Below are 64,000 nucleotides of genomic sequence, written 5' to 3'. Positions count from 1 at the left end.
ATGCACACACACCGTGAACAGACGGTAGACATTTGCCTTTGCAGTTTCTTAACATTTTCCTTATGGTCAACAGATGGTCAGTTTTCATGGCTATTCCATGTATGCTAGAATATAAATCACGTATTTGAACAATCCAAAATCTCCAAAGTAAAGTCAAGCTTTTTTATGGTTTTATTTGTTCATTTTTGGCTTCTTGACCTGTTGCTTTAAATTAGAACAAAGAAGCTCTCTTTTCCAAAGACCCCTCAGGCGATGGCCTGGTGGCTGCGGAATGAATGAGCCAGAGGCCCCGCCTTGTCCCCCTGCTCCAAGCCACCCCAGGAGTGGCTCAAAGCTAGCACAGAGGACGCTGGTGTCAGCTCTCCGTCTCCTGCGGGGACATTTCTCCCGGTGGTGGGCCTTCCCTGTGTAAGTTCTGCTGCCCAGGCCCATGAGCCTGTCCCCCTGCCCACCAAGTCCAGTTCCACGTTGCCTGGTGCCAGTGGACAAGGGTTAGAACCACACACCCCATGACGCCTGGACACGGGTCCCAGGTGAATACCATGACCTTCTCCCTGCCGCCTGCCTGCCCCCAGCTCCCAAAATAGCCTGTGGCCAGGACTGGCCTGTGGTCAACAGCCCCAGAAGCCTCCCTGCTGGGTCCTGGATGAGTAATCCTTAGGAAAACATCAAGGGACTGAGACATGTCGGTGCCAGGACCTTGTGGGTGGGTCCCTCTGGGCCTCCCTCCTGGGCCCTTCTGGAATGTTCTCCAGCCATTTGGGCAGGAAAACCAGTCATCCTCCGCTGCTGAGCCTGCAGCTTCCAGGACAGTCTTTCCCCAGCAGCTCTGCTTTGTCACCTGTTACACCAACCCCAAAGTGTCCTTGTGGTGGGGGTCCCACATCACAGATGACCACTGTTCTGGTTCCCCCGTCCCTCACTCCACAGCCAGCACTGTGTATCTCCTACACTGGCACTCTTCCCTGGCCTCACCTCTGCTCTCCTAAAGGGGCCCTGTATTCAGGGCATCTCCTCGGCCAGCCCAGCTGGGGGCTTCGCACACCCAGGGGAGGTTCAGGGTGGGAGGCTCGCCTCCTTTGTGCTTTAACCAAGACCAAGGAGTGACTGGCAGACTTCTGGGTTATCCTAAGCACTTTAGAGCAAGCAGCATCTCCCCATGCTGCCTGTCCCCAGGGACCAGCCACAAAGAACCTGAAGGCCTTACATCTACATCCAGGCCCCAGGCTGCTTGCCCCCGCCCCTGGAAAACCCCTCCCTCCACAGTCCTCTGGGACACCATTCCCCTCCCTAGCAGATTGCCTCAGATGGCACCCTGGGGACCACACTCCCGCTGGGGCATCATCAGAGAACCCAGGGGCCCTGAGTACCTGCTCTGCTCCAGGGAAGAGCTGTGAGCAAGGCATGTTGGGAGGCTCCTACATAGTGAGGCCCATGCATTTTAGGGGAGACCAGCCATAGACAAGAACAGAAGATGTTACTTTCAGGTAGTGGTGGATGTTGCTAGGAAAACAGAGTAGTGGGTCATTGAAACCATCTGGTCAGCAAGACAATGCCTCTTCAAGGTGATAGTTAACGTGAACCAAGAACTAGGCAAGGGAGCCATTCAGTGGTGAACAGAAGTCCAACTAACACCTCAGCTCTCTTAAGAATCCATGGGGGGGGGGTTGGGCATGAGACCCCGGGAGGCCCCCTACATGCTGTCCATGATTCATGGGGTCAGGCCTCCCCACGGCCACCCTGAGGCCACGTCCAGGGGAGGGCTGAGGGGGCCAGAGGCTGCAGAACCCCAAGGCCAAGGGACACACTGTGGGGCTCATGGCTCTGCTCTCCCAGTGTAAGGGGGAGGGGCTCTTTCACCAACCTCCGTCTCATCTTGGACATCACCTCCTTGGCCTGTCCAGGTAACCTTGCCCAAACTTACCTCTTCCGCACACAAATGGTGCAGTGTGGGAGGGAGGAGGAGCTCTTGCCAGGTCAGATCCGCCTTCCCTTCCGGCCCCCTCCCACCTCCAGCTCTACCTTCAGCTCCGGATGGGGCCCAGTGACCTTTCCACTTCATTCGAATGGCTTCAGAGATCTTCACTGCGCTGGCCAGCTGGGCTGGGACACCTCTCCGTCACCAGCATCTGGTGGGTGCCTACTGCATGCAGGGTAGGGACCGGGCCAGACACGGAGGGTCCATGAGTCCCAGGGGAGAAGCACCCTGAATGCAGGTAAGAGGAAACTGGCGTCCAGAGAGGGCAGCACAGCAAGTGGACAGGAAAGAGGGGCTCACTCCCATGCTTCCCCCCCCAACTCAGTCCTGCCAGAGAGGCTGAACATTGGCCAGGCCTCCAGGGCATGGGGCAAACAGATAGCCTGTTTGCTGGGCCGTGGATCTGTTTGGACTGCCTTCGCTGGCCAGGGTCACCTACCCTCCTCACCAGAACTTTAGACTGACATTCACATTAATATTCTCTACTGGGGGCTGGGGGCCCAGAAGAGGCCACGTAGAAGTGCCACGCCCCTAGGCCTGGGTGGCTGATTTTGGCACCTAGCCAAGCAAATGAGACACACACACACACACACACACACACACACACAGAGGCCAGTGAGGTGCGGCCTCCGCAAACACCAGGTACCTCTCGGTGCCAAGCGAATCCTAGCGCGGGGGCGCCCGCGCCACCAGAGTCAAGGCGCAGGCGTGTCCCCTTGGTGGGGTGGGGCCCCAGCCTGGAGCAGGAGCCGCTCGGCATCCCCTCCGGATTTGCTGTTTGGGCGAAATACCGAGTTCCTCTCGTCTCTCCGGCGGCGCTGTGGCGGCCGGTCGTCCCCTCCTCCCCTAGGCCCGGTGCGGGGCGCGCAGGGGGCCTCCCGGGGTGGGGGGCACAAGGTCGCCTCCCGGCAGGGAGCTCATCCGGCAGCGCAGACGCCCAGCTGCTCCGGGGAGGGACTTGGCCTGGGCTCCGGCCCTCGGCTCATCTGGGGAGGAGCCCGGAGGCTGCAGCTGGCGGCGGCCGGCCCCAGGCGGGCGGAGGTCCCGCGCCCCGGGGCCTGGCCGGAGAGGCCCCCTCGACAGCGTCCGCGCGCGCTCCCCGTCCTGCGGGAGCCGGCTCGCCGCACCCGAGCCCTCCGGCCTTTGTCTCTTGGGTCTCTCCGTCTTCTCTCGGCCACCAAGGGAAGAAGGCGCCCTCTCTTTAGCCGGCCGGGAGCTGCAGAGGCAACGCGGGGCGCGGCCGAGGGGAGGAGAAAGGAGAGGGAGCGGAGTCGGCTCAGGCCTGGCGGTGACTCGCGGGGCTGCGTCTCCGCCAATCTGCGGGCGCTGACGCGGGGGGCGGCTCCGCGGCTCTCGGATATCTGCTGGCCGGGGCGCGGGGCGCCGAGAGGCTCGGCCGCGCGGGCACTGCGCTCCGGGGACGGCAGCTGCACCTGCCCGGGGACCTCCCCGGCCGTTCCGAGCGCCCCCCAGACCCGTGCCTACCACCTCCTTGTCCCCGCGGCTCTGCGCCCTGCTCCCCCTCCAGGTCCCAGCCTCCGGACCGCTGCGTGAGAGAAACGAGCCTTGCCCGAAGGAGCCGCCCCTTCTCCGCCTGGCCGGCCCGGCGCTTGGCGTGGCCCACGGAGCCGCGGAGGGGACTGCACCGCGCCATCTCCACCGCCACCCACAGGCCGCCGCGCCCTGGCCTAGATGGGCCGCCGCGTCAGGCCCCAGCGCGCCGGATGAGCGCAGAGACCCCAAGCCGGCCGCTGAGTGCGCGGTGCCTCACCCGGCTGCGCACCCAGCTCCGTGGACCAGGGCCTCTGGGCCCGGCCGCTGAGGGCGCGGCCACTCCGAAGAGACGAGAGGGTACGGCCAGAGATGGCCGGGCGAGCGGACTCTTTGGCGGTGGGCGCCCTACACGTGGTGTGGGCGGGGGGACAACCCTGGAGCTGGTAGCTGTCCGACGCCAGATGGACCTTGACCTGTGCCTCGGCACTGCGTTCGTGCCAAGCCGAGGCTAGCTGGGGCACCGGTGGAGCGCGCTCTGGGAGGGCGCCCGGAGTCCCAGGCCGCGCTCTCCGGCGCGGCCATGAAGATGATCCTGGTGCGCAGGTTCCGCGTGCTCATCCTGATGGTGTTCCTGGTGGCCTGCGCGCTGCACATCGTGCTGGACTTGCTGCCCAAACTGGAGCGGCGCGCCGTGCGGCCCTCGGGGGAGCCCGGCTGCTCGTGCGCGCAACCCGCGGTCGAGGCGGCGGCGCCTGCCTGGGCCAAGGCGCGGGGCCGCCCGGGGGAGCCCCCTGCCGCCTCCTCCGCAGCCGGCGACGCGGGCTGGCCCAACAAACACACGCTGCGGATCCTGCAGGACTTCAGCTCCGACCCTTCCTCCAATCTCACATCCCACTCGCTGGAGAAACTGCCCGCGGCAGCCGAACCCGCCGAAAGCGCCTTGCAGGGGCAGAATTCCGGCGGTCCCCGGCCCCGCGATCCCGCGCACCGGCCGCTGCTCCGAGACCCCGGACTCCGTCGGTCGGCGCCGCCCCCTGGCCCCAGCGGGGACAGCTCTCTCCTGGCCCGGCTGTTTGAACACCCACTCTACCAGGTGCCGGTTCCACCGCTAACGGAGGACGACGTCCTCTTCAATGTGAACAGCGACATCAGGTTCAACCCCAAGGCTGCCGCGGAGAATCCTGACTGGTGAGTGAGGCGGAGGGCAGCTCAGGGTGGGTGCTGGCAGGCCCCACACCGTCAAGGAGCTGTTAATCTGTGCTCGCCTTCCCAGGAAATGGCCTTGCACATCCCAGGCCTCGTTTAAAGAGGCCCAGGGGCTCGGGAACCGGCAGGAACCCCCCTGGCAGAGTGCTCAACCCCCACCCCAGCACCCCTCTCCAGCAAGGGAGGTTTGTGGAGCAGGAGAGCATGCTGCCTCTTGCTCAGGGCAGTGCCTTTGTCTCCAGAACGACTGCCTCCTTGAGAAGGGCTGCTGGGTGGTTTGGGAGCTGCTCCCTGTGGAGTCCAGGGAGGGTCGGTGCTGACTCTGCGGGAGGGCAGGGTGGCCTGCAGGGTCCCTGCGGGGTCCTGGCTCCCGAAACTAAGTCAGGCAGTGCATGCACAAGCTGGCAAGGGAGTGAATGGGAGGGCCTGTCCCTAACCTTACCCTGGGGAGGTGCTGGCGCCAAGCTTTCAGATGCTCGGGGACATTACTCTGGTGGACACGTCAGGAGAGTCTGCAGAAGCCTAATGAGTCTTGTAAGCTGGTGGCTGAGAACAAAATTAGCAGAGGGGCGTGCTGGCCCCAGTGAGGCATAACAAAAGGGTTCTCCCAACCGGGGTGCCCAAAGCAGCTGCCCTTGGAACCCTGCCATCTGTGTTGGGTGACATCTTCATAGAAGGGGAGAAGCATCCTCAGGAGCATCTCTTTAAACTGTCCTGGCTTAAACCCTTCCCCCTGGCCCTCCTCAGCCACACAGACCAGCATGAGCCCATGCTGCAGCCTGGAGTGAAATATTAACTAGCAGCAAGGCCAGAACAAATACCTGCTGCAGGTAGATATCACCCCTGCCATGCAGGGGGAAGGCCGTCGCATAAAAATCCTTTCTACCCTGAAATTTGACCAGGCCCAGGCTTTTCCATCTAAATACACCAAAGTGTTTGGTGGCCTCTGAGCTTTGTGTGCTGGCCAGGTTCAAGGAAATGCTCAGAAACTTGAGAATCAGAGCAGTGGGCCAGGCTCAGGGCTCCTCACAGGAGAGACAGAGCCCAGGACTGGGGGTCCAGGATGTGGCCCCTGTGGGAGAGGACTTGGGGCCAGAAGGATCTCGTCTGCAGGTGGGTTGGAGCTAAGACAAGTTCCACTTTCCGTTTGGCTCAGCAGCAAATAGGCTCTGTCTTCCCCCAGAGGGGCCCGTTGCCTCCAGAGATGTCAGGGCCATGTGGGCGGCAGGTCCTGACTTCGGGTCTCAGCTGGAGCGAGTGCCTACCTCTTTCCTCGCTCCCCACCCAAGACTGCTCTCGTTAAAATCAAATTTAGCTTCTTGCATCATTTCTCCCTTTGGTTGTTGGAAGCAAAACAGAGCGCCCGGGGAAGGTTTCTGACAGGCGGGGTGTGTCTCCGGCGTGCACACGGTTCGTGGTCAAAGATGGCTCGCTCATCTGTCCCCAGGAAGAGCTGACAGCCTCTCAGACCCCAAGCTGACATCACACTTGTTGGGCTGTTTCGTGACCCCAGGGCAGACGCGGTAGGGCCTGGCACGGACGCTCTGGGTCGGTCTTGATTTTAGTGATAGCTGTCTGGACGTCTCCTGACGGTAAGTGAGAATTACAGTTTAGATATGTTATTAGTTAGTAGAACAACAGCTGCAGAAAAAGTAGGGACGTTCGCAAGGTCCTGTTTGGGCAGAGGCATCTGTGAACACATCAACGTTTGTCTGGATCCACAGTTAGAACCTTGGCTTTGGAACGACTCCATTCTTTCCCCGCTGATTCTGGGTCCTCTGCATGTCCTGTAGGCCACGTGAAGGCACTGAAAATGAAGACTTCTTGCCCACGGGGGAGGCGGCTGTGGACTCCTACCCCAACTGGCTCAAGTTCCACATCGGCATTAACCGGTATGAACTCTACTCCAGGCATAACCCAGCCATCGAAGCTCTCCTGCGCGACCTCGGTGCTCAGAAGATAACCAGTGTGGGTAGGTGCCCTCCCCGAGCTTCCCGAGGGCGTCAGGGTGCTGGGGGCTGGCTGTCCTTTGCAGGGCAGCTGGGGAGCCATTGCACCTTGATGGAATGTTATCTCTGGAGTGACCAAAACGGGCAGTCTTCTAGAGGGACACGCCTGCAGGGCCTCAAAGGGAGGGGAGGGACACCCTCGATGCTGTCCGGGTGGTCCAGGGGCTACCGCTGCCCTCGCTAGGTCAGTGAGGGAGGGACAGATGCCACACAGCCCTTCCTGCTATGTTCTGCTTATCCACCCGAGGAGAGGCACTTTCCGGAGGACAGGTCTCCCCGCTCCAGGGGTGAAAAGGGGGCTTGTGTCCCTGGAGGCCGGGGCCACTCCCTCAGCACAGCAGGGAGACAGGGCAGAGCTCCACCAGCCACTCCTTCAACTTCCTGAGCACTGGCAGGGATCAGGGCTCAGCTCTGTCTCAGGCAGAGGCCTGTTCACTTTAGTAATTCAGAGGCCACATTGCTGAGCACTTTGAGATCTGCTGAACTGGACAGAAAAAAGGCATCCAATTACTGATTTCAGGGAAATGTGTCCCCAGTGGTTTCAGAGCGTGGAGGTTCGGTGCCATTGTTCCTGGGCCTGTAGGCGATTGCCTGTGAAGGTCCGCATTAGTCACCGGTGGCTTGAGGAGGCAGTGAGGGACGGGCTGTGGAAAGAACAGTCCTGGGGGCTTTGCAGGGAGCTGGCCTAGGGACACACAGCCAGGAGTGGGGTGGACGGAGGCCAGCCGGGGTAACGTGAGGGTAGATCCTGTCCCCTCCCAATGTGTAGAGCGGGCAGTCAGACTCCATCTCCTTGGTATTCCTCTAAACAACACTGATGCCGCACGGGTCCCCGTGTCCTGGGGCTTCGTCCACTCGCTGAGACAGGGGAGTGCAGCTGGCAAGTGGGTTTTCCAGACGTCTCTCAGCACTATTTTTGGCTCTTTCTGCCCAGTACTGAGCTGTCTCTGGGGCACCTGCCTGGCTATGTGGCTTCTGTCTAGCGCGTGATCGCCCCCCTTCGTGAAGGGGAGTGCGCAGGAATAAGCCGGGGTATCCTTTCTTAGCTGATGCACAGGAGGGGTCTGAGCATCTCCCCAGAGCCCAGGCATCCCCGGCCCTCCCCGTGTGAAGACCAGACTCCCTCCTGCCCTCCCTGCAGATGCCACAGCCTTCTGGGGGTGCTGGGAAGCAGTCTGTGTGCACGACAGAGATTGTCCCATGGACAGGCACGGCCGGGGTGCCCCCCTTCACTCCTGAGAGTAGACAGGGCCATTAGAGAAGTATCCAGGGACTTGACCGACTCGTTCACCCGTTCAGCAGCTTTCCTCGGACACCCCTGGCCTTGGAGACCCCTTTCTGGGTAGTGGGTACGAGCATGAATGAGCCTCAGTAAGACGTCTCTGCTGACCTGAGAGGCCCGGGCAGGGGGACAGGAAACAGAGACGCGGTAAGGAAGACTAAATGCCTTGAACACGATTCACGTGGCTCTGGGAGAGGTATGGAGCCCCTTGTCTAAGAAAAGACGTCTGACCGGGGCTTAAACAAAGTGTAGGCGTTAGTCATGCAAGGCAGCAGGGCGGGGCTGGGCTTTCTGGGAAAACAAGAGCAATGTTTGAAACTTTAGAAATGGTTTTCAGGGAAGTACAATGTTACAAGATCCCGCTCCACAGCTGTCCGTGGCTCCCCTCTCTGCCTTGGTTTCCCTATCTGTCAAGTGGGCTTGTGGCTGCTCGGGTACCTTGCATTTGTTCTGATAAGACGGTGCCCGTGACCAAGCTTATAAGTAGTAACTAGATCTTTGCACCCTGTGCATGCCGGGTCCCCACTCAAGGGCAGGGTCTGGGGTGGACACGGGGCTGCGGGAATTCCCAAACGTGGCCAAGTTCACCGTAGCGCTCAGGGAACAAACAACCTGCAGCTGTTTGGAAGGTGAAAACAGAGCCCAAAGAGCATCCCTGCCAGTAGGTGTCGGTGTGCGGGGAGGGTGGAGGGTTTCGGGGGCAGGCCAGGGCCTCCTTGACCGCAGCAGCCTGTGCGGACGAGCCTGTGGAAGCCTTTACCCCGCTCTCCCTGCTGTTTCGGTGAGCTCCCCAATGAGTTTGCGCTTGTGAAAAGGCCTGGTCCACAGGGAGCAGCAGGGGAGGGGCCGGCCCTGGGCTGGGCTGCCGGCATCTCTTCGCGATGCATGCTTTCCAGGCTGTGTCTGCCTCCGCATCCAGTCGGATGTTTGACCCAAGCCCCAGCTGGAGACAGCAGCCCCTAATGGGCCCTTGGCTTAGCAGAGCTGGCTGGGCCAGTTTGGAAAGGGAGGCCCTGCTCCCAGCTCAGGTCTCTGTCCCCTTACCGTCTAGCTTCAGTGGTCCCTAGGAGGGGCGAGCCCAGAAACACCGTTGGGACTGGGAACGGCGCCTGCAAGTTTTCCAGAGCTTCCTGCGGGAAGAGTCCCGCTCACTCTCCCTATTCAGAGCCACTGGATCCGCGTGGCGAAGCCCGTGTGTCCTCTGGTACAGCAGCCGCTGCGGGCAGGTTTATTTATAGCCGGGCTCCTGGCTGCTCTGTAATGGCCGTTCACTGCCTTTAAACAGGCTCGGGACGTTATCTACCTCTGTTCAGTCTGAGATCAGGCACGCGGCGCCTTCGGCTCCGGCCGGGCATCATTAAGTAGCTCTCGTGCACAATTACGGGTGCAAAGGATGAATGACACAATTAACTGCTTTGTAGCAGGGATTGCTGGAAAGGGAAAAGAAGTCACACCGACTCGGAGAGGACTCAGACGGCCTCTGGCTGAGAGATGCCACCGCTGTTCCCCCCGGGTTGGGACACAGCTGTGGCAGGGCCTGAACAAAGGAGCTGTGGTCCCCAGGACCCGAGTCCTGGGCGCTCACCCATCTAGCTAGCATCCAGGACTGACGGTCACAAGCTCCCGGGGACAGCGACTGCGGCTGGGGCAGCCCAGGGCGGGCAGCTGCCTGAGGGCCTGGGTGCCGCCCTAACTGGTTAGAGGCCGGCTCCTCAGGAGGGCAGTTCCAGCCCCAGAGAGCTCACAGTCCCCCTCCCACCCTGGGTGGTGGCAGTGGGTCCCAGTCTCCAGGTCCTGGCTCTCCCGCATGGAGGGGCGGGGGCGACAACTGAAAATGCTCAGTTTGCCGGAGGCACTAGGTCCTCTGGGAGGAAGGACACAGACCACCCCAGACCGACGGGAGGGAAGACTGCAGGCAAGGCAGGCGGAAGGTGGCAAATAGCTGGGCGCCTCCTCAGTTTTCCCTGCAACCGTCTAGTCCAAGATCAAGAACAAAAGCCCAGTCAAGGGCCCTGGGCACCTGCTTTCTCCATCTCCAGCAGACAACAGCTGGGCTCTGCTGGGTGTGTTCCCATGGTGTTCCTTCTAGCTCCAGGGAGGGTGCCGGATGCCTGCTGGGGCAGTGCCCTCTTTCCTCCCTTAAGTCAGTTTAATTATCATGATAAAAGTGAGTGGCCACACAGCAGTCTTGAGAGGGGCGGGAGCGGGGGCAGTGCAGTTACTGCTCCAGCATCCTGGGCGTGCATGCGAGGGACTGACGTCTGGTGGAGGCCTGACAAGGTCTCACAGCAGGCCGAGCAGGAGGACCCCAGCCCTCAGAGTCTCCTCCAGTCCCTGGCTCGTAGCAACCCCCTCAAGGCCAGCCCCGGGGTGTCTCCTGATGATGGACAGATAGACACACACTGTGCTGCTCTCTGAGGGCCCATGTCTCTCAAGGCCCAGGGGCAGGAGAAGGGGCTCTGCATGGTACCCAGGGCTCTAGAACACTGTGATCGGGGGGAGGCGTCTGGGGTGGGCAAGGAAGACCATGGCTGACCTAAGGGCTCCTGGCATCTCATCCCCCAGATCTGAGCCATCCTGGGCCTTGAGACAAGGCAGGGCTGGGAAAAAATTCAGACCACTTGCCTGGCCATGATCCCTGAGGACAGGCATGGCTCACACTTCTCAGAGGAGGTGACAGAAGCCCCCACGGGTGGCCTGGCAGTGCTTTACACGTGGGCGTGTTTGCGTGGGCCACCAGTCTCTTAAGCAGATTTCTTTCCTTTAAAAGAGGTGGCTCACCAAAACATGGGTTGGGGGTTCCTGTTAGAAATGGGGAGCCTGGCGATGCTGATCCTGGCTTCCACGGGAAACCAGTTGCTGAGTGATTCAAGTGACTTGTCCCTTCCAGCACCGAGGTGTGCAACGCGGGATGAACTAAGGACAGAGCCCAGCGTCCCGTGTCTCCCAGCGCTCACGCCTCCTTGGTGTGGTGCCATCAAGTTCCCCGGCCGGGATGGCACCCCTTTTCCTTTTGGGTCTGTCTCTCTTCTCCTGGGGCTGCTCTTGGTGCTTGGTTTACTCGACCCTTCCTAGGAGGACCCTAAGAAATGCAGTTCCCATTCTGGGTCTTCTGAGGGGAGCTGTGTTCTGGGGAAAGACAGCAAACTCTCCGGTGTCCAGATGTCTTAGTGCTCGTGGCATACAAATATGCAAACATTAGCATATTAGTTCTGTTAGTGTGTGTGAGCGTGTATAACTACTGGTGCATGTCATTAATGATCGGTAGTCCGTGCTAATTGATACCATATATGAACGCGTAGCTGGCAGATATGGCTCTGGAGGGACAGCAGGAAAGACAGAGCTGACATCCGTGGTCTGGATGGTGGGATGTGCCTGCAGGAGGCAAGCAGGGGAGGGGAGAGCGTATATGACAGGTGCCCTCCATGGGGTTTGAGGGAACCAGACCCCCAGTTAGGTGCCCCTCGTGGGTGCTGGTGATTTGAGGACAGTGAGGCCCAGATTTGGGTGGGGCCGTGGAGATGGAGAGAAGTTGGCTAATGGGGCTTGTTTGGGGTGAGTGTCTTCTGGGGACGTGGCCACTGGAGGCCTTAGTGCGTCCACGAGCCCACAGTGGGCTCACTGCTCAGTCAGGTGCCCCCCAGGGCGGAGGTTAGCCATGTTTCAACAGGCCTCTGTCCCCTGAGAAACATGGAGACCCAACCAGGTGAGGGAACATCCACCAGCTCTCACACGGGACCCCTGCTGCACACCTGGCTTCTCCCAGAAGTTGGCCTCCGCTTCCACGGCCTCTCTCCGACACGGGTGCAGGCCAGATTTCTCAAGTCTGACTTCAGGAAGAAACCCCAAACTCACACCCTCCTTCTCAAGGGCTGGTTAGGGTCCATGCTCTGCCACCGGGGCCCTTGGCCCTAACCCTCTCCCCAGGCCCATTGGTGACAGCAGAGCCAGGACATTCACCCCAAGCACAGACCTGTGGGAGCATCTGCCTCCCACCCATCCCAGAGGAACACTTGGCCTTTGCCATGACTGCTGGCCATTTGCATGTGGGCTTTGCCCGTACCTGATTTCCAGATGTCTCCAAGTTGTCAACCCCAGCTTGGCAGAGTGAATAGTGGCCCCGAGTGGGAAGGCACATGTCCCCAGACAAGAGAAAGGTGGTGTCCAGGGCCACTAGCAAAAGCCTGGCCTTTGCAGATGCTAAGGCCCATTAATTTCTAGTTACTTGCTTGGTCCGTGGAGAGGAACTGGTAATGCAGCAGAAAACACAGGTCAGCAGGGCACTCAGATCTGCTTCCAGAACAAGAATGACTCAACCGACCAGATTTGCATAATAATTTATTATTCAAGAAAACCAGGATTGCAGGCCCTGGAGAGAGCTGATGTGCTGTCCCCGACAGCACATGTGTGACCCCAGTTATTACATGGAAATGGGGACATCGAATGGGGCTTAATCAGGCCACTAATTTTCTTAATGATCACTTCTGTTTTCATCTTATTAAAAAACGTAATAAATGTTCATTATTGAAATTTAGAAAGCACAGATAAGGGAAAAAAGGAAATTAGAACCCTCTGTGGTTCTGCCCGTAGGGGGTGAGCACTGGGCTGGGGCTGGGGCTTCTTAATTGGGCATCCAGATTTTCTCACGTGCTTGCATACACACCTTCCAGAAAAGGCAGCTCACACAGCACACACGCTTCCTAAGCTGCTCTGCTTAATGATAAGATAAGGAGCAGTTTGCCACATCGTTCGAGAGTCTCTGGTACCGTTATGAGGACTACGTAGCATTCCCTCCGTGGGATTCCCCGTGCATTGTACTTCTCCGTGGGATCCCCCCCTCCCAAGGGCTGCACCTTTTTACCTTATTTCCAGTGTTCTGGAGCAAAGTGGAATTTGTCGGGGGGTGGAGGTTGTTTTCTGAGGCTGCAAGAGCCTCCCACAGACCCAAGTCACATACTGGTCTAGGGCACCGGTGCCCTCAGCTCCACCTGCTGGACCCCGAGACCAGGGCGCGTCCGAGGCAGCCAGGCTCTCCCGGCCACAGACGTTGCAGAGGAAGGAATGAGCAAGTGGCTGGGTCGGGAGCCCAGGAGTGGGGCTGGGCCTTGGCCCTCCCAGAGGCCACGAGAGCCACCCAAGATGCTCAGGGAGCTCAGGACGCCTGGTCCTCCTTTGCAGTCCCGTGACAGTCTTGAACAGGCCATGGGCCCTGCCCCATACCCCATTCTAGATGCTTCACGAGCATTACCCGCTTGCTGGCGGTAGCAGCCGCTCGAGGCAAATGTGATGGTCCCCCTACCCCAACTCCGCTTGGTCTAGCTGCGTATGGTCGACCTGTAGAACTGACAGATTAAGTCATGCATTATCCTTACGTGTCTTGACATTCACCACGGCGCCATGAAGGGGGCCAAGCAGGCACCGAGCAGGCACCCACCCCCATGTGGCTCCCGCAGCATGGCGCCCCTCATTCATCGCTACTCACCTGGCCTCAATCTTCACTTCCATGCACGTTCCTCCCCATCCGTCACTGCTCTGGCTGGAGTCCACCTAGGTTCCTCTCTTCCCTCCACACCCCACACCTACCCCCACATGGTTCCTTGGACCCCCTGGTATTTCTTTAGTTTTTCCATTTCCCCCATCTCTGCCATCCAAGCCACCGGTGTCCACTCTGGCTGCCTTAGCCTCCTTCCCCCGGCTTCCACCTTCCATCCTCGCAGCCAGCCCCCTCTGTGGTGGGGGACGGCATGGGCCTGGTTCCTGGCCGTTCTGCTGCCCAGCGCCGACCACTCCCTCCCTGTGGAAAGGACCCACTTCCTTCCTACCCACTGGGCTGGGTGGACCTCAGGACCTTCCTTCAGGCTGTGATTGTGCCTGGTTCCCTCCTTCTTCAAATCCTGTGTGTTCGGGCCAGTCTCTGTCCTCGCTGAGAGCGGCGTAAGTGTCACCTCCCCAGAGAGGCCTTTCCGAGGGCCCCTCAAGCCTGCTGCCCTCTTGCACAGAAGCCTGAGGTCATCTCCATGTTTACACTTTACAGTCTGTCCTGCCACACGGGCGCAGACTCTGGTGGGGATACCTTGCCTGTCCCTTGTTCCTCTGGCAACAGTGGCACAGCTGGTGCCTGGCATGGAGGCAACAGGCCGTGTGGCCCATTTCCCATGGTCTGGAGCCCTCACCATGTGGAGGTGCGGCAGGCGAGCCAGCTCGGCTCCTGAGGGGGCCACAGTCCAGGCCCAACCTCTCACCCCACGGTTCATGGAAACCCTTGAGTGTGCTCCTTCCTTCAGCTCCATCAGCATAAAGGAGAGCCACAGTCTGGGGGGAAGAGCAGACATTTTCAGAATTCTTTAGCCTCTGAGCTGGCGTGGCAGGTGAGAAGCCACCATGATGCTTTTGGAGTCCTCCATCCCCCATAGCATCCATGTGGAGCCCCCTGTGATGAGTGGGGCCTTCGGTCTCCTCAGACTAACCCCACTCAGGCTTCCTGTAGAACCCCAGAAACTCAGACGGGGCAAGCAGTGGTGTGGGGTGGGGCAGGTGGGTGAGTAGGTCATGCAGGTGTCTGGGCAGGGGGGTGTTGCCGGTGGGCGCATGTACGTGGCCAGCCTTCCCAGAAGCTGCCCTCTGGCCGTGGCTCAGACCATCTGAGAGATTCTGCCCCAGCATCTGATGTCAGGTGGGAGTGTGTATCCGCATTATTGCAGGAAACCCCAAACTTTCCAGGCAGTATGGGGGCCCTCAGCCACACCCAGAGGTCCAGGTGGGGCTGTGGGACCAGGGTGGGAGCTGGTCTCACTTGCCCACAGAGGGGGGAGTCTGCACGCAGCACGTGACCCCGTGTCTCTTTCCCTCTCCCTTGCAGCCATGAAGTCGGGGGGCACGCAGCTCAAACTCATCATGACATTCCAGAATTATGGGCAGGCGCTGTTCAAACCCATGAAGTAAGTGCTGGGGACCAGTTGGGACGGGGGTGCCTGGTGCCGGGACGGGTCTGTGCTGGAGGGAGCAGCACCAGGTTTCTGGCGGAAAATGCAGCGTTTCCTCCCAGGGGTGTTGTGGGCTGAACTGTGGGGGACTGCTCTGGGCTTTCTCCCCATCGAGGCAAGTGAGCAACCTAGGGGTCTGGCCCCCCAGCCCCTCCTCTCCCTGGTGTCCCCAGTCCTCCCTCTCCCAGCCCTCATCAGATCATTCCTACCCCGGTGAGCTTTAGTGTTGTAAACAAGGAACCGAAACACAGACACCAAAGAATGCTCCTAAAGAAGGTGACTTTGGCCTCTCCTGCATGGCTCAGGGATCAGGCGACTTTTTCTATAAAAGGCCCGCTGATAGGTATTTTAAGTCTTGTAGGCCATATGGTCTGTGTCTCAGCTCCTTGGGTCTGCTCTCCGAGCCCAGAAGCAGCCAAACAATGGCTGTCAGTAAAGCTTTATTTATAAAACTCGCAGGAGCTGGATTGACCACCGCCCCCCCACCGACTGTAGTTTCCTGTTGCATAAAGTAAAGACCATGCTACCAAAATAATTAAGGCCTTCAGTGGCACATGAAAATCTGTTCCTGGTGGAGGAGTATTTGAAAGCCAGGCTACCTCAAGAAAATTCACGAGGAACATCCATGTTCTTCTTCTTCCTTTTTTTTTTTTTTAAAGATTTTATTTATTTATTTGACAGAGAGGTTACAAGTAGAGAGAGAGAGAGAGAGAGAGAGAAACAGGCTCCCTACTGAGCAGAGAGCTTGATGTGAGGCTCGATCCCAGGACCCTGAGATGATGACCTGAGCCGAAGGCAGAGGCTTAACCCACTGAGCCACCCAGGCACCCAGCATCCACGTTCTTGATGACCATCCTGATGATGCCAGGGCTCGGGTATCCCATTGGGGCCCAGGTTGCTCCACCATCTCCTGGGAGGGCCAACAAAGCCATTTGTGTGCTGGCTAGAGGGAGTTCATTGCATTTAAAGTGTGGGTTGCACCCTCAAGTGCCCACAAGGACCATGCAAGTTGTGTGAGCCTGCTGGCAGGGGGGAGGGGGCCGGCAATCTGCCAGGCACGGACTCCACCGGAAGGGGCAGCTGCCTGTGTTCACCAGATCTTGACCATCTGTCCTAATATGCAATTTTCAGGATAAGCTCTCTTTTCATAATAATGGCTCTCTTTTTCTGCTTAACTTTCAAATTTCAAAAATGGTGGTAACTAATTGAGAAGCATCCCAAATGCCTTGGAGGCCACACAGAATACAACTGCTAGTTGGTAACTTGTGACCGAAGGTATGATCTTGGGTCCAGGGTGTTTCTGGGACTCTTGCTCCCTTTCCTTGGGACCGACGTCCTGCCAGGGTCTTCCCTGAGGATCCTGCCTGGGATTGGGGCTGCCTGGAGTCTGGAGCAGGTGGGGTGAGAACATCATTCACACAGGCGAAAGGAAGGACAGCAGGACAGGTTGGAAGCCCAGGACTGTGGGAATCTGAGGCAGATGCCCGACGCCAGGGTGTGGTGAAGCCACCCCTGCTACTATCAGGGGTCCGTGAGCACAAGCACCTCCTTCCCCTTGTCCATGCAGAAAGGGAGGTTCCCATCTCCTCCAGGAGAATTAGTAGAGAAAAAGGAGCTGCGATGGGCTTGGCGGTTGCAGGAAGACGGCTGGATGCAGGAGTGTGGTCAACCAGCTCTCCTCAGGAGAGATGATTAGGGCGGGTCCACACAACTGGAGGGTATGCAACCTAGGGCTGGGTGTGGGTTCCTCGTGGAATATTCTGGAAGGAAACAAGGCCTGGGACGGGCATGGGCTCTTCGTAGAACTTTCCAGCTTCCTTGGGCTTCTTCGTGGTTTTGGCCCCACTGTTGAGGGGAGACCGTTGGGAGGCTGCGGCCTCTCACAGGGAGGCTGAGGCAGGAGGGCTGCTTCTGGGTTGCTTGATGCTCACATCCCCCCCGTGGGATGACCTGTGTGGGCTACCATTACCAGCAGTACTGGTAACGCTGCCGAGAGAGCAGCAGGGGCAGTGTTCACAGGTCGCGGCAGCAGTTTCCAACAGGCCCCGCAGAGGCCGGTGCACCCCGTGTCTTCATGACTGGCCTTGGTTCTTGTTGTAAGCGTCATACCTCCAGATTCTTGTGGAACAGGTGTGCTTTCCAGGGCTGAGGGCATGTGAGTGTGTTACACAGCGTCTCCCAGCCCCATGACGACTCTACCAGGGCCTCCCCACTCTTCTAGGCCTTTCTGTGGCCCTCACTCTCAAAGTTTCTCTGGTGTGCATGTGCCACGGGTGTGGTGAGCACTGATGGGGGGAGTGGCCATGCCCCCTTTGCTGCCACAGAGCCCCACAGAGGCTGCTGCAGCTCCAGCAACATGGGTCAGATCCAGAGAGTCTGGGTGGATGAACGTATGCCAGAGGATCTGAATACGATGAGCGTGTTTTACTAAAGAGACAGACCCCCCCACACCCACACGGGGCCAGAATTAGCAGGAAATACTCAGTGGGCCTCATGGCTGAAAGGTCATGCTAAAGTAGCTGCCAGGGACAGGCCTCTCTCTCTCCCCTTCTAGAACATCTGCCAGCCGAAAACCTGATATTAAACAGCTTAATATATCTCCTTGATGGCAAGGTGGTTGTTTTCTGCTGTGTGAGTGATGGGAAAATTACCCAGGATGGAAAGGCTAATTTTTGCTTCTGTGCCTTCATTTGGTGAGTCAGGGATCTGCTGTGTTCAGGAGGAAAAGGGAAAGCGTTCACCTTGTCTGGTGCTTTGCCTCCCCGAGGTTATCCCTGGAAATGGGAACCAGGGCCCCTAGGATATCGGACCCTGGTCCCAGGAACCTGGGTTAGCCTGAATGTAGCCTTGTGTGTCCTTGTAAGAGGGGAGCAGGGATTTGTCCCAACACCCGCAGCTGGCCAGCTCCTGCCTCAGCCTGTGAGTGGGGCCAAGTCTGTCCTTTAGAGTAGATAGTCAATGGTCAGAGCATTCCAGGGATAACAGTTACATGCAAAGGGCCTGGGGCACCAAAACAGGCTCCCTCAAGTTCTGCCGACTCTCATCACAATGGACAGATGGTAGAAGTGGGACTTGGGTGGCAGCAGGTGGGGGGGAAATCGTGATCCTAGGTGCGTTGGGGTGCCGTGGGGTGCCCTCAGGGCGAGCAGGAGTGACGTGAGCCACGTTGTTCCTGGTGATCAGGGAGGAGACACTGGTGGGTCGTGCTTGTGGACATGCCCTGGATGGGATCCCCTTAGGCAGGAGGTCCAGGGGGTTGGGGATCACCCAAGCAGCCACACTAGGTCCTCATCTGGGGAGGGTGTTGGTGGGGAGCCCTGGTGAGCAGGGGGCCCGGCACAAGGGAGCCGTGGCTGCCTGCTGTGTGTGCCAGCACGGACACACGTGTTGCCCGCTGAGGGTGCTTGCCCGGACACCTGCAGATGGGCTTCCTGGGAGCTCCTCCCGAGCGTTCCCTTCTCTCTGCTTCTGTCCTGCAGGGTTTGGCAGGCAGAGCTGTTCCCTGATACACACAAAGTTTAGGTGTGGCCCTCCTCTGTCTGGGCCTCAGTTTCCCATCTGCAGGGAACTCAGGGGGCCCCTAGCTCTGCCTAAGATGCCCGAAACAGCTGTGTGACAGCTGTCTGTGCCCCGAGCAGTCCCCCAGGGGCCCCTTCCCCAGAGTCCGACCTGGCAGTTGGCTGTCGCTTCTGTTCTGGCTCTGCGTTTGCCTGGTCTCAGTCCCCGTGCTTGCCGTGGGGGGCTGCTGAACGCTGGCCCGGTCAGTGGGTGCACCCACTGACCGGGCCAGCGTTCAGCAGCCCCCCACCCCTCCCAGGACTGCACGCCTCCTTCCCTCTCCGTCAGCCCAGAGGTGTGGTAGTGGCAGCGGCAGCAGCAAGGGGGAAGGACCACGGGTCCTTGCTGCTCCCCGAGGCATCTCCCCTGAGCCGCCTCCCCTGCCACGCTGCTCCAAGGGGGCTGGGGGCGCACCTGCTTCCGGCCAGCCTGGAGAGGGCACGCAGGGCTTGCCGACCCCTCTCCACCAGCTGTTCTCAGGCGTCAGTGGAGAGAATGGGGCCCAGCCCACACTCCACGCAGCCTCCCACATCAGAGCCTTTCTGGGGCGCCATGGGGCTGATTCAGGCCCGTGGACCTGAGTGCACAGCCTGAACCAGGCCTCCCGCTTGCAGGCTGAGACCTCTCTGACTGGCTGGGATCTGGGGGGGGGACGGGGACACTTCGCAGGCTGTCATGAAGGTGGAGGGAGTGACTCCGCACACACAGCTTAGATCATAGTAGGAGCTGGATACGGTTGGCTTTGCCTCCCCCGCAGGCTTCGGTAAAAAGCTGCCAATTTCCTCTATTTTTAACCAAGCCCAAGCTTTCTGTTTTCCCACAACTTAAAGAACACTGAGATGTTAATAGTGACGGGGGGAACTGGGCGGGGGTGGGGAGCCTGCTTGTAAAGGAGGAAGGGAGGGGTTCTGCTGTGTTGAGGACAAACTTGAGCGTGGAAGTCACAGCTGTTGGGAGCCAGGACCTTTCTGGGGCCCGGGGGACTGTTCCTGCAGCCAGACCTCCAAGCCTGCACACAGCTTCCCCAAGTCCCCAAGAAGCTGGGCACCTGACTGGCTCTGAGTCCCTGGGGCTGTCCCAGTACCCAGAGCTGGAGCCGTGTCTGACCTTGGGAGGGGGAATCCCTTAAGAAAGAACCCAGCACTGGCCATTTCTACCTGTGTGATTCTGCACCTGCCTTTTCCCCTTGGCTGACCTCAGACTTCCTTGTCATTAAAATGGGGACAGGGATGGGAGGGGGGGGGACTCGCCTGCTACTTACTGGATTCCACCTCTCTTTGGCTTCTGGGAAAAGAGAGGCACCTTCTCCCCAAATGTTCTGCGTCAGTTCCTCAAAGTCTCAGAAATATCGCGGGGATGGCATGACCAAATCTGAGGAAACGGACCGGATTTCATAACTGTTCCAAGATTGCTAAATCCCATGTCCTTCCTGCTGCTTCAGGGCTGCCAACGGCTCCATATCAGTTCCCTGTGCTTCTGCGGCAGGTTACTGCAAATGCAGGGGTGTGAAGCCACCTGAACCGTCCTCCCGCAGGCTCGGAGGTCAGAAATCTCAACGGGATCTGCCAGCTGTGTTCCTTCTGGAGGCTCCGGGAGATCATGTGTTTCATTGCAAAGGAAGGCCTTAGGCAGCCTCTTGAAGCTGGAGGAGGGGAGGAAACAGCGTGTCTCCCAGAGCCTCTCTTCAAAGCCACCGCTGTGGCCTCTTCAGCCATGAGACCTCCCTCTGCTTCCTTCTTATAAGAACCCTCCAGATGACATTACCCACCCTCAACCCCAGACAGTACAGGATCGTCTCCCCATCTCTAGATCCCAGACATAATTCCATCTGCAAAATTCCTTCTGCCCTTTAAGGAAATTCAGACCAGAGATTTCCTGGGAGAGTCCAACATAGCAGTCATTCTCACTTAAGTATAAAAATGCATGATCAGCTTTATGGTGCTTCCTTCCCAGCAAAGGGATGAAGTTTGGGTGTGGTCAGCTCTGGAGACGGGGAGAGAAGGAATGTGGAAGTCTTGGAGGCCCCCAAAACTGGCCCTGAGCAGCTCCTTGACAGGTTTAGCAGGCCTGGCATAGGATGCTCTGAGTACCCCTGGGGGCTGCCTCCACTGCCTGCTTTCTCGTGGCCTGTGCGACCCAGTACGCTTGTCTGCCTGGGTGGAGGTGTGAGGTTTTAGGAACTTCCTAGAGAGCAGGACTGAGACCTTCCCGGGATCCAGGCCTCCGGAATTCACCAGGCTCTGCCCGTCTTTCCACCCTGACCCTCCATCACTGCTGCCAAGGCTTTTCCCTGAAACCGTGCGCTTGGCTGTGGTTTGTGCCTGATTCCTTAGCCACTGTTTTCCGAGGAAAGTGAGTGTACACTTTTCCATTTCCCCGCTGCTCAGGCCTGCCCAGGGCTGGGGCGGGGCGGGGTGGGGGGTTCACTCTGACCTCAGCAGCTGTCGGGGTGGTGGGTGGCTCCCAGGTTCTGACTGCTCTGTGTATGGGGGCAGTGACCTGCAGGAGGGTGACCAGACGGGGAGGCTTCTCCTGCCCCTGGGCCCGTTGGAGAGGCTGCCGCCCGCCCCCCAGCCCTCTCAGTCCGCAGGAAAGGACGGCGACTTGCTGGCTCTGTGCTCCCAGGTACCCAGTGTTCTAGGAAACGCTCGTCCTCAGCCCGGTCTCCCCACCCCTCGCCAGGGCAGGCACATGCTCTGGGTGCCTAGCCAACCCCGGGGTGTCTGATAGCATCTTCTTTCCACATTTCCATGCCCCACACTCCAGGAAGAAGCCCGGTGCCCCAGGCAGGCCACGCCCTTCATCTGCCCTGCACCGAGGCTGGCTTCCTCCACGACACCTGGAGGAAGGAGAGGCTGCCCGGTAACTGGGTTCAGCTGAGTGCAGTCTCCCGCCCGTGCAGCGAGCTCAGTACTTTTCCAAAGGGTTTTCCCTAAAAGGCCAGTCGGCCACAGCCCCTTCAGCTCTCCAGCACCACCCGGGATGTGGCAGGAAGCGGGCGGACCTCGCCACCGAGGGCACCATGTCCCATCTCCTCCTGGTCCCCACTCCACACAGATGCCCCCATGCTGTCCCCTGCTCCGTGGCCCGGGCCAGAGAAGAGTCCCCGTGCCCCCTGCCCCCAGCTCTCAGATCCCCCGAGTTCTCCTCTCTGGCTGGTCGGGGCTCCCTGCAGGAGTCCTGCTGATGGCCCATGTCTCGGCACCCGAACATGCAGGTGGCAACCAGCTGGGTGGATCCTGCGCGCCTCCTTCTGTCGCCGGGGGTGCAGAGCTGGCAGATTTCCACTCCCCTTGTTGATCTGGGCATGGACACACAGCAGGAAGACCAGCAGGGAGCCAGCCTCGTCCTCCCTGAGCACCCCACCTGCCCGTCCTGGGCCTCTTCTGGCCATTGTTCCTACTTCAAGCTCCCCCGTGTGTGGGAGTCCTGACCACTCTGAGGACAGGAGTGGGGTCTGCTGGCCACGCCCAGAGCACAGAACCCCCTCCCAGGCTGGGGAAGCTGAGGGTCGGGGCTGAGCACAGTCCCTCAGCACCCCCGGTGGCCTTGGGGAGCCGGGTCTGCATGGGGCTGACCTAGCCCTTTGCTCCGGCCCACAGGCACCGTGTTTGCAACAAGCAAGCGGGAGGCCCACACTGGAGCCCACCCTCCCCTTCAGGTGTCTCCTGAGTTCCCTGCTCCATCCTTACCAGCACTGATTAAGCGGGGCCCCTGCCCAAGTTGCTCACAGCCTGAAGGAGCCTTAAAGCCACTCACAGGCATGTCACACATCTGGAGACGCGCCCAAAGAACACAGAGGCCCCGGGAGCACCTCAGAGCCTCTAGGAGGGGAGACGAGCCCTGAGCGCACAGACAAAGAGCACTTCATCTCCACTTCTCCACCCTTCCGGGTCGTTCTGGGGAGGGGCATTGGGAAGCTAAGACGGCCAAGCCGAGGCCTGTGTGTGGCCTCAGGGCAGAAGACAGAGCTGCTCCTGGTGTGAACAGCTGGAACGCAGAGGTTGCTGGAAAGCCCTGAGGTGGGAGACGTGAGGGCACCAGAAACTATTCTGGAACCTGGTCACAGAGCCTCTGGGCTTGGCTCTTCCCGGAGCGGCAGGGCCCAGAGCCACCTGCTTTCCAGGTGTGTGACCTGATCGGAGTCGGGGGCTGGCGTGAGGGAAAAGGAAGCAAAAGCCAGAGTTGGCAAATAGAAGTGCTTCCTCTTTAGCCTCACAGCTAACGCCACTGCACGTGGTGCTGGTGGTGGTGATGAAGGTAGAAACTGAAGACGTGCGGGTGGGAGAGCTCGGGGCCACAGACCGATTTGTGTCCATTCCCTGTTCTTCCTCTACCTGTTCCTTTGTTTATCGTCCGCCTGTTCTGAAGCAGGCACGCGGCTCGGCCCTCCTGCCCCAGGCCCTGCAGACCGTAATCTAAGGTAGCAGTGCCCTGTTCTTCCGCAGAAGGCCCCGGGCTGCCCGGGAAAGCCCGCGGGGCTGAGGCCGATCTTGGGGAGCATGGGGGAAGCAAGCCCAGGCGCAGAGCCCCGCACAGGCAAAGGTGCAGAGATGGAGAAGTCCTGAGTGCTGGGTCTGGGAGAGGTTTGTTGATGCTGGAGGCGGCAGGGGTGAGGAGAGAGGAGGGCAGAGCCGAGGAGGGGGCCAGGAGGTGTCTGGTGGCAATAGTCGGTGTAGGGAGTAGGCACCAAGGAGATGGGGAGATGAGACGTGTGTTGGGGTGAGCCTGGCCAGCACCCTGGGGCTGCCTGCTTCCCCTACCCCCGCCCCCTCGGGGCTACTTCCTCTGCTTCCCTCCTGCACGGGCCCTCGGCAGGCTGATCTGGCTAGGAGGCCGTGGGACTGAGCATTCAGGAGCCGAGGTCCGGCCACGGAGTGTGCAGTGGGGCTGCCCCCAAAGGCCTGCCTGCCTCTAGGCCAGGAGTGGGGCAGGGGGCGGGGGGATGGGCCAGTCCCGTTCCTCCAGCTTGAGCCTGGAGTCTCTTCCCCCACAAGGAAATGAAAAGATTGCTTCCCGCCCCCAGAGGCTTCTTCATGGGAGGCTGGCTCTGCCAGAGAAAAGGCAGTGGACAGGGTCCTAGTTCTCTCTGAGACCCTTCTGACAGCCTGAGCCGGTGAGGGGGCCCGCACGTGTGTGTGCACATGTGTGCACATGTGCACATGTGGTCTGCAGCAGGCCCCACCCACAGTGACCCTCAGCGTCATCACTAAGCCCGCCGCTCCCTGGGTCTCGGTGGCCCACCTACGAGGACAAGGCTTTGGGGGCCCTACCGGTGTGTGCCCGACTGGGCCTGAGGACCCTAGTTACTAGTGTGTGTGTCCCCACGCTGACGGCTGGCAGTGGACCTCTGCCTACAGAGCCCCAAGAAGCAGCTGTTCCCACTCCCCCATTCGGGTATAGAGCTGGGCCTGGGGACACGCCTCTTCTGTGGGGCAGCTGGGGGAGAGGGGATGTGGATGCGCGGTGCCCTGTGGGGCCACACAGGCACAGGTAGGGAGAGGCCTCTGAAAGGACAGAACTATTCCAGAGGGCCTTCCTGGAGGCAGTGGCCACAGGTGGCCTTCTGACTGAGAAGGTGGAGGGAGGGATGTCCAACCTGCAGAGCAGGCAGAGCCACATCAGGCCAGGGACCCCCGGGGTCAAGTGCATGCGCATGGCCCTGGAGAGGTGAAGCAGAGAGACAGGCCAGCAGAGAAGGATCTGGGCCCAGTGTCCTACTCAGGTGATGACAGACACACACAGAGGGACAGAGGCACTAGAGAGGCCTCATCCACTCGAGCTGCCTGCCCGGGACAACGGCCAGAGCCAGGCCGGCCTCTTTGTGTTCAGTCAGAACGGAGCACACACTCGGGCACCTTTCGAGTCCCTTGTGGCCACATGTGGACTGGTGAGATGGAGAACATGCCCATCCCCATGGAACGTGCTTGGACAGTGCTGGGCAGGGGCCAGGGACAGAGGCCGCATCAAGAAGCAGGCTCAGCCCCACAGGACAGTACCCGCAAGGTGGGGAGGTCCACGAGGATCGCTGAGCCCACAAAGTGGGGAGGTCTGTGCTGCCCAGCAAGGCCAGCCGCAGGGCCTGAGTGGGCATCATTCAAGTCCCCATCTTGCGGGCTGCATCCCATGTGAGGCCCTTGGCCCTTGGTTGTCCCCATCCTGTGTTTGCAGAGCAGGGAGGATCCCTGGCATTTGGTAAATCCTTACCAGCTCGAGGCTGAGCTGTATCCATGGCCCAGCCTAGAAAGTGCCTCCTGTGGACACTGCCCCCACAAGTGCAGGCGGGGGCACAGAACACACCTGGATTTTGTGCCAGGAGCGTTTTTGCCCTGACACGATTTTGCACATCCCCGGATTGCTGAGGTCCAGCACTGGTTGTCGTCCCTGCTGCTCGGGTGTCTGCTAAGTACCTGTGTTTACAGAATGATAGTCCCCCTTCCAGAGAGCCCTGTCCGGTGGCCAGGGCAGAGGGCTATGTGTTAATCCTGGGGGAGGGGCTGTCTGCAGCTCACTGTGGGGCACAGATGTCAGACTCAAGGGGGTCCTAGAGTTCATTTGTCTCCTGAGGGGGAGACCTGGAGGCAGGGAGGTCGTGGGTCGTGCCAGGGCTGCACACAGAGCCAGCCTGAGGAGACTCGGCTGTGCTCACCGCCCCCCACCCGCAACGTGCTACAGAGGCGTGGGGCAGCGGCTGGGACCGGGCTCTGGGTTTGTGGTGGGCCATCATGGACTGGAGCACAGCGTTGCTCTAGACAGAGCCTTCCTGTCTGCTTGCCAGTCCAGGAGGGTCCAGGATGAGCCTGGACATCTTTGCTGTGGCATCAGAAAAAGTAGTATGAAAGCGTTTGCCTTTGAGCAGGAGCCAGAAATGGGGCCAACCAGCAGTTCTCGCAAGTTCAGTGTGATAATGTGGTTCGAACAAAATGGGTTACTGTAGTCAGTATATAGCTGCAGGCCTTGTCAAGGTCTTTACAGTGCTACTGGGCACTGTTGAGGCCCCAGAAGGTGCTCCAGTATGCATGTTACCCAAACTCCAACCTCTCTGAGGACTTATTTTGTGCTACAAGTCCCTGGGCAGGTGAGACACACAGTTGGGAATGCTGACTTATCCACTGGGAGACACGAGGGAAAGATGGTTCCAGGAAGGTAGAACAGTCGAGCAAAGGCAGTGGGTGTGGGAGAGCAGGAGACAGCAGGTGGTGCTCCCTCAAGCTCAGGGGAAGGGGAAGGGGCAGGGGCAGAGGGAGCTGACTGCAGTCCTAACCAGCGGGGGCCCTGATGGAACTTTGGAAAATGGATCACCTCCTGTAGGGCTCAGAAGTGGCCCCAAGAGAGCCTCCCTCGCACCCTCGCAGCGGGGGCTGTCTGGGCAGGTGGACTGCTGGATGGCTGAGAGTGGGCTGAGGGAGCCTCTGTGCAGCCTGAACCTGGCCCCCAGCTCACGCCCCAGGAAAGTCCCCTCATTCTGTGTGAGGTGGTTCCTGGCTGCCCCAGCTCCCTGGGTTCGGGAGCCAGGGGCTGCCTTCAGCCTCTGCCTTCCTGGAGAGCCTGCATCTGGCTGGCGGTGGAGACCTGGTGGGTGGGGGGCTGCACAGTGTTCAGTAGCCTGCTCCTTCCTAAGGGAAAGCCTGGCCGGAAGAGTTGGCCCATCCCCATCCCGGGGTCCAAATACTTCCTCGCTGGCTGATTTCAAGCTGGTGTGGGGGACACGCATCCCCTCCCTCTATGCTGTTGGCACCTGCAGAGGCGACAGGTGTCAGCGGCCCCAAGAGCACTCAGTAGGGTGTCGTAAAGTAAGCGGGAAGTGATGAGGTTTCAACGTTTATTGCTTTTTTAGGCTGACTTTCGTAGTTGTGTGTTTATACAGATTGGTCTTCAAGGATGACTTGGATAGCGGGCTCACAGCACTCTTGGAAGCATGACAGCCTGTTTTCGCTGGCGGCACAAGCCACCAGAACCCGCCTGCTGGAGGGTTTTGACAGTGATCAACCTTTTGTTTCGTCCGGTTTTCTCTAGGCAAACGAGGGAGCAGGAGACGCCCCCTGACTTCTTTTATTTCTCAGACTATGAGAGGCACAACGCGGAGATCGCTGCCTTCCACCTGGACAGGTGAGCCCTCCCGCCTGCGTCCTGGGTCTGAGCACCGTACGTGGGGGGGGGGTCCCCCCAACACCCGGCCGGGAAGGTCCTGTCATTACCCCATTGTGCAGAGTAGAAACTGAGGCAGGCCGTGCTGGTAACCATTGCCCTGCAGCGCAGAGGTGGGTCTGTCCTGTGATGGCCTAACCCAGAGAGTCATGCTGCGTACCCCACACCAAGGACGGTGCCGGGCGGGAGAGGACCCAGAGCAGCTGGTGACCTGGGCGGGCATGGCCCACCAGGGAGAGGGGGGAGGAGTACGAGTTCTGGGAGTTTTAAGGCAGGGTGTTTCGGGATGTCAGCCCTGGGGCCACGTGAGACCAGGGGACACGAGTCTCACACCCGCTCCCCCACCACCCGTCACCCGTCTCCTAGGACAGCCCTACCAAGCCACATGTGAATGCCCTTTCGGGGTCCACACCGCCTCTCACTGCTGGGGAGCTGGGCAGGGGGTGGTGAGTGGCCGTGTCGTGAGCCTCTCAGCAGCCCCCCTGCCTGCCCAGAGCTGTGCACCCTCCAGGGGCAGTCATGGGCCTGGCTCCAGGGTCAGTTCCTGGAGTCCAGGGGATGAGGGACCCCACCTTGGAACGCAGAGAAAGGGGTTTTCATTCCTCACCAGCCCAGAGCTGGCCGGGGCACGGAGGTGAGACCCTCTCCCCATCCCTTTCCTGCCAGGATCCTGGACTTCCGCCGGGTCCCGCCCGTGGCCGGCAGGATGGTCAACATGACGAAGGAGATCCGGGATGTGACGAGGGACAAGAAGCTGTGGAGGACCTTCTTCATCTCCCCAGGTAAGCTGCCCCTCGCCAGGCTTCCCACACACGTCACCACGAGCCTGCTTCCCTTTCCAAGATGGAGGAGAGAAACTGGGAAGAACTCTTGTGTGACCAAGCCCTCATCCTGACCCTGAGCGTGGTGCATCCCCTGGGGGCTGGGCCACGCCACAGGACCCCGGGCTGCGTCGCCACTCCATGTCAGCCATTTCTGCAGGTTCTAGTGCACGCTTTCTGGGGATGTTGCTCAGTGTTCAGAAGTTAAGATAAAACATGACCATGTCCCCACACTCACCCCCGGGTTACCTGTCACCAGCGTCCTTCCACATGAGACGGCTGCTCTCCGGCTCTGTCTTGGACTAGTTCAGAGGCTCACTGAGGGACTGGTGTAGGGCCGGCAGAAAGGGCCGGCCTGTAGCTGCCAAGAGCACGTCGTGCCTGTGGCCACTCGGGCTGGAGAGCGTCCCTGTAGCCAGAAACGAGCCCATTCCGTGTGGGTCACCCCCATACCCCGCGGATGGGGCCCGCCCGGAGGTCCCACACACAGGGCGCCCTGGGCACTGGGTCATCCCATGGCGGGCAGGCTCTGGGCCATGCTACCACAGCAAAGGGACATACACATTAGTGAGCGCCAGCTGCATACCAGGCTCTACCATGTAGAGCTATGTACCTGCTAGAGGGTTCCCCATTCGATTCCTAGGCAGGAGTGCGGGGGCACACTGTCTCCTCATCCCCCCTTGTGCGTGATTCTGTGGAGGCATGGCTGACACGCCGTCACTAGTAGCCAAGGACAGAGTTCTGTGAATTTCCATGAGCAGAGAAGCCCCGGTCCCGTCCTGCCCCATCTCTCCAACGATGCGGTCTGTTCCTGGTCTCTGAGGGCTACTGAGCCTTTCCTACCGTTGTGCACAAGTGGGGGTGGCACACGGGTGTAACTTTGTCTCCCGGTGCCCAACGGCACCATGTCAAGAGTCCCCCGGGTCGTTGCTTGGTGTCCCGCGTGCTCGTCGGAGTCCTGTTGTTGTGTACGGACGCACCGCGATGGCTTATCCCGTCGTCTGCTGATGGGCCCTGGATACACGGGACTCAGTGACTTGCCCAAATGAAGGGGAGGAGCTGGAGTCTGAGTATCAAGCAAGACAAACAAACCAAGAAACTTCTCTATCTTGCTTTCTTGGTGCAGAGGGAGCTCCCCTCGGGCACCTGCCTCTGGGTCCAGAGGTGCTCGCCCGGGCACGTGGCCGCCTCGCTGGGGGCTCGCAGGGAAGGGGCTGTGCACCTGGCAGCGTCCAGAACCCCACAACTGATGTCCCACAGGGGCGGCTGAAGGCTCGTGGATTCCTTCTTAGACACAAACCACGGAGCTGGTTCTCAGTCTGAGCGGGTGACGGCACGGGCCTGTCCCACTCCGGCGGTGTGCCGTTCCGTGTGCTGCAGCTGTCATGTTCCAGGTGCCACATGACAATCGCAGGGATGTGTGGTTTTCTTTAAAGCAGCAGAGTGGCAGGAGCGAGCTTTGACCTCGTTCTAGAAAACAAAGTCTGTTCAGACTCACTGGTAGCCTTGGTGCTTTGCCTGCCCTTCTAGAACCCTCCATTGCCACACTGCCCACAGAGCTTTGCTCGAGAACCAGGTGCATGTTGGAGACATTAATCGGCGGCGGACATCCCCTCCACCTCCAGGGGCCCGAGTGGTTCTGTCTGGGGTCAGTCAGGAAAGGGAAACGTGCCAGGAGCTGACAGGGGAGCTTGGTACCGGCTGGGAGCTAGATGGGCGCGTGCGAGTTAGAGATGGCTTGACCCTCAGGCCTCACGGGTGGAGGGTTCTGGTGCAGAGTCACCTGTTTGCTGGGTCCTTGGCCCGTCTTCCCCCGAGGTCTCAGGTGTTGGAGGAGCTGGCCTTGGGGTGTGGGGAAGGCAGATTTTCCCAGCCAACCATCTCGATTATCGTCACTGAGATGAAAAAGGGCTCACATTCCTTCCTCCTGCTCGCCCGCTTCTGCCCAAGTGCAGGGCTGAGCCAATGACCGCCCCCCTGCACCAGCCTCTGACTCGCTTGCTAGACTGGTGTCGACCCAGTCACCATATTCAGCATTCGACCCACGAGCATGTGCTTCTGGGGCCCTCGGTCAGGTGGGGACACTGAGGCACGAGGAGGGGAAGTCCCATACCAAGGTCATACCCCTGGGAAGCTCTTGGGGCCCTGCCCTGGCCGTTCCTTTAAAATCTTTTTTTTTTTTTTTTAAGATTTTCTTTATTTGGCAGACAGAGATCACAAGTAGGCAGAGAGACAGGCAGAGAGGGAGAGGGAAGCAGGCTCCCCGCCGAGCAGAGAGCCTGACGCGGGGCTCCATTCCAGGACCCTGGGATCATGACCTGAGCCAAAGGCAGAGGCTTTAACCCACTGAGCCACCCAGGCGCCCCCTGGCCATTCCTTTAGAACAAGGCTTGGCTCTCTGGTGAGGACGCTATGCCCTCACAAAGCGCCTTTCTGTCCGAGCATTAACCTGTCTCACAGCAGCTTCTGCCCTTAGATGGCAGAGCCCAGGGCTCCAGCCCAGGGGATCAGATAAAGGTTACCCTCCTGAACAAGGAGCCGCCACCTGGCCTGAGGCTTATGGTGCATCAGTGGGACGTGGACGAACGTGTCGACACAGGCGAGCTCATAGACGGGTCCGTCCCACATTGTCCTGCTGCACTGGTTCTGGGATCACGAGGTCCCAGGGAGGCAGAGAGGCCGGTGATGCAGGCAGGGGCTCACTGTGCGCAGGCAGCACCGTGGGAGCCCCTGAGCTGCCTTCCCGTGTCCCCCAGTTGGCTGCTCACCAGCCACAGAGACCCTGCGTGGTCCAGAGAGGAGACCCCTTGTCTGGGAAGCTGGCCGTTTGCACCGCTGGGAAGGGGCCTGAGCGTGGTGGCCGCCATTCTGACCGCCGTGTCCCTACACACTTCAGGCTCTTGAGAGCTCCCCCACCCACCGCAATCACAGAGTCACTGACCATGAGGACGTGAACCTCACCACTGTGTGCACACAAGTGCCATAGCGTCTTGGACCAGTACGGGACACCTGGCCAGGCGTCTGGCAACAAATCAGCAAACTAGGCAGCGGGAGATGCACGCTAACCCTAAATGACCCATGTTCCCTGCGATCTGAGTCCTGTACCGTAATGTTCACCATCTTTTTGCGGCAACTAAACGACCAAGGCATTTTATTCTTGTTTTTTAAGTAACGTGTCCATACCGCGCGTGGTTAAATGGAGTAACATTTGTTCTGCTTTTATTTTTTTAGAAGATTTTTATTTATTTATTTTACAGGCAGAAATCACAAGTAGGCAGAGAGGCAGGCGGAGAGAGAGGGAGGAAGCAGGCTCCCCGCTGAGCAGAGCGCCCGATGCGGGGCTCCATCCCAGGACCCTGAAATCATGACCTGAGCCAAAGGCAGAGGCTTTAACCCACTGAGCCACCCAGGCGCCCCTCTGATTTATTTTTTTTTTATGAAGTTCATCATTTTGGAGGGTGCGGTTCTGCAGCTTCTAGTGCATTCGCGATGTGCCACGTCAGCACCTGTTCCAGAACGTTCTGTTCACCCCTGTTTGCCATCACCCCCCCGGGCCCCCCACCCCTGAACCCCCAGGGTTTCTGTGTGCCGTTGCCTATCTGGACGTTTCACACACACAATGCGACAGCGTGTGGCGTCTGTCACCGAGTGTCACGTTCACATGGATTGTCCCCGGTGGAGGCTTCCTCCTGGGTAAAGAGTGCACTCTGTTCTATGGAGGGACAGCCCTGGGGGGACAGCGGGGGGCCCCGCAGCTCTGTTCCCACGGGCCCTTGGTGCCGGGTGCTGCATGCACGCGTGCTCGCTTCCCTCGAGGGTAGCATTGCTCTGTCATGGGTCCTTCCACACTAGCTTTCAGACAGGCCACCAGCCTGGCTTCCACAGCAGCCACACCGTGTCCAGCCCAGTGGTACTGAAGCAGCTCCCGTGTCCCCATGCCCTCAGCAATACCCTTTAGTGTCTGTTCTCCCGACTGAAACTGGCTGGGGGTGTAGGAAACGGGGTCTCACCGTGGTCCCCGCGGCACTCCCCTAATGACCAAGGTGGGGTCATGTCCGTGTTGGCTGTTTCTGTAGTTTCTTTAGGGGAAAATCTGCAGAACTCCTTGGCCCATTTACGAGTGGGTCTATTTATCTTAGTGGGTCGTAGGAGTTCTTCATGTGGGCTGCGTGCTAGACCCTTGTCAGAGCTGAGACTGGCAAGCGTTCTCTCCCGCCAAGAGCGTTATACTTTTTTCATGGGGAGAATGCCTCTTTTAAGCCACTGAGCATGGACTCTAGAATTTCGGTAGGTGTCAGTCTGAGATCCTAGTGCCAGCTCCCCCAGTTGTGTGGCCTTGGGCAGGTCAGCGCCCCTCTGTGGGCCTTAGCGTTCGTACCACAGGCAGCACTGATTTGTGAGATCCAGTGGGAGAAAGTCAGGGAGCCTGGCTGGTCAGGTGGACGGTGTGGACTGGGCCTGGCCCATTGGGTGGATGGTGTGGACAGGGGCTTATCGGACAGACAGTGCAGACAGGGGCCCAGCCCATTGGGTGGACAGTGTGGACAGGGGCCCGTCAGACAGATGACGTGGTCGGGGCCTGGCCTATCAGATGGATGGTGTGGACAGGGGCCCATAAGGTAGATCATGTGAATGGAGGCCCAGCCCGTTGGATGGATGGTGTAGACAGGAGCTCACCCCATTAGGCAGATGGTGTGGATGGGGGCCCAGGCCATTGGGCAGACGGTGTGGATGAGGGTCCAACCCAGCGTGGATGGTGTGGATAGAGGCCCGTGGACAGACAGTGTAGACCGGGGACCATCAGATGGATGGTGTGGATGAGGGTCCAACCCAGCGTGGATGGTGTGGATAGAGGCCCGTGGACAGACAGTGTAGACCGGGGACCATCAGATGGACGGTGTGGATGGGGGCCCATTGCACAGATGGTGTGAATGGGGGCCTCTGGGGCAAACGCTGTGGATGGGGGCCCAGCCTGTCCAGGCAGACAGTGGACAGGCCCAGTCTGTCAGGCAGACAGTGTGGACGGGGGCCCGTGGGACCGATGGTGTTGAGGGGGGTCTAGCCCGGATGGGTGGTGTGGAGGGAGGCCTGTGGGGCAGATGGTTGAATGTGGCCCATGGGACAGACGGTGTGGACTGGAGCCTGTGGGACAGACGGTATGGAGGGAGGAGGTCTAGCCTAGGATGGATAGTATGGATGGGATGGGAGTTCGGCCCCGAATGGATGTAGACAGGGGCCCGTGGACAAATGGTATGGAGGGGGACCATGGGACGGACAGTGTGGACAGGTGTATGGCCCAGGATGGATGGTGCGGACAGGGGCCCAGCCTAGGATGGATGGGGGGGCCCGTGGGACGGATGGTGTGGACATGGCCCGTAGGATGGACAGTGTGGACGGGGGCCTGTGGGACGGATGCCTGTGGGACAGATGGTGTGGACGGGGGCCCATGGGACAGATGGCATGAATGTGGCCAGTGGGGCAAACAGGGGCCTATGGGACAGATGGTGTGGATGGCGGTCTAGCCCAGGATGGACGATGTAGATGGGGACCTGTGGGACAGACAGTGTGGACTGGGGCCCAGCCTGTCAGATGGATGGTGTGGATGGGGACCCATCGGGCAGACGGTGTAGACAGGGGCCTGGCCTGTTGGACGGACGCTGTGGACGGACACTGTGGATGGGGGCCCGTGGGGCAGATGGTGTAGACAGGGGGTTGTAGGACAGACCGCGTAGACGTGCCTCATGGGACAGACTGTAGACAGGGCTGGCAATAGGGCATTGCCCCCCTCACCTGTGTGCCTGTGTGTCCCCAGCCAACAACATCTGCTTCTACGGGGAGTGCTCCTACTACTGCTCCACAGAACACGCCCTGTGCGGGAAGCCGGACCAGATTGAGGGCTCACTGGCGGCCTTCCTGCCTGACCTGTCCCTGGCCAAGAGGAAGACGTGGCGGAACCCCTGGAGGCGCTCGTACCACAAGCGGAAGAAAGCAGAGTGAGTGTCAGGCAGGCCCTGCCATGCGGGGCCGCATCCTTCTGCTGGCATCGCAGGGGTCTCAGAGGCTTCTGCCCACTGTGCTCAGACGGGCCTCGGGCCTGCTGCCAGCCTCAGGCTGGAGGGAGTATCAGGAAAGGGGGGCACACGCAACTCTGCCTGCCCCCAGTGGGCGACACTGCCCCTCATGCATAGAAGGCAGGAAGGGCGGCCTCATTCTGGGAACCAGACGCATTCCCCACGTGGTGCCGCCGGCCCAGTGCAGGCTGGAAACACAGCCTCTCAGGACTGGAACTCTGCATTCGCTCCGTGCCTTTCTTGTCCCTGAAGACATGGCTGTGAAGGGGTCTCTGGGGTGCGGTGTCCAGGTCCTAACCCTCCAGAACCCTGGCATCTGGAGCGAACAGCAGCCTCCAGACATGGCTTGATCACCTCCCAACCCCCTGCTCGTGTTAATGCAGCCTCAGCTGGCAGCTCCGCTCTGTGGTGATCTTAATGCAGCCTCATGGTGGTGATCTTAATGCAGCCTCAGCTGGTGATCAGCCTCTGTGGTGGTCTTAATGCAGCCTCAGCTGGCAACTCTGCTCCTGTTAATGCAGCCTCTGCTGGCAGCTCTGCTCTGAGCTGCCAGCAGAGGCTGCATTAACAGGAGCAGGGGGTTGGGAGGTGATCACCTCTCTCCACCCCAAGTCCTCACTGCAATAATCCCGCTGTGCTGAGCTGGTCTGGGCCTCCCTCTCCACCCAGAGAAGGAAACTGACCTTCTCACATGGGCTCCCCCACAGGTGGGAAGTGGACCCCGACTACTGTGAGGAGGTGAAGCAGACGCCCCCCCTATGACAGCAGCCACCGTGTTCTGGACATCATGGACATGACCATTTTTGACTTCCTCATGGGTAAGTCAGCAGCCCGGGCTTCCACCAGGAGCGTCCACCCTGTGTGTGACCCAGCAGGGGTCAAGCCCCTGCTTTGCTCTGTCCCTTGGGCTCCAGGCTCAGAGGTAGAGAGTCGGCTCCTGAGTTTTCAGCTTGCTTCTCTCCACAGGAAACATGGACCGCCATCACTATGAGACTTTTGAGAAGTTTGCGAACGAGACGTTTATTATCCACTTGGACAATGGAAGAGGGTGAGCCGCGTTCTTACTCCTCCAGACCCAGGAGGACCAGGCTCTGAGTGGGGGATGGTGGCCGTCCCCCACAGATGCTGTGTGTGTGATGCAGGGTGCTGGCCCTGGGTCTCCAGCTCCTGACGGCAGGAAGCATTGGTAGTGTTACTCCTCCTGGTCCCCAGGGTCACCCCTGTGTGCTGAGTCCTGCGATGTTCTCATGTTGCCCAGGAGAAACTGAGGCCCAGAGAGGCTGCTTGCCCAGAAAGGCCGTGAGGAGCACTTTGCCCATCACATAGTCACATGGGATTGGCTAACTGGGACATGTGGCCATCCCTACCCCACAAAGAGGGCCTGTGGCCACTGCATGCTGGGCCCTGGGCTGTCCTGGGCCACCGAGGAGAGCCGTCTGCTGGGTAGATGTGGGTACAGGGACCTGCCTTTCCCAAATGATTACTAGTGCTGGTGCTAGGACAAGTTGGCACCTGGCACCTGGACAGTTGGGTGTGGGGGCTGCAGACACCCAACTGCCAAGGACAGTACCGTGGCCAGACCCTGGGGGCACCTTCTCTGCTTAGCCTGTCTCAGACCCCAGTACAGCAGCCAGAACACTAGGGTACTTTCAGGGACATGCCTCATCCCAGGGCCTGTGTCTGGTGCTGGCACAGCAAAGACAAGACCACACAGCCCAGGTGCTAGGGACACAGTGCCAGAGTGCTGGTGACAGCCGGGGGTGCTGGGGATCTAGTGTTGGTGTGCAAGGGAGAGCCAGCCGGAGTGCTGGAGACACTCAGCTGGGGATGCTGGGGCACAGTGCCGGGGTGATGGGGATAGTCAGCCAGGGGTACTGGGAACTCAGTGCTGGGATGCTGGGGACATTCAGCCAGGGGTACTGGGGCACAGTTCTGGGGTGCTGGGGATGCTGGAACACAGTGCTGGGGTGATGAGGAGAGTCAGCCAGGGGCACTGTGGACATGGTGCTGGGATGTTGGGGACACTAAGCCAGAGGTGCTTGGGACAATCAGCCAGAGGTGTTGGGGATACAGTGCTGGGGTGCTGGGGACACTCAGCCAGGGATCCTGGGGCACAGTGCCGGGGTGATGGGCACAGTCAACTAGGGGTACTGGGGACACAGTGCTAGGGACAGTCAGTTGTGGGAGCTGGGAACACATTGCTGGTGATAGCTGGAGGTGCTGGGGACAGTCAGCAGGGGGCACTAGGGATATAGTTCTTGGGTACTAGGGACACTCAGTAGGGGTGCTAGGGGCAGTCATCCAGGGGTGCTGGGGCCACTCAGCCAGGGGTCTGGGGACAGTCAATCCAAAGTGCTGGGGCACAGTGCCAGGGGCACTGGGGACACAGTGCTGGGGACACTCCACTGGGCATACTGGGGGCACTCACCCAGGGGTGCTGGGGACAGTCAGCTATGGGAGCTGGGAACACCGTACTGGTGCCAGTCAGCCAGGGGCTGCTGGGGCACAGTGCCAGGTGGACACTCAGCCGGTGGTGCTGGGGACAGTGTTGGGTTGTTGGGGACACTCAGCCAGGTGTGCTAGGGAGAATCAGTTGGGGGTGCTAGGGACACAGTGCCAGGATGCTGGGGCAAGTGCCAGAAGTACTGGGGATAGTCAGCCGGGGACCCTAGGACACAGTGCTGGGTGCTGAGGTCAGCCAGTGGCACTGGGGACACAGTGCTGGGATTCTGGGGACTCAGCTGGGGTGCTGGAGACACAGGGCTGGGTGCTGGGGACAGACAGCCAGGGGCACTGAGGACATATTGCTAGGGTGCTGGGGACACTCAGCCAGGGGTGCTGGAGAGACCGTGTCAGGGTGATGGGGACAGTCATCTGTGGGTTCTGGGAACACAGTGCTGGGGACACTCAGCCAGACGTGCTGGTTTACAGTGCCAGGGTGCTGGGGCACAGTGCCGGTTGTACTGGGGATACTCAGCTGGGGGTGCTGGGCATAGTATTGGGGGTGTTGGGACACTTAGCCACAGTGCTGGCTAAGTTCCTGCGAGGAGCACTCAGCCAGGTGCTAGGTTATAGTGCCAGGTTATAGTTGGGGTCACTCAGCTGGGGGCACTAGGGACACAGTGCTGGGTGTGTTGGGACCCTAACCCAGGGGTGCTTGGCACAGTCAGGTGTCCTAGGGACACCCAGCTGGGGTGCTGGGGTCATAGTGCTAGGGACACTCCACTGGGGGGTGTGGGGACACTCAGCTGGGGTGCTAGGTTACAGTGCCGGGGGTGCTGGGACACTTAGTCCCACACCGGGGACACAATGCTGTGATGTTGGGGACACTCAGCCGGGGGTGTTGGTGACAGCTGGCTGTGCTGGGGACACAGTGCTGGGGTGCTAGGGACAGTGAGCTGAGGGTGATGGGCACAAGGCTGGGTGCTGGGGACACTCAGCCAGGGGATATGGGGCACAATGCCAGGATGGTGGGGGAAAAGTGCCAGCATGCTGGGGACACTCAGGAATGCTGGGGCACAGTGCTGAGGTGCTGGAGTCAGCCAGGGGTGCTGGGGACACAGTGCTAGGGACACTCCACAAGGGGGCGCTTGGGACAATCAGCCATGGGCATTGGGGACACAACGCCAGGGTGCTGGGGAGTCAGCTGGGGGTGTGGGGGACACTCAGCCAGGAAAGCTGGGGCACGGTGCCAGGGCTGCTGGGGAGAGTCAGCTGTGGGCGCTGGGAACACAGTGCTGGTGACGGTCAGCTGAGGGCACTGGGGACCTAGTACTTGGTACTGGGGACAGTCAGCTGGAGGAACTGGCGTCAAAGTGCTGGTGGGCTGGGAACAGTCAGCCCAGGATGCTGGGCATATAGTTCTGGGGTACTGGGGACACTCAGCCAGGGGTGCTAGGAACAGTCAGTTGTGGGTACTGGGGCCATCAGCCAGGGGCACTGAGGACACGGTGCTGGGGTGATACAGGCAGTCAGCCAGGGGTGCAGGGGACACAGGACACAGTGCTAGGGTGGTGGAGATAGCCGGGGCGCTGGGGATACAGTGCTGGGATCCTGGGAATACTCAGCTGGGGGCGCTGGGGAGTCAGCCAGGGGTGCTGGGGATCTAGTGCTGGGTTCTGGGGACAGTCAGCTGGGGACACTGGGGTCAAAGTGCTGGGGACAGTCAGCCAAGAGTACTGGGCATATAGTTCTGGGGTACTGGGGACACTTAGCTGGGGTGCTAGAGACAGTCAGCTGGGGGTGCTGGGGCCACTCAGCCCGGGGCACTGGGGACAGTCGGGCAGGGGCACTGAGGACACGTGCTGGGGTGATGCAGTCAGCTGTGGGTGAGGACACTCAGCTGTGGGTGCTGGGGTCATGGGCGGGGTGGTAGAGACAGCTGGGGGTGCTGGGGATGCAGTGCTGGGATCCTGGGGACACTCAGCCAGGGTCACTGGGAAAAGTCAGCCAGGGAAGCTGGGGACACTCAGCCAGGGATAGTAGGGACAGTCAGCCAGGGGTGCGGGACACAGTGCCGGAGTGGTGGAGACAGTCAGGGGCACTGGGGAGAGTCAGCCAGAGGTGCTGGGGTCGGCCAGCTGGGGGCGCTGGGGACACAGTGCTGGGATGTTGGGGGCACTAGGCCGGGGGTGCTGGGGACACTCAGCCGGGGGTGCTAGGGACACAGTGCTGGGGATACTCCGCCGGATGGTGATGGGGGCACTCAGCCAGGAGTGCTGGGGCACAGTGTTGGGAGTGCTGGGGCACAGTGTCGGGGGTGCTGGGGCACAGTGCCAGGGGTACTGGGACACTAAGTCGGGGTGCTGGGGTATACAGTGCAGGGGGTGTTTGAGACAGCTGTGGGAGCTGGGAACACAGTGCTGGTGACAGCCAACGGGTGCTGGGGACACTCAGCCAGGGGTGCTAGTTACAGTGCCGGGGTGGGGGACAGGCAACCGAGGGTGCTGGGACACTCAGCCAGGGTGATGGGGAAAGTCAGCTGGGGGTGCTAGGGACACAGTGCTGGGGTGCTGGTGATAGGCAACGGTGTTGGGGACACTCAGCAGGGATGCTAGAGATAGTCAGCAGGGGGTGCTGTTGATAGGCAACTGTGATGGGGACACTCAGCCGATGTTGCTGGGGACACAGTGCTGGGGTGGTGGAGACAGCCAGAGGCGCTGGGGACACAGTGCTGGGGACACTCACCTGGGGGTGCTAGGGACAGTCCACTGGGGGTGCTGGGGACACTCAGCCAGGGGGCTGGGGAACAGTCCTGGGTAATGGGGACAGTTAGCTGGGGCGTTGTGGACACAAAGCCGGGACTTGGGGGACAGCAGTGTCTTGGGGACACACTGCCCCATCTCCATGGCTGTGGCTCTCCAGTAGGGCACACAGGGCGCTGCCCACTGCAGGGCTGGGGTCCCCCATGGAGTGACCTGTTGCAGGCTCTGCACACAGGTGTCCTGTGTGTCGTGTCCCCAACAATTCTGTGCTTCCTCGGCAGGTTTGGGAAGTATTCCCATGATGAGCTGTCCATTCTGGTGCCTTTACAGCAGTGCTGCAGGTATGGCGCCCCACTCTGCGTCCCCCCACCCCCCGGGGAGCCCTCAGTCCAGCCACAGATTGGGCAGAGGCCCCCAGCCTCACTCCCACAGCCTGGCAGCATGCAGCCCAGCACCCGGAGCCCGAGTTGTGGCATCCCCAGCCCCTCCCGGCGCATGTCTCAGGCCAGCCGTGATGGCCCCCATCACAGATGAAGACACTAGGGCTCAGACTGGCGTCCCGCCCCCCCAGCACTCTGTGCCCCTCGCTGCCACCCTCTTTGGGGCTCCCCCCCATACCTCTTCCCTTTACAGGTGGGGAACCAAGCCATGGGGCAGAACCAGGAGCTCCCTGCCCGGGGAAGGTGTGTGGGGCTGAGCTGGGCTCAGTCTCCCGGATGCATGGGCCATCCTCCCCACCCTGCGTCTGCCTGGAGTGTCGGGTCCCTGCGGGCACTGCCAGGCCTCCCGTGGCCACCTGCTCTGCCAGGCAGGACCCTTACTGCAGCGCCTCCGGGAGGCAGGGGCCCGCCTGGGACTGCCCCTGGCTTGGTGCCGGTGTCCCCTGTGCCCAGGCCGCAGAGGCTGGGGCCTGACCTGTCTCTCCCTGGCAGGGTCCGGAAGTCCACCTACCTTCGGCTGCAGCTCCTGGCCAAGGAGGAGTACCGGCTGAGCCTGCTGATGGCAGAGTCCCTGCGCAAGGACCGCGTGGCCCCCGTCCTGTACCGGCCGCACCTGGAGGCGCTGGACCGGCGGCTGCGCATCGTGCTGCGGGCCATTGGGGACTGCGTGGAGAAGGACGGGCCGCACAGCGTGCTGGAAGACGACCTGGATGCCGAGCACAGAGTGCCCCCCGGCAGGTAGTGACCGAGAGCCGCCGGCCTGCCGTGGAGGAGGGACACGTGTGTCCACGCTGTGATTCGGAGACTGCGGGAACAGATGGACCGCTCCGTGGGTCAGGCACCGCAGGCCCAACAGGACTCACGGTGTCCGCTTTGAGACCAGAGAAGGCTGGGGAGGGGGCGCTCTGTGCTCATGGACAAGGCGGCCTGGCGGCGGGGGCCACCCACCCTTCTATATGGGAAGGAAGCCTTTACTGACTATTTTGTATTTATACTTGGTGTCTATGTATATAAATAGAGCGACACCTTGCAGACCCCAGACCACCCACCAAATGCACACGTGGGGGCCGCGCCCCCTGGGGCCGGCCTCTCCTGCCAGGTGTGCTCCCACTCTGGACCTAACTTGAAACAGACTCCCACCTGTCCTCCCTCCTGGGAGGCCCGCGGCCAGACGGCTCACGGTCTCGGCCCGGTGCACGGCGGGGCTCCCGACGGCGCCATAGGCTGGTCGGCGGGCAGACTCCCAGTTTCAGAGTGACGTCAGTGACCACGTCTTCCGTTTCTCAGAGCCACCCGGCAGTGCCTGGGACCTCCCTTGGCGGCCCAGGGTGCTGCTCGTCTCCTGACTTCGCTTTGATCATTGGTGCAAAGACATCACACGGGCTCCTTCAAGGGCCTCGGCAACAGGCTGAATTTTGCAACATATTTGTGGAATAGTTTGCAATGTGGTAAAAGTGCAACAAAAATAGAGCAAATGTATGCTGGGGTCTGGGCCCCTCACACCCTGAGCTCAGCAGCCACCCGGCCTCCCTCCACATAGGTCAGGCCTGGAAGAGGGCAGAGCCAGGCTCAGCTTCCAAGGTCCAAGGGGCTGTGGCTGGGAGGCAGGAGGTGGGGGAAGCCCCCTGTCCCACTCCTGGTGTGGCTGACCAAGCTGGGCAGGGGGTCCCTGAAGACATGGGCCAGTCCGAGAGGGCAGCATCACATCTACACAGCCCAGGTGTGCCCACTGGAGCCAGGAGAAGTCCGGCCCTGTAGGCTGCAGGGCCTGAATCTTGCTGGGAGGCCTGCCTGGGGGCTCCCCAAGATTGTTGCCTGCAGGGGCTCAGTGTGGGCATGGGGCACCGCGACAGGCCAGCCCCAGGGGTTCCAGGGGGAGGACACTGATGAGCACTGACATAAACCCCAGAGAGTCCCAGGGAGCAGAGAGTCCTGCGTATCAGAGCCCTGGCCACCTCCAGGGCTCCCAGCCCCTCTGGTGCCCCAGGACCACTGGTTTCTGTGCACCTGGCTCCACGCAAAGCTGCCACCACAAATTATTCCAGGTCTCTAAGGCAAAACAGCAAGGTTCATCTTGTTTTCCTCATTTCACAGGTGGGGACACGGAGGCTCAGGGAGGGGCTGACATACAGCACAAAAGTCAGTTTAGGTTTCCAGAATGGCCAAGCCGTTGCCTGCCAGGCGGAGGGGGTACGGCCCACAGCAGAACCACAAAGGGACCTCAGGCTACCAAGAAAGTAAATGGGGGGATGATAAAGTGAACCCCAAAGGCAGCCCCCATCAGTAACCCACCTGGCACTCACTTCCCACCCAGCACTCCTCTGGTAACACCACTGGCTCAGGCATCCCTGCCCTTTCCTGCCTGTGGCTGTACCTGCGTACCTATGGCCTCACCCCCCCCAGCCTCCTGCTGGGCCCCTGTCCCTGCTGCACGGGGAACAGGTAAATACCTGGAGGAGGACCTGACGAGGTCCCACGATCAGAAGCAGCCAGTTCTGCTGCCGGGAGAGCGTACCCCCCAGCCTCCTCCCAGGCCGCCCCAAGAGAACAGAGGGACTCTGAAGCCAGGACTGCTGTCCTTACCCCCAGGTCCCCGGTCCATGTGCCACGGGTTTTTTAAAGTTAAAAAAATTTCAACATAGCATATTTGTACTGCTACCTCTACAGAATACCGGTAGCTCACATATTCTGAGGCTGCATCACGTCTGAAGTCTTGCAATATATAAATCTTTTTTATGAGGTATAAACCCTCCACACAGCAGTCCAAAGAAAAGTGATTTCAAACAACCATTAGCTACTGATTCTTAAACACCAGAGAACAAACACAGGAAAGAAATTCAGCACTGAAATCTTCTACATCAAGCTGCAAAAAACAACCTCTAGAGGTGGATTTAAATTTTTAACCAAAAACCCTGGAACAATCTCTTCAATCAGAAAGGTATGGCACAGATGCAGCCATGCCTTCGAGATTGTAGGACACACACAAAGGCATACACTTTATTATTAATTTCAAGTTTACCAAGTCAGTTCAAATCACCAACCTAGGTTCTTAGCACCTTGACACCTTCAACTCCCATCTGATAGGATATCTGGTTAGTGGAAATCTTTTGGGAGCCCGATTTGTCTCTTAACTCCACATAGAGCATGCAAAGCTATCCCCTTTCCACCTGGTGACCTACTGATGGCACCCAGCAAGACTTCACATGCAATGGATGCTGCCAGAAAAAGAAAGGCAGAGAGTAAAGGTGGAGAAGCTTTCCTTCCCATTTCAAAGTAACAAGCAACAGTAAAGGAGCCATGTGAAAACTGTAACATCCTTACATTACCTGAAACTTATAAAAGAAAGAAAATCTGCTCCTTTTGCACCCTGAAATTACAGGTAACAAGACAAAGGACAGAAAACATAAGAAAAGTGTATAAAGGCACTAAATGAAAGGAACACCAACGTTCAAATTATAACTCTGGAAACAATGTCCAGAAGATTATACTTTCTTAACATTCTAACACAGTTAACAAACAGAAGAATTTCAAACAGCTAACAAACATACGAAAAGAAGTTTATACTTCTGGATAAGGAAAATGTACAGTAAAAGATTCGAACACCATTTACGACCCTCCCATTTTCCACTCTCTTTTCTAGACCTGAAACCTGATAACCCCAAACTGTTGGTATCCTACAAGAAAATTGGAACTCTGTTTATGCATGCTAGATCCAGTATCAACATGGTTATATGTCACACAAAGCTAAGTCAAACAACAACAACAACAAAAACAAAAAACCCAAGGTGCAAAAAGATACGTAAAGTACACCATTTAGACAGATTTTCCAACTAGAAAAAAGGTTTATACAGATGATGAATTCATACAAATATGTACCAAAAAATACAGAAATATGCAAAAGAATGATATAGATCTCCTTCAGTAACGGTGGTTCGGAAAGGCACTGAGGGAGAAAAAGAAGACATGCTCACTGTTTCAATTCCTGCAAATTGTTCAGTGTTTGAATATTTTAATCAAAACTATCCAAATCAGGGACGCCTGGGTGGCTCAGTTGGTTAAGCAGCTGCCTTTGGCTCAGGTCATGATCCCAGTGTCCTGGGATCGAGTCCCACATCAGTCGCCTTGCTCGGTGGGGAGCGTGCTTCTCCCTCTGCCTCTGCTGCCACTCTGCCTGCCTGTGCTCGCTCTCTCTCTCTCTCTCTCTGGCAAATAAATAAATAAAATCTTAATTAAAAAAACTATCCAAATCAAATTCACAAAAAGAGTTAACATTTCTTAAATTTAGGGAATGAGTATTACTTCCGTCTTTTTCTATTAGTTTAAAAGATTGTCTTTCCAAAGGTTTCAAAAACGGAAAACTACATTAAGTCAAAGGAAAAAAGAAGATGCAAATTCTACCAAGAATCAAGAAAACGACATCATTACAAGTCTTATAGATATTAAAAGGACAATGGAAACTTACAATTTGTGTATGTGACAGCTTAGATGAGATGTCTCAAAGAATTTTTCCAATTATCAAAGGTTACATAAGAATAGGTGAAGTACAAGACCTATATATATTTAAAATAACTGATTTGTACTTAAATACTTCAACAACTAAAACAACAAAACCAAAAGAATACCCCCACCAAGACAACTTCATTGGTGAATTTCCACCAAAAATTTAAGAAAGAATTCTTCACCAATTCTTCCTTCCAAAAAGAACACCCTTTTCAACTCAGTGTTATGAAGTCAGCATTATCAGAACACCAAAAATAAAGACAACACAAGAGAAGGATCCAGCTCTCTCAAGAATATGGAACCAAAACTCCTTAAGAAATTATAAAATTGAATCCAGCAATACATAAAAAGGGTAAAACGTAATAAAGTATTGAGTTTATACCAGGAGTGCAAAGTTCTTTCATACCTGAAACATGAAAATACTAAAATAAATACAATATTATTGACATATTACAAACAACTGGAAATAAAACATAAAGTACAACTTAATAGCATAAAAACACATTAACTATTCAGGGATAAATGTAAAAAGATATGTAGGAGGTCTGTACGCTACAATATACGAAACACCGATGAGAGAAATCAGAGACTTAACTGAGTAAGAGCTATACTATGCTTGTAGGTGAGAAAACTTACTAATGTTAAAATCAATTTTCCTCAAAATGACCTGATTCACAACACAGCAGTCGCTAGTTACATGGCTATTTATATTTGCACTTAATTAAAATCACATAAAATTTAGAATTCGTTTCCTCAATTTCACTAATCACTTTTCAAGTGCTCAAGTCACATGTTGTCCATCACTGCCATACTGGACAGTGTAGATGGGAAACATCCCCCTCATTACAAGAAGTTCTTATTGCTACTGGACAGTGCTAGCTACAGAGTCAATGCAATCCAGTCACAATCTCACCAAATTTCACAGAAATGAGGATGAAAAAAGAGGACCTCATAGACTCTAAATGAGTAAGAAAGTAATTTTTTAAAATTCTGAAAAAGTAGTACCCAGCTGAGGGACTGATGTTACTGGATTTCATGATTTATGATGACTACTAATAGTAATTAAAGATGGTGTGGTATTGGCAAAAACACAAAGTTCAGATACATATACACGCATACATAGGATCATTTGATTTTGAACAAAGATACCAATTTAACTCATTAGAGAAAAGAGAGTCTTCAATAACTGGTACAGAAAAAGGTGGGATGTCCATACATAAAAATTAAGAACCTCAATCCATATTCTTATCCATATATAAGAATGGATTAAATACCTAATTGTAAAACTAAAGTTATTATAAAACTTCTGAGAAAAAATAAAGGAAAATCTTTAGGACCATGTCTATGCAAAGATTCCTTGGATAAAACGTAAAAAGCAGGGGCGCCTGGGTGGCTCAGTGGGCTAAAGCCTCTGCCCTCAGCTCAGGTTCTCATCCCAGGGTCCTGGGATGGAGCCCCACATTGGGCTCTCTGCTTAGCAGGGAGCCTGCTTCCCCACACCCCCCCTCTCTCTGCCTGCCTCCCAGCCTGCTTGTGATCCCTGTCAAATAAGCAAAATCTTCAAAAAAACAAAACATAAAAAGCATAACCTGCAAAAGAAAAAAATACATATATTGAGTTTCAAAAAATTAAAAATCTCCATTTTCTGAAAGAGGGCATTTCCCCAGGTTTGAGAAATAATTGACACATACCACTATAAAACTTTAAGGTGAACAGCATGAAGATTTGATTTACGTATGTCATAAAATGATTACCACAAGTTTGGAACAGCCATCATCTTCTCTAAATACAATAAAAAGGAAAAAAGTTCTCCTTGGGTAAGAACTCTCAGAATGTACTCCTTTAACAACTTTCCTATACATAATACAACAGACTCATGGTCATGATGCTGTACATTTCATCCTTAGTACTTATTTCTAACTTGGCATTTGTGCCTTTTGACCACCTTCCTCAAATTCCCTCTCCCACTGAAAGACACCACGAAGGAAATGAAAGCCAATGACTAGGAGAGAAAATATGCAAAATATGTATCTAATAAACTGTTATTTGGAATATATGAAAACCTGTATGAAAGCTGAGTAATAAATGCAATGGGCAAAAAAATATATCTGAAGGCATTTCCCCAGAGATAGATGGGTGACTAGCATAAAAACACATGAAAGGATGGGGTGCCTGGGTGGCTCAGTGCATTAAAGCCTCTGCCTTCGGCTCAGGTCATGATCCTAGGGTTCTGGGATTGAGCCCCACCTAGGGATCTCCAATCAGTGGGGAGACTGTTTCCCCCTCTCTGTCTCTGCCTGCATCTCTGGCTACTTGTGATCTCTGTTAAATAAATTAAATCTTAAAAAAAAACACGCATTAAAAGACACTTATCATTAGTCATTAAGGCAATGCAAATTAAGACTACAAAGATAGACCATTAAATCTATTATATTGGTATTACAAAAGGACAAAGAACCAGATATGTCAAATACTGAGGATGCACAAACAAATTCTACACTGTTGATGATGAAAAACAAAATGGTTCTCTTGGGGATGATGCAAATATTATTACTGCTTGTAATTACAGGGTTAATAAGTTCATAAACATTCACACACCTGTACACCAAGAAGGATTAGTCTGACTATTCTGTATATGTACATCTAACCTTTAAAAAAACATCCTTTTCTTAAGTATTTTCTTTAAAATATTTTAACATTTCAGTTTTCCAAACTCCATTCAAACTTCTCTAACACATACTCTCATCATGTACTTCTAAATGTAATTCTGAAAGCCTCATATAACCATACTGATCAAACTTCAACTCCAAGACAACCAGATGTTCCATATAACGAGACAATCCAGTATTTCTAATGCATGTTTTGTAGAGCTAATCTCATAAACTTCAAAAAGGATAAAAGCATGTAAAGCATTCTGCCTCTGCCAAAGTACTACAGGACCTCCACAATCATCTATGAAGAAAATCATCCAAGAAGAATCATCAAAGGAAAGGAGTCAAATCAAGAGAAAGCTAATTCACACCCTGAATCCCCTTGTATCAAATTTCCCAGTTGTGCAAACCAAATCACAGGGCTTCCTATGACAACACCCAAGTATAAGAAGACTAAGATAGTTCAGACTGTAACGGGGAGTATTTCACAGAAGTGCTTTCTACAGAAAAAATGAGAGCTGGAATTGAGAAGAAAGTTCTTATTTCATTATGAAATACACACGTGTCTACCACAGTTCTGAATCTTCAATGTAAAGAAACCGTAAAATCTAAGGCATAATAGCACTCATACTGCAGAGTACAGAGGAATGCCTCTTATCATCTTCCTAATGCTTGGTCTGTCAGAAAGGTGATACAACTTCGCAGAAGAGGACAAAACTAGTCGAGAAGCCTAGTCCAGGTTCTATTACTACTAACCTGTTTCATGACTTGGGGCCAGTCACTTAAGCTCACTGGATTCCTGGATGTAATGACTGGATAAAATGATCTCTAAGGTCCATTCTAAAGCAATTTTTCCATGGAGGAAAAACAGTACCCGGGGCAATTCAAAGAATTCTAGCTCTTCTGGGCCAGCTGCAACTATAGTCATTAGGAATGTAGATTGAACATTAGTTCATTTTATAAAAATGTTCCTTATTATTTCCCAACAGACTACAGGCTTTAAGTAGAAAGCACAGTGCTGCTCAACAAACCCTAAGCACAAGAAACATGTAGAAAACAACACCAAGGACCATCATAAACTGCTAAAAGCCAGGGATAAAGAGAAATCTTAGAAGCAACTAAGACACACCTTGTAGACAAGGAAAAAGGGGGGTGGGAGATCGCAGCAGATTACTCATCTGAAATAATGAAACCCAGAAAACAATGGAACACCACCTTTAAGGTACTGAAAGAAATAAACTGAACCCAGAATTCTATACCCACTGAAAACGTCTTTCAAAACAAGGACAGAAACTGGAAGCCTCATACACTGTTGGCAATATGAAATGGTGCAGCCACATTGGAAAAAAGCCTAGACTTCAAAAGGCTAAAGAGTTACCATTTGTCCCAGTGATTCCGAGTCTAAGCCTAAATTCCAGAGAAATTAAAACATGGATCCATACAAAAACGTGTACACTCACGTTCATGGCAGCATTATTCATTCATCCCAAAAGGTGGTTTACCTATACAACAGAATATCATCTGGCTATTAACAGGTGTAGGTACTGATACATGCTACAACATGTATGTTTCCAAGGTGAGCCTTAGAAACATGATGATAGTGAAAGGACCCAATCACAAGAGACCACATGTCATCTGATTCCATTTATACAGAATACCCAGAACCCTGAATCTTTAGAGAGAGGGTTTATCAGGGGTTCCCTAGCACTGGGGATGGCTGTGTGCACTGGGACTGGGGGCACCCTGAACAGTGACAAGGAAAAACCAGGGGATTCCTTTTGGGGGTGATGAAATGAGGCCACAGTTCATAATTCTGCCAATACACTCAACACCAATGAACCACACATTTTAACTAGATGAACCATACTATATATGTGTTATAGCTCAAAAAGCTGTTATCAGAAGAAAAGCAAAATAAAAACTGAGAAATAAACAGAAGAATGAATCACTGGCAGACGCAAACTATAAGAATGTTACAGGAAGGGGCACCTGGGTGGCTCAGAGTGTTAACCCCTGACTTCAGCTCAGGGCATGATCTCAGGGTCCTGGGATCGAGTCCTGCATCAGGCTCTCTGCTCAGAAGGGAGCCTGCCTCCCCCTCTCTCTCTGCCTGCCCCTCTGCCAACTTGTGATCTCTCTCTGTGTCAAGTAAATAAATAAAACTTAAAAAAAAAAAAAGAATGTTAGAGGAGGTCCTTCAGGCAGAATGAAAACATTCCCCATGGAAATCTGGCTCTACACAAAGGAATGGAGAGCACCAGAACTGGTATGTATGTGGGAAAATAGGAAAGATTTCTTCTTTTATATTTTGCAATCACTTTAAAAGATAATTGACTATATAAATTTTTTTTTTACGGAGGATTACAACAGCACTATCGCAGAAAGGCTAGTTACAGGAAAGTGGCCACATACCTGTACTCTTCAACTACAGATGAACCTTGCACAACATGGTTTGAACTACGTGGGTTCAATTACAAGTGGATTTATTTTCAAAAAATACATGGTATGAAAAATACTGTATTTTTCATACAGTATTTCTCTTCCTTATGATTTTCTTCGTATTTTCTTTTCTTTAACTGAATTCACCACATTATACACTGTAAAATATAGACAGCATACATAATACGTTAACTGGCTGCTTATGTTATTGGTAAGTGTTCCTGTAAACAGTAGGCTGGAAGTATGTAAGTTCTGGGGGACTCATAAGTTATATTGGGATTTCAACTCTATATGGGGCTGGCATCCCTAATCCCCAAGCTGGTCAGGAGTCACCTGGATAGGGAAAAAATCTGGAAGATAACCTTAGATACATGCTAAAGAGTTATACTAAATGAACAACTAAAACCAGAGAGTTATAGCTAAGAAGAAATGAGAAAAACTGGATTTAAAAACAAAAACAAAAACCAATTCAACTAAGCCAAAGACAGTAGAAGAAAAGGGGAAAGAGGATGGGTGGGAAAAACAGAGAACAAATACCAAGACAGGTTTAAAACAAATCTTATCAATAATCATAAAAACCCAAAATGGTCTCTTTATAAAGGCAAAGACTACAATATTTACAAAAAAGAAACACAATCATATCTGCATGTAAGAAATCCTTGTCAAATATCAAAAGCTTCTGCACAAGAAAGGAAACAGTCAACAAAACAAAGGCAACCCACGGAATGGGAGAAGATATTTGCAAATGACTATACAGACAAAAGACTGATATCCAGGATCTATAAAGAGCTTCTCAAACTCAATACACACAAGTAATCATGTCAAAAAAATGGGCAGAACACATGAAAAGACACTTCTCCAATGAAGACATACAAAGGGCTATCAGACACATGAAAAAATGTTCATCATCAGGAGATTCCAATTAAAACCACACTGAGATACTACCTTACACCAGTTACAACGGCCAAAATTAGCAAGTCAGGAAACAACATGAGTTGGAGAGGATGTGGAGAAAGGGGAACCCTCTTATACTGTTGGATGGAATGCAAGTTGGTGCAACCAATTTGGAGAACAGTGTGGAGATTCCTCAATAAATTAAAAATAGAGCTTCTCTGTGGCCCTGCAAATGCACTACTGGGTATTTACTTCAAAGACACAGATGTCGTGAAAAGAAGGGCCATCTCTACCCCAATGTTAATAGCAGCAATGGCCACGGTCGCCAAACTGTGGAAAGAACCAAGATGCCCTTCAACGGATGAATGGATAAGGAAGATGTGGTCCATACATACTACGGAGTATTATACCTCCATCAGAAAGGATGAATACCCAACTTTTGTATCAACATGAAAACGAAGAGATTATGCTGAGTGAAATAAGTCAAGCAGAGAGAGTCAATTATCATATGGATTCACTTATTTGTGGAGCATAACAAATAACATAGAGGACATGGGGAGATGGAGAGGAGAAGGGAGTTGAGGGAAATTGGAGGGGGAGATGAACAATGAGAGACTATGGACTCTGAAAAACAATCTGAAGGTTTTGAAGGGGTGGGTCGGTGGGAGGTTGGGGGAGGCTGGTGGTGGGTATTATGGAGGGCAGGTATTGCATGGAGCACTGGGGTGGGGTGGTGGCAGGTTGGGGAAGGCTGGTGGTGGGTATTATGGAGGGCAGGTATTGCATGGAGCACTGGGTGTGGTGCATAAACAATGAAATCTGTTACACTGAAAAGAAATTAAATAAAAACAAACAAAATTTTAAAGAGGGGCTATACAAAGAGTAAAATGAAAAACTAAAGAGAGGAAGTAAACGAATATTGGCAGTGTATCTAAGTCATTTGCCAAGTGCTTTTTTTAAAAAGATTTTATTTATTTATTTGATAGACAACAATCACAAGTAGGCAGAGAGGCAAAGAGAGAGGGCTGGGCATGGGGAAGCAGGCTCCCCGCAGAGCAGGGGCCTGCTGTGGGGACTCGATCCCAGGAGCCTGAGATCATGACTTGAGCTGAAGGCAGAGGCTGAACCCACTGAGCCACCCAGGTGCCCCACAAGTGCTTTTTTTTTAAGAATTTTTTTTTAAGATTTTATTCATTCATTTGACAGACAGAGTAGGCAGAGAGGCAGGCAGAGAGAGAGAGAGAAAGAGAGGGAAGCAGGCTTCCTGCTGAGCAGAGAGCCCGATGCAGAACTCGAGCCCAGGACCCGGAGATCATGACCTGAACTGAAGGCAGCGGTTCAACCCACTGAGCCAGCCAGGTGCCCCCCCCCTCCGTGCCTTTAAAAATTTTTAATAGACATGCCCTATTTGCAGAAAAAACTGACCAATATAGGACATTATTTTTAAAAGGAAACATTTTAAAACTAGAGATTGGGAGAATGGATTACACTTTAAAATTATACCTAAGAGCCAAAAGCTGTAGCACATTAGGACCTTGCCTCTGAAGATTTAACAGTTGTCAGAGGCACTATCCTTGGCCATGTGGGCTTCCAATTTAAATCTGGGGCAAAAATGTAAAAAGGAAATTCCACCATAAAATAAAATACACATACTTCTTCAATGCCCACAGAAAAAAAGGAATCAAGAGGTTTCCCAAAAGAGTTTACATGAGCTGGGTCTTACATCTAAAAGTGGCTTTTACCGGTAAAACTAAGAGGTGGAAAGTCTTCAGGAAACGCAGGGACATGAGAGAACATGCTGAGGAACACAAGTTTAACCCAAAGATGCATGGTAAGAAGTGGCAAAGATGAGCTGGTAGGTAGACAGAGCCAGACCGTGACCAGGGCTCCCAGGTTGTTCAAGGAAAAAAGGCAATACCTCCTCAGGCAATCAGGCAGCCATCAGGCAGCAACCAAGAATTCTAGGCAGACAAGCTACTTGAGCTCTATGTTTCCTAGAGAGATCACTGGACACATGGCTGAGCAAAGCTACTCCAAGAGTCCAGGTGTAGGTCTGTACTGTAGAGATTTGCAATTAATGAAGTTCACACTAAACTGAAAAATTAAAGAATGAGGACTTAAATTAAGGTGGTAGTGACCTTAGGAAGAATAAAACAACAGAATTTGGCATGTGACCGCTACAGTGGGTGTCTAATGATGCGTACAGACTGGTGGCTGTAGTGATGGCAATACCGTTTTCAGAAAAAAATTTATTAAAAACAATATGAACGTGAAGTAGCAAAAGATCTGAGTCAAGTGCAATAGTACAATATAAACCCAGCTGGAAATGTAAACTCTAAGGCTCATTTTGTTATCTGCAAAATGGAGCAAAGTATCATACCCTTAAAAGGATTAAATGAGACAATCCATGAAATAGGCTTAATATACTGCCCATTTATTAAATGCAGGTTAAGTGGTGGCCCTTATCAGCATTCATATTAGGGTGAGTGTACGTTACAGATGAAGACTTGATAAGGTGTCCCACTCTTCTTCCTGTTACCCAGTGAAGCTCCACCTCCGTCTGTTGTTCTGATTACTCCCTCAATAATGGCCATTCAAGGGGAGCCTGCGTGGCTCAGTGGGTTAAAGCCTCTGCCTTTGGCTCAGGTCGTGATCCCAGGGTCCTGGGATCGAGCCCCGCATGGAGCTCTCTGCTCTGCTGGGAGCCTGCTAACTCTTCTCTCTCTCTCTGCCTGCCTCTCTGCCTACTTGTAATCTCTGTCTGTCAAATAAATAAATAAAATAGTTTAAAAAAATAATGGCCATTCAATAAACACTAAGCATGAAAAAGTGCAAATGTTCACCTGTTTTAACAGAACCAAACGTTACCTTGGGGCATCACAAAGTATTAACTATTTCAGTAATACACTTTCCAAAAAAAAAATTAAAAAAAAAAAAAAGAACGAACCATAAAGAAAAAGCGAAGCCCTGAGTCTTTCTCTTAATTAAACAGCAAAGACTATGACGACCCCTCGGGCTGTAGTACAGGAAGTCTATAGGGAATACACCTTCCACACCAGGTGTTTTGACAGAAAACTCTTATCTTAAAGATCTGTAAATAGGAGGATTACTGCATCTAGTCATCTGGTCAGTCTGTGATGAGTTTAAGTTCTTAGACTGGGAAAGAGAAGGGCAAATATATTTAAGTCCATAAATGAAGGATTATTAGTGAAGGATTTCAAAATATAAAGCTTAATTATAACTCAAATAAGGAAATTTCCACTGTACATACTTTTTAAAAAAGATTTTATTTGAGGGAGAGAGCACAAGCAGGCAGGGTGGCAGGCAAAGGGAGAGAGAGAAGAAGGCTCCCCGCCTAAAACACTAAACAATGAAATCTGTTACACTGAAAAGAAATTAAATAAAAACAAACAAAATTTTAAAGAGGGGCTATACAAAGAGTAAAATGAAAAACTAAAGAGAGGAAGTAAACGAATATTGGCAGTGTATCTAAGTCATTTGCCAAGTGCTTTTTTTTTTAAGCACTTGGCTTATATCGCCTAAAAAGTAGCCCGATGAGGGAATTAATCCTAGCACCCTGGGATCATGACCTGAGCAAAAGGGATCCACTTAACCAACTGACCCACCCGGCATCTCCAACTACACATACTCTTGCCAACAAGTTTTAACAGAGAAAACCTTCCTATTCAGAGATTTGGAAATGTATAAATAGCTACTGACATATCCTGGGGGTGGAGGAGTGAGACATTACCAATAAATTATTTTCAATAAACTTTAGACAATTAATTTGGCATCAAGATATTTCATTATTGCTTTAGAAACTGCCAAAACTGACATAAATCACAGCATAACTGGCGGAACCAAGAAATCATCCAGTTCCATGAATTTCAGTGAACTTCAATTAACTGCAACCCAGCGTTTAAAATCCCAACCTGCATATGTCTACACATACATAATATCCTTCAATGTGATATTTTTTAAGCTTTTATCCACAAAGTAATGGCAATAAACAGAAACTGTATACTGAAACTTTTACGACACCCTAAAGTACTGAGAAAAAAAAAACCAAAAAATCTATGAAACATCATTATACCGAATTTCAATTAGTCTGGACAGCCACATTCCACAATCCTCACAAATGTTCCATAAAGAAAAAAAAAAAAACACTCTAATTGCAGAATTTCATGCTGCTAAGATTCACCAATATCAGAAATAAGTTCTTCATAAAGAATGCTGAGGCGTTCTTTGTACATTTACAGGCTTGGTAGACAAGAAGAGAGGCCCTGGGGTTATCAGGAGTGGTCTATTATGTACTTATAAGATGGGGAGGGAATAAGTTAGAGATGGTGTCAGTCTCTAAGGAATTATGGAAGCAAATTCCTAGGACCTCGAGGGGCTAGCTATTGTTTTGGGGAAAAGGTTATTCATTACCAGTAATTAAACCTTTATGTGAGACCCTTTCGATGTCTACCAGTGGGCCATATGCTTGGGAATGTTTGTCAACACTATCTTGGAGGTTTAGATATAAAGTTTCCAAAGGAATTGTTAAAGTAGATTTATAGGATCCTGGTTGGGGGTAGAGGTCAGGCAGGCTAGGATTGCCCTTTGCCCTTAGCAAAGCCTTAAGGTGGGGGTAGTTGAGTCCCTAGAGGAGGGTCACTCTGCCTGTTCTAAGGGCTTGTCAGTAGGTAAGAAAATTTAATAATTTTTCTTCTGCCTCTGTTTCCCACATCATTCCCCCCTGAACTATGTTGACCCTTAAATCTTTACGGTAGTTGAAGATGGAAGGTCTCATCTTCTGTAACTTCTTCCTGCTGAATAGGGGTGTAGAGTTGTCCCTACCTACTCGGGTCAACATTGATCAGTTGAGGAATGTGTAAGGAAGTTACAAAAGAGGGAGGCAGCTGAATCCAGCGCTGACAGTGAGGAAGTGTCTCTGTGTGTGGTAAGTATCATCTGTCGTCATGAAGTCATTGCAGCAATGGAGCTCGGCACCAAGCAGAGAAACACTGAACAAGGCAACACATTAAGATTATCAAGGCCATAAGGATGAGAACGCCAAAAAGGAGATATTTAATTGTTGCCCACAGTCCTCCTTTAAACCAGGAATTTAACCAATCACTGACAGAGAGAGAGAGAGAAAGAGAGAGAGAGAGAGAGAAGGATACTGAAGAATCTCAATCTGGGTAATATTATCTTTTACTAGTCCTGTGAAATTTCTGATATTCTGGGATGTACACAAAACATTCTGCTTTGATAATTGCACATGTGTCACCCTATGCTGCTGTCAGGACATCTAAGGCCATCTTATTTTGTAGGACTGCCTTGCGCATCTGTGAGACTTCAATATTAGGTAAGGGGATGCTATTTAGTGAATCACTGAGTGCCTTTGCAGTTTATTTATTAAGGGCTTCTACATGGCAAATGACATCCTCTAGTCCCACAGATGGAGCAAAAATGGATGTGAAGTGATCATAGCACTTAAAAACAGATCGTGTCCATCTCTGCTTTAAACTGGGAGATTAGCTGGAGTAGTGATGATTTTAGTATCGCGCCCATGAATCCAGGCAAATCCTAAGGTGCAGCAACCTATCCACCCTGGAGGAAGCCAGGGCGACATGTTAGTTCCACATATCCAGTGGGTTCCGTCTGGAGCTGTCCATCTAATGCCAGGACACCGTATCCAATCAGTAGCAAACCAGTCAGTAGCCTGGAGTACTATTATTTCAGAACATATTTCTAATGATAGCCGTCCTAGATGTCGTGTGCATTTTGCCCATGTATCATATGTATGATTTCTTTGTTCCTGACATAAAACTGCCTTTTGACTGAGCTGTCCAATGGTGGGTAGGACCCACAAATATGTATCCCAAATTTGATATATGCCATCCTTGATATAGCAATGAGGAGGGTTTTGTATCTTAGGCTTAGGCCCTAGTTGTTGGGTATTAATTTGTAGGCTTATAAGGTCAGGTAAGACATTAATAGCTTGAGAGTATGAAAAAGTTTGGTCATGGAGTCCTGGTGAACTCTAGGTTTCACTGAGGATGGGCCAGGAAGAAACATCTGGATTAGTGATAGAGTTATCCTGGTACATAATGTCTCCATATATTACATTTGAAATATAATCCTGCAGAGAATGCCAATCAGTGCCCTGTAAAGGCAAAACACACCAGGGTAACCTGGATGTACTTGACATAGGCAAAATTCCACATATCCAACAAACTGATTATATAGTTCAGTATACTGCTGTGCCCACTGTAGAAAGGAACGGTCAGTTAAGATAGGTGAAAGGAAGATAAAGAGAATTACAACCTTCATTTTGGTTTGAAGAGAAGTTTGAGGTCTTCTATGGGCTCAGGGGAGTAAGAAGGCACATTCATTTGCTCACTCGGTTTCTGTGAAGGAGGTCAGAGTTTTACTCTAGATATACGCACCCATGAAGAGTATCTTTCTAGCTTTCCTGCAGTGGGAGTACATAGTATGACCCGATATGGACCTTTCCAGTTTGGATGTAGGCTTTCTGTTGTATGTGTCTTCCAGTTTTTTTTTAAATAAACCATGTCTCTGAGATTTACATGGGGTGGGTTTTCAACTATAATTAAATCAGGTTTGGGGAGTACATGATTAGTATCTTATAAGTTAAACCAGCCTCTAGTGAGTATTTAATAAGGCATTATAATCTTCATCTAATAACAGATCTATGGAAAGAGATATTTTATATACATATATATATATAATAACTCATTCCTATATCATAATTATAATAATTATCATATAATATTATTATGTAATAAGTCAAAAGGTCTGAGTCCTACAGGTTATTTTGGAGCAGTTCTCATCATGAGAAGTCCTATTGGTAGGAGAGTAATTCAATTTTCCTGGGTTTATAGACTAAGCTTATTAATATGACATTGTAAAGTAGGATTAGTTTTTTCTACCTTTCCAGAAGATTTTGGATGCCAGGCTAAATGCAGGATATTTTTAACTTTTTAAGGCTTTGGCAATTACAAAATGCTAATGGGCACTATGGCACACCTAGATTTTCTTACTCTTTTCATGAAAACTAATGGCATCAGTAAACCAACTATCATTTGTATTTTAAACAGGGGCATCTTAAATCTGGCCAAATACAGTAAGCAAGATCAGTAACATCTGAACAGTTATGCTCTATAGAGAAGTACAATGGTCAAGGTGATAGTTAAGTTATACAACTGTTTGGGAATCAATTTTATTTTCCAGTGGTTTAACCAAGTGCCATGGGCTCTTGTTATTATCCCCACTGAATAAAAATGCAAGAAGATCCTCTGAATGAGCTATTGTGCAACTTTTCTGAAGTGTACCTCAAATTCTCTAGCTTAGGTAAACAAACATTTAAAGACAATTCAATCTAGAATGTAACCTTCATAAAGGTGTGTTATTAAAACGTAAATTTCTCATTAAAATAACCCTCATTTCCAGAGAGAGGCAAATCTGGACTAGTTTATTTGAAAAACAAGTCCAGTTTTAACAAATGTGGCCTAATTATTTACATAAGCTCAGCAAGAACAGTGAGTGATCATATAGATCTTTTAAAATCTGCTTTCCTGGAACTTCTTGTAAGGAATTTCTAGGTTGAACTTTTTATAGCCTCTCCAGGCCAGAAACCTAGCCATGTACTTGCCATCAGACATGCCTGCAATACCTGTGGATTTGGGTGAATTCCTCTTCTTGAGGTCCCCAGAGTATCCCGAGGTTCCAGCACCTGCCAGAAAGTGACATTCTTTACTCACCTGGTGAGGCTGCTGGGAACACTGTAAGCCAGGTATTGGGCCAACAGTTTCAAGGGGCTTTATGGCTCCAGGTTTCAAAAAGGCAACCTTAGTTCCTTAAAGCTGTCTGGTCATATCTGGGTTGTTCTGTTTGTCTTTCTCAAATAGGGCATTCCAGTCAAAGCCTTGGCAAAATATCCCATGTTTCCCATGGTGTTCTGTTACAAGGAGAATAGATTCTTATTGAACTTATTAAAACGACTGATTGCGATGGAGGAAAATACTTCCTGAGACCTTTTGAGTTTTAGAGGGTTCAGATAGAAAAGTTGAAGGCTTTATTTAGAAATAAATATTTTTACATTGCTCTAAGTCACAGACCTCTTAAGAATAAAGTTTCCTTAGTCTGGAAGAGCAAACCTTAGAGAACCAGCAATGGTTAAAAGGACAGCTCGAACAGAGGGCAAAAGCCATGTTTTCCCGCCAGGAAGGAGGGGTTAAACAGTCCATGTCAGGCCAAAGAAGAAAGGTAATTTCCCTGAAACAAAGGGAGTTTGGGCAGCTGCCTGGGAATATTCCTCAAAGTCTCCATCTCGAGTTAGAATAACCCCAGTTGCCTCCAGTTATAGCCATTAACACAGAAATGAGTAAAGGAGAAGCCCCCCCCCCATCTATGAGGAGAAACAGAGAAAGGGAATGTCAGAGTCCCCTTTCCTAGGGGTGGCCTAGCAACCTGGGTTTACTAGAAGGCTTATTGACGTAATTATCACCCAATATGTCAGGAGGGAGTTGACTAGCTCACTCATTCAGGCAAACACATTCTGCAAAACGCCCTTAGGTCGGGGTCCTAGGGTAGAGCAATGATGGCCTAGGCATGAACAATGAAGGCACCCTAGGCTCATTCACCCCTTTTCCTGCACAGGAGATCTAACTGATAGATCCCACTGAGGCCATGCAGTGTTACAGGAGCTCAGTCCTCTCCTAAGTTTTGCAATCCAAATTATTTCCAGTGGGTTCAAAACCATCCCATGGTAGAGTCCTTGGGACTGAAGAAGCCTACTAAGGCCATGCCCCCAGAGAAGGAACGAAGGTCCATTACCAAATCCCCCCTGATGCCTGGGTGGCGACCCACACAGGATATGTCAGAGCTGCCCATATGTCAAAAGCCACCCTCAAGAAGGTGTCCCTCAAGACCTCGCTATTGATCACCATTCTACCTTCTCGGGAATGCATTCCTGCCATCAAAGGCCCTGGAGGGGTGCCAGCATCCCTCTTCTTCCCCATCGCATCCTAGGCTACAGATGGGTGCCCGGTGAATGGACTAGGATACTGCGCCATCCTATACTCTAAAAGTTGTGTGGCTGCCCTGCAATTTTTAACCCATGGGAAATGTTTGGCAAGGGGAAATTACCCAATTTCATAGCTTTATGTCATTTGGAGAAGACACTGATGTGAAACAGTAAAGACTGAAACCCATCATGGTCTATGTGACATTCCAACACATGGGATCCTTACCGCCCACTTCCCTAGGAAACGATCCCTGGTTGCATTTTAATTCAATCTGGGGCTTCTTTTGGCCATCTCCCAGTGGCATTCCCATGGCAGGAAGTGGCGAGGCCAGGCATGTGGAGGAGATCACATTAGATCAATCAGGAAGAAAACTCACATGGGAGTCTTAAGATTGGCAGCTGTCCTTCCTGGTGTCTGAGGTGACTTCCCCATGCCCAAGAAAGACAACTTTATGTAAGAACAGGAATAAAGAGAGGACATCAAGTTTCTGGGTCTTATTACCATTCCGGCCAGTGTACTAACTTCCAGCCAAAACGCTGATGTTTTCTTCCCTGTGGAGTAACCACGGGCTAGAGGATTAAAGCCTGAGCAACTGACATGCAAGTGTTCCAATAAGACCATACTCCTTGAAAAGCCCTGAAGTGAGAGTAAAGGAAGAAGGAAGAATGGACTCACCAACTTTGCACCAAAGCTCAGAGTCCAAATGTAAAGACTCACAGCCCCAGTTGGACGCCAAATGATGAAATTCTAGAACATAGGTGAGGTTTGGTGGGGTGAGGTCTGGAGCTCAGTACCAAGAAAGGATTCTTGAGGCCACTCTGGTACAAAATGGTGATTTTATTAATGTATGGGGACAGGACCTGTGGGCAGGAAGAGATGCTGCCCTGGGGTTCTCAGGAGTGGTATATTATATATTTGTAAGGTGGGGAATGGTTTAGGCATGGTGTCAGTCTCTAAGGAATTTTGGAAGCAAGGTTTATAGGACCTTCAGGGGCCAGCTATTTTGGGGGGTAAGGTTATTCACTACTAGTAGTAATACCTTTTTGTGAGACCCTTTACATGTCTATCAGTAGGCCATATGCTTGGGAATGATCATCAGACTATCTGGCAGGTTCAGAGATAAAGTTTCCAAAGGAATTGTTAAAGTGCTCACAGGGTCCTGGTGAGGGAGAGGGGGTCGGTCAGGCTAGGACTGCCCTTTGCCCTTAGAAAGCCCTTAAGGTGGGGGTAGTTGAGTCCCTAGAGGAGAGTCACTGCCTGTTTTAAGGGCTTGTCAGGAGGTAAGGAAATTTAATAATGTTTCTTCTGCCTCTGTTTCCCATATCAGTATGATTTTTATCACAGTATGATAAAAGGAATGTAAAATATCTCACTGTGATTTTATACTGATTACATATTGAACTGATAATATTCTGGATATAACTGATTAAACAAACTAAATTTCTTAAAAATGATTTCATCAAAGGACACCTGGGTGGCTCAGGTAATTAAGCTTGAGCTCAGGTCCTGATCTCAGAGTCCTGAGATCAAATTCCACATCCAGCTCTTTGCTTACCAGGGAGCCTGATTCTCATTTCTGCCTAGCCTGCCTCCGCTGCCTGCCCCTCCCCCTGGATTGTGCATGTGCCCACAGGGGCTCTCTGGCTTGAGAGCACATCTGCTCTAGCTCTTGCTCTCACTCTTGCTCTCTGACAAAAAATAAATAGAATCTTTAAAAATAATCATTTTGCCTGCTTTTTACTTTCTCACTGTGGTTAATGAAGCTTGAAATTTCATGTGGCCTGCAATGTATATACTTACATTGGAAAACACTGGGGAGTCAGAACTTCAAACAGGACATTTGTAATACCAAGAGCAAAAAAGAGCTTTACATTTGCATACACAACACATTTTAGAGAATAAATATACTCTCCAATCTCAGCTAAGAGCTATTTAAATGCTAACTTGTTGTAACCAATATAAACAAAACTTTACAATCTCAATGTAACTGTTATTTATATTTCAACATTGCAGAATTAGATTTTTGGAACTTATTATGAAAACTGTTTTTCAAACGACAAAAGTGATACCAGCTCATCTAAACTATCCACATTATAGAGAAGCATAAACACACTCACAAAAGAATCCAAAAGAATCCACCATGCTACTGCTCAGAATATTTTGATCACTCATTACTTCCAGGTAAATGTATTAAGTGATATGAAATATTAAAGTGGGATCATATGTTTTCTCACTTTGAAACTTGTTTTATTCTAATACTGTGAACACTTCCTTTTATTATATATTCTTTATAAAACTTCACATTTTAATTTGAAATAACTACAGAGCCACAGGGTGTTGCAAAAACAGTATGAAGTCCCATATAATTTGCACCCCATTTCCCAGATAGGGTTGCATCCTCTGGATTACAGTACATGAAAACCAGGAAACTGACATTGGAACACATGTGTACCATTTTAGGTCACCTTATCACAAGTGTAAATTCAGGTAACAACCACCACAATCAAGATCAGATTTCATCAACACAAAAATGTTCCCTCTTGGTAACCCTTTCCAGTCACAACCACCCACCCCACCCCCAACCTCACCAGCCCTAACCCTTTGGTGACTGCTAATCTAACTTTGTGATAACAAAAACGTGAATGGCTGCCTACAGTGTGTGACCTGTACAGACTGGCTTTTTTTCATTCAGCATCATGCCCTTGAAATCCACACTAGTTGTTGCATGCATCCAGAGTTTGTTCCTTCTTAATTGCTGAGAAGTATTCCATCTGGAATGGATGTGCCACTCCTCTACAGAAGGACATTTGGGTTATTTCCAGTTTTACCATACAAAAAGTAAAGCTGACATTTTTAAGACCTGCAAAATATTTGTAACTATTACACAGTTTTGTATCAATTCCCTGACCTCTATGTAGACTGATTTGTTTGGTTGTTTTTAACTTGCAGCAAGAATTACTATCAAACTCTACTTTTTGGGCCACAGACCCTTGTGGTCTTAGCAAAAGACCTGCCCCTCATGAAGCAAACTACCAACATTTAATGAGTATATTGGCCAGGAAGCTATTTTTTGTTGTAACAATGATGTAACAAATAAATTTACACAGAAAATGTATATGCAGAGAACACTAATTCCTAGTGCAAATGCTGGGTCACAAGCTAGAAATATTTTTAAAGGAATTGCTACCAATTGGCCTTCAGAAAATGTAAAGCAGCTTATCTTAGCCTCCACGGCCGTTACAATGTCCACTTCTTACTACTAGATGCACTAACAATTTTGTAGTCTTTAAAATTTGACTTCCCAAAAATATTGTTTTGTATTGAAGTAATAGAAGTTATATATTTCTCATGTTGCTGGACTTAATTTGTCATTCTTTAACTACCTATTCATATTCTTTGGCCAACATTCTATTGAAAGGTTAGTTTACTGACTATCAAACTTGGCTCAAACATATGTTAAAAAGAAACATCCTTTAAAACTACTTGTATCTGAAATCCAACAATATCTGTCTTTTCAATGTGGACGATAAAAATTTAGTGGATATGGTTCCCCAATTGATAAGTGCTCTTCTACTACACACAATGTCTTTATTAAGAAACCGCATCTAATTCCATCTCTAAGTGAAAAAAAATGAATGCAACGAAGCCTTGGTGGCTCAGGCACTTAAGCAACTGACTTCAGCTCCCGTCATGATCCCAGGGTCCTGGGATATAGTCCGGCATGGAGCTTCCCGCTTAGCAGGGAGCCTGATTCTGCCTCTGCCTGCCTCTCTCCTTCCTTGTGCTTCCTCATTCTCCCCCACCTCCCCCGACAAATAAAATCATTTTAATTAATTAATTAATTAACTAAAACGTGAATGCATATCACTTCTCTTAAATTCCCTGTGAAATACCAAGATGTCAATTTTCTGTAACAATAAAACTATCTCCAGTTTCATTAAGAAACATGGCTGGCCTCTCTTTCGCATTTAAGGTCATCTAACCAATAGTTCCCAGTAGCGCTCTCTAGACCAACACTAGCAGCACTAACATCACCTGGTAACTTCTAAGAAATAAATGCAAATTCACAGGCCCTACCCCATACCTACTTCATAAAAAAACCCAGAAGGTGGTGGGTAGAGCCGGAAATCAAGCAATGTGTTTCAACAAGCATTCCAGGGGATTCCGATACATAGGAACGTTGGAGCTCCACAATGTTAAACAAATTTAGTAGAAAAACATTAAATCTGGATTGTCTTCCATACTTTTTCTTTTCATGAAAGACTTCAGAAAAGTTAATCATGCCACAGATCCTAAGAATCCAGAGACATATTTTCATTCTCCCCCAAAGCAAAACAAAACAAAACAAAACAAAAATAAACTGGAAACTGGATGTTAGCTTTATTTCCTACAAAAAGGAATCCCTAAAACTATGAAGTGATCACAAAAAAATTTCCTTAGAGAAGAAAAACCCAAAATGAACCACAGAGAACCAACAGGTCAGAACTGATGTCTTTCAAACCAGAGACTCAATTAGTTTTGTATCATACACTGCCTGATACCCCCATTTCTACATGGAACTACAACCTATAGCGCGTTCAAAATTCAATGAACTAGCATATTAAACAGCACCAGGAAAACTATAATTATGCAAATATTTGTGGTCCAGGGAATAAACAAATAAATTGGTCAAATAAAAGTAATTCTGCATGGACAGAATAAAAGTGACCTTTATGTTGTTTTGTCCCCTAATTCCATCCAAGCATGTATTACCACCTTCACAACCAAAAGAAAGGAGAATCAGGAATATATGGAATGATACAGGAACATACCCTACAAATACATCACTTATTTTTTTAATTTGACCAATGTGCTGATAATCTCTCTCCTTCGCAGGATAAAAATTCAAAAGAGGCTTTGGTAGTACCAGATAAACCTAGTTCCAACCTTCATGCTTATTAAAGTTTGAAATTCGAAGTGAACACATGGGTATTAACCTGGTTACAAGCAGGTGTTACTACGGTAGCTACCTCCTAGCCACCTGGGTAAGTGCCCCATTTCCCTGCAAGTAAGACCTTCTGAGCAGGGAGCCTGACGTGGGGCTCAATCCCACGACCTCAGGATCCTGTCAGGAGCCAAAGGCAGATGCTTAACCAACTGAGCCACCCAGGCACCCCAAGACCACAGAACGGTTTAGTTTTGACTGAAAGTCGTTTTAAGCTGAATTTTTATTTCTTGAAACCTCGAATATTCTGGCAGACTTATGATATTCGACAACTTTTACTTCTAGAAAAGAATGAACAGT

The 64,000-nt window shown here is 52.9% G+C and overlaps 1 pseudogene across 1 annotated transcript; it reads left to right on the top strand.

Annotated features, from left to right (window-relative positions):
- Nucleotides 1–3,904: 3,904 nt before the first annotated feature.
- On the top strand, nt 3,905–40,069 carry LOC309858424 (extracellular serine/threonine protein kinase FAM20C-like; annotated as a pseudogene). Its single transcript has 10 exons — nt 3,905–4,660; nt 6,472–6,650; nt 14,829–14,907; nt 26,527–26,619; nt 27,325–27,440; nt 33,292–33,472; nt 34,258–34,368; nt 34,517–34,598; nt 39,036–39,095; nt 39,687–40,069. The product of its transcript is annotated as an extracellular serine/threonine protein kinase FAM20C-like (transcript).
- Nucleotides 40,070–64,000: the final 23,931 nt, after the last annotated feature.

Source organism: Mustela nivalis (assembly GCF_964662115.1).
Source record: "Mustela nivalis genome assembly, contig: HAP1_SCAFFOLD_2388, whole genome shotgun sequence".
NCBI classification, from domain to species: Eukaryota; Metazoa; Chordata; class Mammalia; order Carnivora; family Mustelidae; genus Mustela; species Mustela nivalis.
The sequence above is the reverse complement of the archived record's forward strand: the minus strand, read 5'-3'. Positions and strand labels throughout refer to the sequence as shown.